Source organism: Somniosus microcephalus, unplaced genomic scaffold (assembly GCF_052327205.1).
Source record: "Somniosus microcephalus isolate GS21.2 unplaced genomic scaffold, FLI_Smic_1.0 unresolved_chr7, whole genome shotgun sequence".
Lineage (NCBI taxonomy): Eukaryota > Metazoa > Chordata > Chondrichthyes > Squaliformes > Somniosidae > Somniosus > Somniosus microcephalus.
This window is the reverse complement of record NW_028225185.1, coordinates 45847446-45919534: the sequence shown is the minus strand read 5'-3', so window position 1 is coordinate 45919534 and position 72089 is coordinate 45847446. Positions and strand designations below refer to the sequence as shown.

The following is a 72089-nucleotide window of genomic DNA, read 5'->3' as shown; positions in this document are numbered from 1 at the left end:
CAACCGAGGATTCCCCTTTACCATGATGGACACGGCCCTCGACCGTGTCTGTTCTATCTCCCGCACATCTGCCCTCAGCCCTGCCCCTCCCTCCCAGAACTACGTTAGGGTTCCCCTTGTCCTCACCTTTCACCCCACCAGCCTCCACATTCAATGGATCATACTCCACCATTTCCGTTATCTCCAAAGTGATCCCACCACCAAACGCATCTTCCCCTCCCCTCCCCTTTCAGCGTTCTGTAGGGACCGCTCCCTCCGAGACACCCTAGTCCACTCCTCTATCACCCCCAACAGCCCTTCCCCTTCACCTGGCACCTTCCCGTGCAAGCGCAGGAGATGTAACACCTGCCCCTATACCTCCCCCCTTCCCACTGTCCAGGGTCCCAAACACCCCTTCCAGGTGAAACAGCGATTTACTTGCACTTCTTGCAATCTAGTATACTGTATTCGCTGCTCACGATGCGGTCTCCTCTACATTCGGGAGACCAAATGCAGATTGGGTGACCACTTTGCAGAACACCTCCATTCAGTCTGTAAGGGTGACCCCGAGCTTCCGATCGCCTGTCATTTTTATTCATCGCTCCATTCCTACTCAGACCTCACCATCCTTGGCATTGTTCCACAGAAGCTCAACCTAAACTCGAGGAACAGCACCTCATCTTCTGCTTAGGCACTTTGCAGCCTTCCGGACTCAATATTGAGTTCAACAATTTCAGATCCTACCCTCGGCCCCTATTACATTTTTACTTATATTTTTTCCACCCCTTTGTTTTGGGTTTTCCCTCACCCCACTTTCCTTTTTTTTCTCTCTCCCACATGGCAGCTGTCTCTCTTTCTGCCAGTACACTTCACACCTAATCTGAGCCGTCTTTTGTCTCCACTGTCCTATCACCATCTCGTCTGGTTTTGAATACCTCTTAATGTGTCTTTACTTCTTTTGTTCTGTCGCAGCCCTGCCTTCAATCTATTTCATTTCCTTTCCAGTTTTGAAAAAGGGCTCACCCGAAACGTCGACTCTAATTTCTCTCCACGGATGTTGTCTGGCCTGCTAAGTTTTTCCAGCATTTTCTGTTGTTATTTCGGATTTCCAGCATCTGCAGTATTTTGCTATCCCCTATCACTATATCTCTCCCACCCTTTTCCTTCCTGTCCTGTGCAGCAGAACCACCCATGGTGCCTGGAAGCTGGCTTCTGGAAGACATAGACAGGCTGGTGAAATGGACGGACACGTGGCAGATGAAATTTAATGCACAAAATTGTGAAGTGATGCTTTTTGGTCGAAAGAATGAGGAGAGGACATATAAACTAAAAGGTACAATCCTGAAGGTGGTGCACGAACGGGGAGACCTGGGGGCATATGTACACAAATCGTTGAAGGTGGCAGGGCATGTTGAGAAAGCAGTTAACAAGGCTTACGGGATCCTGGGTGTCACGAATGGAGGCATAGAATACAAAAGTTTGGAAGTAATGATGAACCTGTCTAAAACACTGGTGCGGCTTCAACTGGAGTATGGTGTCCAATTCTGGGCACCGCACTTTGGGAAGGATGTGAAGGTCTTAGAGGAGGTGCAGAAAAGGTTTATGAGAATGATTCCAGGAATGAGGCACTTCAGTTACGTGGAGAGACTGGAGAAGCTGGGTTTGTTCTCATTAGAGCAGAGAAGGTTGAGAGGAGATTTGATAGAGATGTTCAAAATCATGAGGGTCTGGTCAGCGTAGAGAGAGATAAACTGTTCCCATTGGCAGAAGGGTCGAGAGCCAGAGGACACAGAATTAATGTGATTGGCAGAAGAACCAAAGGCAACATAAGAAAACACTTTTTTACACAGTGAGTGTTTAAGATCTGGAATGCACTGAAAAGGTGCTAGAGGCTGACTCCAGTTTATCTTTCAAAAGGGAGTTGGATAAGTATCTGAAGGAAAAAACATTGCTGGGCTACGGGTATAGGATGGGGGAGTGGGGCTAGCTGAGACTCGGCACGGGCTCGACAGGCTGAGTGTCTTGCTTCCATGCTGTAACCAATCTATGATTCTATGATTGACTCCGGGCCCCATTTAATCTTATAGCATGAGGTCAAACATGGGCAAAAGCCTAACAGATGGCAATGTAGGAATCGTTTTGCGAGATTGTGTATGAATGGTTGAAGTTCATTTGCCAATTAAATGCCCATTCTGCAAGTTTATTAATGTCTTCTGGTAATTTGTTGCACACTCCTCCTCAGTATTGACTACCCAACGTCTCCTCCCACAATGTTGTGTCATATGCAAATTCAGAAATTGTGTTATTGATTCCAAAGTCTAAATCGTCAATATAAATTGAACAGCAGTGGTCCCAGCAGTGAGCCTTGTGGAACTCCACTTCCCACCTTCTCCAACTCTGAATAGCTACCCTTTACTCCTACTCTTTGCTTTCTGTCTTGAAGCCAACTACTTAGCCATTCTGCTACTTGTCTCCTGGCTCTGCGTTCTCTGACCTTATTCATTAGTCTAATGTGTGGTACCTTATCGAAGGCCTTTTGAAAATCTAGATAATTTACATCTACTACATTACCCTTGTCTACTCTCTCCGTTACATCTTCAAAGAAGTTAATGACGTTGCCAAAGCAAGTATTTACATTTTGAAATCCACGCTGACTATTCAATATTATATTTTAGTTTATAAATGTTCTTCTATTTTCTCCTTTATTAGGGATTCCATTATTTTCCCTACCACCGATGTTAAGCTGACTGGGCTATAGTTCCCTTGACATGTTCTATCTCTCTTCTTAGTGTTAGTTGTGGCTCAGTTGGAAGCACACTCACCTCTGAGTCAGAATGGTTGTGGGTTGAGAGTCACAGTCCAGGAACTTGAGCACCAAAATCCAAGCTGATACACCAGTGCAGTACTGAGGGAGTGCTGCACTGTTGGAGGTGCCGTCTTTCGGGTAAGGCATTAAAGTGAGGCCCTGTCTACTTTTTTAAATTTGTTTACAGGTTGTGGACGTCGCTGGCAAGGCCAGCATTTATTATCCATCCCTAATTACCGTTGAGAATTTGGTGGTGAGCCACCTTCTTCAACCGCTGGAGTCCGTGTGGTGAAGGTACTCCCACAGTGCTGTTAGGGAGGGAGTTCCAGGATTTTGGCCCAGCGACGATGTCAGAATGGCGTGTGATTTGGAGGGGAACTTGGAGCTGGTGGTGTTCCCATGTGCCTGCTGCCCTTGTTAGGTTGTAGAGGTCGCGGGTTTGGGAGGTGCTGCCGAAGAAGTCCTGGCAAGTGCATCTTGTAGACGGTACACACTGCAGCCATGGTATGTTGGTGGTGGAGGTAATGAATGTTTAAGGTGGTGGATGGGGTGCCAATCAAACGGGCTGCTTTGTCCTCCATGGCGTCGAGCTTCTTGAGTGCTGATGGAGCTGCACTCATCCAGGCAAGTGGAGAGTATTCCATCACAAACCTTACTTGTGCCTTGTAGATGGTGGAAAGGCTTTGGGGAGTCAGGAGGTGAGACGCTCGCTACAGAATACCCAACCTCTGACCTGGTTTGTAGCCACAATATTTATGTGGCTGATCCAGTTAAGTTTCTGGTCAATGGTGAACCCCAAGGTGTTGATGGTGGGGGATTCGGCGATGGTAATGCCTTTGACTGTCAAACGGGGAGTTGGTTTGGAATTGAACACTGTTCAATCATTAGCGAACTTCCCCACTTCTCATCTGATTCCTAATTTCCAATTTTTAAAACGTGAGCCACGAAGGCAAAAGTATATTAACATATTTTAGCTATCCATATGCATTAAAAATCAATTGAAACCAGCAGAAATAGTTATTAGTACCAATATTAACATGAAACATTCAGTGAACAAATGCTGTTGCAACTATCGGGTGTCTTCCCTTTTTTCCAGTGTGAAAGCCTCATGTCCAGAACTAGAGGCCCTCACCCAATTTAAAAAAACAGAATTTCACTGCGGCCACAATGAAAGTCTGGTTTTCACCATTTCATAGGTTAGTTACACCTCAACAGTTCCAATTTTATTCAGACCAATATTTTATTGACTAAACACAATACAGACCAGATAAAATAAAGCAAAATAGCTCTTGCTTACAGTAAATGACATACTTCCATTTCTTTCTTCAGCTGTCTTTCCAAATGACGAAAATCTGGAATATAACTTTAAAAAAATTGGCTTTTTCAGTGGAACAAAACATTGAACTCACTTACACAAGAGGAAAGAGCCACAGCGGCACCAAAAACTTTCACACAGGCTTTTAAAAGAGGCAGTATACTCAACTCTTGAAGCTCTTAAGGTTAGAAAAGGGACAGCATCTTTACCTTTCTCATTTTTTATTCCATCATAGACTATTTTAATATTTTTGCTCTCAAACCAATTTTCAATTTCTGATGTTTGCTACGTGACCTCATTTAGAAAGCTGTCAATTAATACCAAGGACGTAATGTTTACCCTTCCGATTCTGCGGCAATTGGTCAATGTAATCAGTCTTCCAATTTCTCTCTTTCTACTCCATCAGTTCCCCTTAATGGCCCAGAAATTCGGATCCCAATGCGTGAGTACCGGCACTTCCGTTCCCCTGAATGAAGGGGTTCAGAAGTCAAATGCGTGCACTGGAGAGGCAGCGTGTGCACATCGAACTTATGGTTTTTTTGCAGGTTTTTCCGGGAGGGTGAGTTTCCAGCAGTTACACTTTTAAAAAGCAGGTGCAAGGCCTGCTTTTGACAAGATAAGTGGTGAATTAATTAAAATTAAAAAAAAATTTCCACAGGTTTATTATTTCTAAATACTTTAAAGAAAGGTAAGTTTATTTTTAGCCCCGTTAGAAAATGTAATTAACTTTTCCAAAAATTTAAATTATTGTTTAAAATAGTTATTTCATGTAAATTATAGTTTATTTTAAAAATGCGTTTAAAAAAAAAATTATTTGAAGATTTAGTGATGTTTTGGAGCTTGTAGTATTTCTAGGTTTGACAGCTCTTCCTGTCCAACTTATGAATGGGCATTCCCTGCTACCATTGGCTCTCCATGGCCCACGTGATCGCAGGGGACACATCGAACTAATTGAGCCCCTGGAATACGCAAGCACTGCGCGCTGGCAGTTGGAGAAGACCCAGGATTGGCATCCCGCATGGGCCAACAGCTCAATGGCCGGCACACTAGGTAAGTGCAGGTCAGAGGCTTACACCCGCGGGAAGCCTCCGACCCAAATTTCTGGGCCATTATCTTGAAAACTTCGATCAAATCATCCCCCTTTTCTAAATTTCAAGGAATACTGACGTAGATTGTGTAATCTCGCCTCGTAATTCAACCCTTGATGTATAGCTAAACTGCATTCCCTGTAAAACCAACTTACCCTTCCCAAGGTGTGGTCTAACCATAGTTTTGTAATTCTGTAGCATAACTTCTACCCCCATGTATTTTAGTCTTCGAGATATAAAGGCCAGCATTCCATTAACCTTTTGATTATTTCTGTACCTGTCAATGATATTTTAATGACCTATACACATGGATCCCCAGTCTCTTTGGACCTCCACTATTTCTAGCTTTTCATCATTTAGAATGTACTCTGTTCTATGCTTTTTAGATCTGAAGTGGATGACCTCACATTTGCTTACATTAAAATCCATTTCTCACAAATGTCACCGTTTATTTTATCTATTAATATCTCTTTGTAATTTATGCTTCCATCTATACTGTTCACATTGCAGCCTACCCTTGTGTAATCGGCAAATATTTTTAGTCATTTTATGGGATGTGGGCATCGCTGGTAAGGCTAGCGTTTATTGTCCATCCCTAATTGCCCTTGTGAACATAAGAACATAAGAAATAGGAGCAGGAGTAGGCCATTCGGCCCTTCAAGCCTGCTCCACCATTCACTGAGATCTTGGCTGATCTTCTGCCTCAACTCCACTGAGCGGCCCTATCGCCATATCCCTTGATGCCCTTACTAGTCAGAAATCTATATAGGTGCTGCTCAGCCGCCTTCTTGAACCGCTGCAGTCAATGTGGTGAAATTTGCAGGAAAAGTTTTTTTTAATTTATCGAACAGATTTAAAACAAGACCACGGGGTCTTTAAACAGTTTTGTTTAACTCTAGTCCAATTAAAACAAATATGTTTTTAAGATTTCAAATTAATTTCCTACCAGACACAATGGCAACTGTAACTTTAAGGTGGAAGTTTGGAGTGGAAATGTATTGATTGTTAGACACACTTTTGCTTTTCTTAGATGCACAAGTAAGTGTTAATTAAAATAAATCCACACCAGCAATTTTACTTAAAATGTAGTTCAAAGTGTTTATCCCCAATACTGGGTGCACAATCTTAAATTAAAATGAACATGCCCAATTAACTTTATTCATAATTTCATCAAAATTAGAAAACAATTCCTAATGGTGCAAATGATTTAGCAGCTCTGGCCCTCTTAACATTGTTTGAGCCCGCCACCCTTAATTCTGTCACCTTTTGATATGAGTCCACGTCTGGACTGCTGGAAAGCAACACTAAAGGGAAATAATTCGGTAGATTAGCCCCTCCACTTAACGGCTGAAGAAAGCGGTAAGTGAGCCCTGCTGCAGCAGCACTGGGGGGACGTGAATCAATTACCACATGGCAAATCTGGCCCCCCATTGCAGCAGCAGTACGAGATACTCTCAAACAGACATCCCACTTTGAATACTGTTGAGGGGGATGCCTTATCAGGGGAAAGCAGCAGCAGCCAACTTCCTGGCATCAGGGTTGGTTCTGCTGCACGGGACGGGAGGAAAAAGAGGGGTAGAGCTATAGTAATAGGAGATTCTATTGTAAGGGGAATAGATAGGCGTTTCTGCGGCCACAAACGAGACTCCAGGATGGTGTGTCGCCTCCCTGGTGCAAGGGTCAAGGATGTCTTGGAGCGACTACAGAACATTTTGGAAGGGGAGGGGGAACAGCCAGTTGTCGTGGTGCATATAGGTACCAACGATATAGGTAAAAAAACGGGATGAGGTCCTAAAAGCTGAATATAGGGAGTTAGGAGGTAAATTAAAAAATAGGACCTCAATGGTAGTAATCTCAGGATTGCTACCAGTGCCACGTGCTAGTCAGAGCAGAAATAGAAGGATACTTCAGCTGAATACGTGGCTAGAGGAATGGTGCAAGGGTGGGGGATTCAAATTCCTGCGACATTGGAAACGGTTCTGCGGGAGGTGCGACCACTACAAACTGGACTGTTTGCACCTGGGCAGGGCCAGGACCGATGTCCTAAGGGGAGTGTTTGCTAGTGCTCTGGGGGAGTGTTTAAACTAAAATGGCAGGGGGTTGGGAACCTGAGCAGGGAGACAGAGGAAAGGGAAACAAGGATAAAAGCAAAAGATAGGAAGGAGAAAACAAAAGTGGCAGTCAGAGAAATCAACGGTTTAAATCAAACATGGCCACAGTAAATAAGAATTCTGATAGGTCTAAGAGCATTAAAAAACAAGCCTGCAGGCTTTGTGTCTTAATGCGAGGAGCATTCGTAATAAGGTGGATGAATTGGCTGTGCAAGTAGAGGTAAATGAATATGATTTGGTTGGGATTACGGAAACATGGCTTCAGGGTGGCCAAGCCTCGGAACTCAACATCCAGGGGTAATGAATATTCAGGAACGATAGGCAAAAAGGAAAGGGAGGTGGGGGAGCATTGCTGGTTGAAGAAGGGATTAACACAATTGTAAGGTAGGATATTAGCTCTGATGATGTGGAATTTGTATGGGTGAAACTGAGAAATACCAAGGGGCAGAAAACGTTAGTGGGAGTGGTATATAGACCTCCAAACAGTAATGCGGAGGTTGGGGATGGCATTAAAACGGAAATTAGAGAAGCGTGCAATAAGGGCACAGCAGTCATCATGGGTGACTTTAATCTACATATAGATTGGGCTATAAAAACTGTCTGTAAAAGCTTTTATAGATATGTGAAGAGAAAAAGATTGGTGAGGTCAAGCGTAGGTCTCTTGCAGTCAGAATCAGGGGAATTTATAATGGGGAACAAAGAAATGGCAGACCAACTAAATACATATTTTGTTTCTGTCTTCACAAAGGAGGACACAATTAAACTCCCAGAGATGCCGGGGAACATAGGGTCTGATGAAAGGGTGGAATTGAAAGAAATCAGTATTTGTAGGGAAATGGTGTTAGGAAAATTGATGGGACTGGAGGCCGATAAATCCCCAGGGTCTGATAATCTACATCCCAGGGTAATTAAGGAAGTGGCCCTAGAAAAAGTAGATGCATTGCTGGTCATCTTCAGAACTCGATAGACTCTGGAACGGTACCCATGTATTGGCGGGTAGCTAATGTTACCACACTATTCAAATAAGGTGGTAGAGTGAAGGCGGCGAATTATAGACTGGTAAGCTTGACATCGGTAGTGGGGAAAATGCTAGAGTCCATTATAAAAGATGTAATAGCAGAGCACTTGGAAAGCAGTGACTGCATTGGACAAAGTCAACATGGATTTACAAAAGGTAAAACATGCTTGACTAATCTACTGGAATTTTTTAACGATGTAACTGGTAAAATAGATAAGGGAGAACCAGTGGATGTGGTGTATTTGGACTTTCAGAAGGCTTTCGATAAGGTGCCGCATAAGAGATTAGCGTGCAAAATTAAGGCACATGGGACTGGGGGCAAGGTATTGACTTGGATAGAGAACTGGTTGGCGGACAGAAAGCAAAGAGTTGGAATAAACGGGTCATTTTCTGAGTGGCAGGCAGTGACTAGTGGGGTACCGCAAGGATCGGTCCTAGGACCCCAGCTGTTCACAATATATATTAATGATCTGGACGAGGGAATTGGATGTAATATCTCCAAATTTGCAGACGACACAAAGCTGGGTGGGAGTGTATGCTGTGAGGAGGATGTTGTGAAACTCCAGCACGATTTGGACAGGTTGGGTGACTGGGCAGAAACATGGCAAATGCACTATAATGTGGATAAATGTGAGGTTATCCACTTTGGTGGCAAAAACAGGAAGGCAGATTATTATTTGAATGGCAATAGATTGGGAGAAGGGGAAGTACAAAGAAACCTGGGTGTTCTTGTACACCAGTCGCTGAAGGTAAGCATGCAGGTGCAGCAGGCGGTTAAGAAGGCAAATGGTATGTTGGCCTTCGTAGCAAGAGGTTTCGAGTACAAGAACAAGGATGTCTTGCTGCAGTTGTACAGGGCGTTGGTGAGACCACACCTTGGGTATTGTGCACAGTTTTGGTCGCCTCACCTGAGGAAGGACGTTCTTGCCATGGAAGGAGTGCAGCAAAGATTCACCAGGCTGATACCTGGGGTGGCAGGAATGACGTATGAGGAGAGATTGTGTCGATTGGGCTTATACTCACTGGAGTTTAGAAGATTGAGAGGGGATCTCATCCAAACCTATAAAATTCTGTCAGGCCTGGACGCACTAGATGCAGGAAGGATGTTTCTGATGGCCGGGGAGTCCAGAACCAGGGGTCATAGTCTAAGGATAAGGGGTAAGCCATTTAGGACTGAAATGGGGAGGAATTTCTTCACCCAGAGAGTTGTGAACCTGTGGAATTCTCTGCCACAGAGGGCGGTGGAGGCCAGTTCATTAAGTATATTCAAGAAAGAGTTGGATATATTTCTTAAGGCTAAAGGTATCAAGGGATATGGGGAGAAGGCAGGGACAGGGTACTGAATTTGGATGATCAGCCATGATCTCATTGAATGGTGGAGCAGGCTCGAAGGGCCGAATGGCCTACTCCTGCTCCTATCTTCTATGTTTCTATGTTTCTATATACCACTCCCACTAACGTTTTCTGCCCCTTGGTATTTCTCAATTCTACCCATATAGATTCCACATCATCAGAGCTAATATCCTTCCTTACAATTGTGTTAATCCCTTCTTTAACCAGTAATGCTACCCCACCTCCCTTTCCTTTTTACCTATCTTTCCTGAATATCGAATACCCCTGGATGTTGAGTTCCCAGCCTCGGCCATCCTTGAGCCACGTTTCCGTAATCCCAACCAAATCATATTTGTTTACCTCTATTTGTGCAGCCAATTCATCCACCTTATTATGAATGCTCCTCGCATTAAGACACAAAGCCTGCAGGCTTGTGTTTTTAATGCTCTTAGACCTATTAGAATTATTACTTACTGTGGCCACGTTTGATTTAAACCGTTGATTTCTCTGACAGCCACTTTTGTTTTTCTCCTTCCTATCTTTTGCTTTTATCCTTGTTTCCCTTTCCTCTGTCTCCCTGCTCAGGTTCCCAACCCCCTGCCATTTTAGTTTAAACACTCCCCCAGAGCACTAGCAAACACTCCCCCTAGGACATCAGTTCCAGCCCTGCCCAGGTGCAAAGCATCCGGCTTGAACTGGTCCCACCTCCCCCAGAACCGTGTCCAATGTCCCAGGAACTTGAATCCCTCCCCGTTGCACCATTCCTCTAGCCACGTATTCATCTGAAATATCCTTCTATTTCTACTCTGACTCGCACGTGGCACTGGTAGCAATCCTGAGATTACTACCTTTGAGTTCCTATTTTTTAATTTACCTCCTAACTCCCTATATTCAGCTTTTAGGACCTCATCCCGTTTTTTTACCTATGTCGTTGGTACCTATGTGGAACATGACAACTGGCTGTTCACTCTCCCCCTCCAGAATGCCATGCAGTAAGACTTGATTTGGTGCCCCAAACATTTGCTAGAGCAGTGAGAATGAATTTTTCCTGCAGCCTAAACCATTAAATCCTCGCAAACTTTTCCAAAAATATCACCCATTCCTGGGCTATAATGAATTTCTAGCCGAAACTATCTAACATCTGGCCCTTTTGCCTTTGCATTTGGCAACTTTGGGGATGACCAGTCCTCCTATTTTTCCTCCCATTGATCCCTGCACAGAGTTATGAACTTAAATTGCCACAATTTATGTGATATTCCCAGACTGTGAGCCAAGAAACATTCATTCACCCTCTCGGAAAACGAAACCTACATTGCCCCCAATCCTTGTGACATCGGCATTTACTCTTTGCTCTGCACTGAATGAACTAAAGATGAGCACCTTTCAGAAGCAGAATTAACCGAGTTCCGTGTGCCAACTCTTCCTTCCTAACACCTACCTATTCCCTTTTTTCATCCTTTCCTTCGTTGTCTATAACAATGCCGTGGACAGATGCTGCTGCAGCAGACAGAATGGCGAGGGACAGATGAATTAGATCACCCTGACCAACCGACTGAGGTGGATCGGCCATGAGCACAGCTGAATCATCCTCCGGATCCTCCTCCTTGTTGTGCTTCTCCTTGCACAGCCAGCAATGCTGAGAATGAGGTGCTGCAGTATCAAAGAACCTCCCCTTTATGTACTGGGAAAAGCCTGTGGCAATGATGAGGTGAGATTAGACTGCACCCGTGTTATTTTTCACACTGCCTGCCAAAAGCTCAGGCTCGCAACTATATCCTCCAGGATAACAACAGAAACCATTTGTCAAGCTGAAAGGTTGACACTATTTCTCTCTCCATGGATGTTGCCTGGTCTGCTGAGTTATTCCAGCAATTTCAGTTGTTATTTTTGATTTCTAGCATCTGCAGGATTTTGCTATTGTATTTCCTCCAGGACTTGGCCAGGTCGGTCAGTGGTGGTACCACCGAGACAATCTTGATGATGGACATTGAGGTCACCCACCCAGAGTATATTCTCTGCCCTTTTTACCCTCATTACATCCATCAAGTGGTGTTCAACATGGAGGAATATCAATTCTTCAGCCGGATGAGGAGGGTAGGTGGGAGAAAGCAAGAGCATTGCACCAGATGTCAGTGAGGACAATATTGCAGGGTCCAATGATCTGGCTGTGCCTCCGTCACCTGCGAGTTTGAGGGCTCGCTCGGAGCAAAGTGGTCCATCCGGGTTTATTCTTCTGAAACTATCTGTGCAGCAATTTTATACAATTGAGTGGCTAGGCCACTTCGGAAGGCTGTCAAGAGTCAACTACATTGATGCATGGACGCCACATTTAGCTAGCAGGTTACTTACTGTAAAGGATATTAGTGAATCTGCTGGGCTTTAACGGCAATCCGACAGCTGCTGAAACATTTCCTGTCCTTTCTCTCTCGAGATGCTGACTGACCTGCAGTTTAGTTGCAGAATATTCTTGCAAAACGGTGCTCTTATCTTCCTAGCCCCATTGCACTGCGTTGCATATCGCTGTGGCAGCACGAAATCCGTGTGGTGCTTGTTTGTCACGTACTTGAGCAATAACAATATGAGCAGACACCATTTCAGAAAAGCATTCAATTGTACAAATATAAATCTTCGTGGTGCATAGTTGGATCTTTATTCCAACAAAACAACAACACGCATTTAAAAAGGGCTTTTAAATCCGAGCCGCATAAAGAGATATTAGGACAGGTGACCAATGCTTGATCAAAGAGGTAGGTTGAAATGAGCACCTTAAATAGGAACAAGAGTCTGATTCTAGCGAATTCTGTGAATTATTTGTACACCTGGCCTGACTCCACCCAGCAACCCCTTTCTTTGGCTTGTCTACATTCTCTTTGAGGCTAAGCTCCATGAAGATCTCTTCAGGAGCATGTTCTTAGCTACGATACCTAGCTCAAGCAACATAGCAGCATGCACGAGTAAAGTCCATGCATTGTGTTAAACGCAAGTAGTGGCCCCAGATATCTACAAGAGAAAACTAAGAATGTACTATTCTTAACTACACTTTCCTGACTTTCACAAGAATGGACATTAATAACAGATGTCTTTTTGGTGAATCGCACCCAGGTAATGTAATTCCATTCACCTAAGAAAAAGTATTTTGAAAAACTTCCATTTGGTTGTGTAATTTTACTTTATTCATCTTATATCCTCACTCACTTCCTCTCATTCAATATTACACAGTATAACATCTCCATGAGCCCTGGAGCAACTTTACTGTTCAATACAATATTATTGCTATATCTTTAAAACATAGGTCAAACATTACCACTTCGTCCCAGATTTAACACATTTTGTTTGGTTAATTTTACTTAAATTTTAAATTCCAGCTACTCCTTTAGTTGTTTTTATTCGTTCCTGGGCTGTGGGCGTCGCTGACAAGGCCGGCATTTATTGCCCATCCCTAATTCCAAATGAGAAGGTGGTGGTGAGCCGCCTTCTTGAACTGCTGCAGTCCCGTGTGGTGAAGGTACTCCCACACTGCTGTTAGGGAGGGAGTTCTAGGATGGCGACCCAGCGATGATGATGGATCGGTCGATATATTTCCAAGTCAGGATAGTGAGTGACTGGGAGGGGAACTTGGAGGTGATGGGGGATGTTATGGGTTTGGGAGGTGCTGCCGAAGAAGCCTTGGCGAGTTGCTGCATTGCATCTTGTAGATGGTACACACTGCAGCCACGGTACGCCGGTGGGGGAGTGAGTGGATGTTTAAGGTGGTGGACGGGGTGCCAATCAAGCAGGCTGCTTTGTCCTGGATGGTGCCGAGCTTCTTGAGTGTTGTTGGAGCTGCACTAATCCAGGCAAATGGAGAGTATTCCATCACACTCCTAACTTGTCCTTTAACGCAAAACAGTTTTCCTGTTGCAGATTGACTTTTACTGATACCAGATTTTTATTCCACATTTAGTTAGGTTTTTTTTAACTGAATTCAAATTCACAAATGGCAGGGTTTGAACTCCCATTCCCTGGATTATTAATACAAGTCTCTGGATGAAGAGTCCAAAAAAACAACAAAAACGTGTATTTATATAGCGCCTTTAACGTAATAAAACGTCCCAAGGTGCTGCACAGACGTATTATAAAACATCTCAGTTGACACCGAGCCACATAAGGATAAACTAAGGCAGGTGACCAAAAGCGTCGTCAAAGAGGTAGGTTTTAAGGAGCGTTTTAAAGGAGGAAAGAGAGGAAGCGAGGCAGAGAGGTTTAGGGAGGGAATTCCAGAGCCTAGGGCCCAGCCAGCTGAAGGCACGGCCACCAAAGGTGGAGCGATTATAATCAGGGATGCTCAAGAGGGCAGAATTAGAGGAGCGCAGATATCTCAGGGGGTTGTGGGGCTGAAGGACGTTACAGAGATAGGGAGTGGGCGAGGAAGCCATGGAGGGGTTTGAAAACAAGGATGAGAATGTTGAAATCGAGGCGCTGCTTAGCCGTGAGTCAATGTAGGTCAGCGATCACAGTGGGTGATGGGTGAACAGGACTTGGTGCGAGTTAGGACACGGGCAACCGAGTTTTGGATGACTTCAAGTTTACGTAGGGTAGACTGTGGGACACCAGACAGGAGTGCGTTGGAATAGTCAAGTCTAGAGGTAACAAAGGCATGGATGAGGGTTTCAGAGCGGATGAGCTGAGGCAAGGGCAGAGACGGGCGATGTTACAGAGGTGGAAGTAGGCGGCCTGTGTTATGTTGTGGATATGTGGTCAGAAGCTCCTTTCAGGGTCAAATACGACACCAAGGTTGTGAACAGTGTGGTTCAGCCTCAGACAGATGTTAGACAGAGGGAGGGAGTCAATGGCTAAGGAACGGAGTTCATGGCGGGGACTGAACACAATGGCTTTGGTACAGTTCCATAATAACTGAGATACCCTCCCCTGTTTGAAGAATGTTTTTGTTTGAATAAACCTGTTTGTTTAAATTACTGCAACTGCGATCCCTGATCATGTATCCTCGCTAATTGTTTCCCAGGAGGGTTCATCCTACTATAACTGAGGGCTGCTTCGAAATATTCAGCACGTTCCCGCGATCACAACTTAGACCATCGTTGCTTCTTTCCTGAAATGGGATATCCAGTACTTTTTCAGATTGAACGCATTTACTACCCTATTCTTGCGATCGTTGGCATTCCCGGTAAGATACTGGATCGAGCTGTTAAATGTATAAATCAGTGTTTAACTCTTCCTGCTTTTGATGTCTGCCTCGTACGTAACATTTGATTTCATCTCTCGTTTTTCTGCAGTCGCCTGTTCATTGCTATCAATTACATTTATAGTAATTTGATGTTTTATTCATGCGATTTCTCTATTGATACGAGGATTTTTCGAGCCTTCATCACAAGTGGGGCTGTTACATTGGTGTCCTGTCTGTGGAGTGTACAATCTCCCACCTGAAGCAGACACTGACCTCAGATCAGAATTACATGTGGATCGGGTTCTCGATGACTTCTTCATTTTGATGATGGTGTTCAATTTTACACACGGGTAAAGCTGGAAACAAGTACTAGTCTGGCTTAAGCTTTACTCAAATACATTCTTTATAATCATTTATTTACAAGCCGGGTCTGGCGTCACTCCAGTAATCTTTACTGAAGTGCGATCCGGAAGAATTTCACTCAGCTCCTGTTCTGCATTTGATTGCTATAACTGGAGTAGATTGAAAGTGAATCAGTGAATATCATGTTCAGTTGTACTAACCTGTAGAATATTAACTGATTCTTGACCTGGGCATGAGAGAGGCCAGGTTAGCGCTGTCCTGATCGCGATTTTATACTTCTCAAATCACAGGGGGCTTGTTATTTGGCCTGTATTAATGTCCATTACTTACAATGGTCGTAATTGTTTTCAGATATACCTTGCCACGAATTGAAGATGTATGTCCAGAATATCTCTGGCAAGCAATGACAGTCATTTTCACTTTGTGGGGCTGTGTAAAGCTGGTGATAACAAATCGAAAGCCCAGTTTACATCTCCCGGTGTATCTTTCCAATGAAGTCAATGCTGCCGATTCACTGTCACTCGTTCTGCACTACCCCACAAAGTGCTAATCTACCCCGATGTGGGAAGGATCGCTACTCTCCACATACCTTATGTAGTTTAACTGGATAATAATCCGTCAGATTCTGTTGCAGGAGGTTAGACATTTTTGCCTGAAGTTTCGGGGAGAATTCCTGTACACTCATATATTTACATGAGTCCATGAGTCCATCTTTAAAGTGCGTGTTTCCACGGTGTTGCCATCTCTTGTGTAAAATGCTGCTACTTTTCTTTAAAAATGGAGAAAGGGATAGACAGAGTAATTGCATGCCAGTCAGCCTAAACTCGGTGGTGGGAAAATTATTGGAAACAAATTCTGAGGAACAGTATTAATGGTCATTTAGAAAGGCGCGGATTAATCAAGGACAGTCAGCATGGATTGTTAATGGAAGGTCGTGTCTGACTAACTTGATTGAATTTTTTGAGGAGGTAAAATGGAGGGTTGATGAGGGTAGTGTATTTTATGTGGTCTATATGGATTGTAGCAAGGTTTTTGACAATGCCCCACATGGCAGACTGGTCAGAAAAGTAAAGGTATGTAGGATCCAAGGGAAAGTGACAAGTTGGATCCAAAATTCGCTCAGTGGCAGGAAGCAAAGGGTGATGGTCGATGGATGTTTCTGTGACTGGGAAGCTGTTTCCAGTGGGGTTCCACGGTCTCAGTGCTGGGTCCCTTGCTTTGTGTGGTATATATAAATGGTTTAGACTTCAATGTAGGGGTCATGATTATGAAGTTGGCAGATGTTGCAAATATTGGCCATGTGGTTGACAGTGAGGAAGAAAGCTATAGACTGCAGGAATGTATCAATGGACTGGTCAGGTGGGCAGAAAAGTAGCAAATAGAATTCAATCCGGAGAAGTGTTAAATAATGCATTTGGGGAGGGCTAATGAGGCAAAGGGATACACAATAAATGGTAGGACACTGAGAAGTGTAGAGGAACAGAGGGTCCACAGATCCCTGAAGGTAGCAGGACAGGTAGATAAGGTGGTTAAAAAGGGAATACGGGATACTTGGCTTTATTAGCCAAGACATACATCATAAGTGCAGGGAGGTTATGCTTGAACTGTATAAAACACTAGGTAGACCACAGCTAGAGTACTGTGTAAAGATCTGGTCACCACATTACAGGAAATATGTGATCGCACTAGAGAGGGTACAGAGGAGATTTACAAGGAGGATGCCGGGAGTAGAGAATTTTAGCTATGAGGAAAGATTGGGTAGGCTGGGGTTGATTTCTTTGGAACAGAGGAGGCTGCGGGCAGACTTGATTGAGGTGCATAAAGTTATGAGGGGCCTAAATAGAGTGGATAGGGAAAGCCTATGTCCCCAGCACAGAGGTTAGTAACCAGGGGCCGAAGTAATTGGAAGAAGGATTCGAGGGGAGTTATGTCTTTGAGAGGAGAGACTGTGCGCTCCCTACTGGGCAAACGGAAATCTTACCATTGGAGGTAAATTCTGCAGTACCTTGATTTGGAGGCAGTTAAACACAATAATGGGTGTCATGTCTGTTAGGCAACGACGGAACAAATAAAATGTCTGAAAACTAACTTTTGACCTCACCCTCTTACTGTACTTTACCGTAACAGTTTACTTTCTGCTTTGATTCAATCCATACCTGCACTATCTTAGGCAACTATACTTTGGACTAATCCTCCTGGAATTTCAGGACACGATTCCTTAAGTTCCTATTTAGAGTTGATTTAAAATAAACTGCTGTTTCTTTAAATATATATATTTATAATTTAATCAACTACGAAGTAAGTAATGTGGAATTGATTCAATAAATATGTTTGTTTCTTATTGTCAACACTATCTGGTTTCAGCAGATTTTGAGCTAATAATTAACCATTGCCTTCAGTGGCTCCCGGGCCCCTCCTCGGGAGACAGCTAACTGCTCCAGCTACTCCTACAGCCTGGTCAGGTCTACCTGGCTAGTTGGCCCCAACTTTATTTGTTTCCAATTTTTGCCGTGTATCACCCAACTCACACCACACCAGGGAGACATTTCTGGATCTGCTGACAAGACCCAAGCATTGATTTGCCATCTACCCGGTATCAGTCCCACAAACACATCCGCTATGCGACCAAAATGCATTTAGTCAGTTGGGCTCACCTGCTATGATATCAATTGCAATTTAGCCTTGTATAGTCCGAATTCAACTTCTGTCCTCCTCAGTACATGGATCTCGGTATCTCAGCCTTATAATTGATTTTAATTATCCTGAATCTAATCCACCAATTATCTATTCGATTTTATTCCAAGATATTGCTGCGGCCTTTCAATCTTATTTTATTGATATTCGCTGCTAGATTTATCACTTTAGTGAAACGTCTTCATTTATTATTGGTTATTATCATTACAGTTAATAATAAGAAATGTTATTATGCCCCATTAATTTGTAAGGGATTGGTTAATCAAAGTGTACTGAATTCTACTGATGTTATACTGATATTGAATTCTCTTTATATTGTTGGAAATGTAACCTTTAGGTTTTACTGTTAAATAAGGAAGTATGAGCTAATGTTGATGCAGCAACGACATAAGAACATAAGAAATAGGAGCAGGAATGGACCATATGGCCCCTCGAGCCTGCTCCGCCATTCGATAGAATCATGGCTGATCTTCGAACGCAACTCCAGTTTCCCGCCCTATCCCCATGAAACCTCTCCCCATCCCAGTCCTAAACGGCCGTTCCCTTTTCCTGACACTATGCTCCCTAATTCTACTATCTCCCGCCAGCAGAAACAGCCTCTCAGCATCTACCCTCTCAAGCCCTCTCAGAATCTTACATGTTTCAATGAGATCGGCGGAGCCAGTTAAATGTAGGGACACACCTATCATCGCTAACAAATTTAATCCATCCATGACTTTTTGATTTTTCTTGTTAGTTCCTTTGCCCCTTAGCACTCAATTCTCAGTTTATGTTTGGTTTATGGTTTTCATAGAATAACACAGCACAGAATGAGGCAATTCGGCCCATCTAGCCCAAGTCAGCTCTTAGGTAGAACTAAGCAATTCATCCCACTCCACTGCGCTTTCCCCATAGCAGATTATCTTTTCCCTTCAATAGTTATCCAGTTCTCTTTTGATTTTCATATTGAATCTTCTTCCATCACCCATTACATAGAATTACATGGAATATACAGCAACAGAAACTGGCCATTCGGCGCTGCCATTTATTGAGGTGTTTACGTTCCATTCGAACCTCCTCCCATCCTTCCTCACCAATTCTATCTGCTTAACCCTCTATTCCAATCTCCCTCATATGCTTATCTAGCCCCCTCTTAAATGCATCTATACTATTCGCCTCAACCACTCCCTGTGGCAGTGAGTTCCACATTCTCACCACTCTCTGGGTAATTATGTTTGGTTGCAGGTTCAAGTCCCACTCCAGGGACTTGAGCACAAAAATCTTGGCTGACTTCCGTTGCAGTTCTGAGGGAGCGCCGCACTGTCGGAGCTGCCGTCTTTCAGAGGAGACATTAAACCGCAGCCTGGTCTGCCCTCTCAGATGGATGTAAACGATCTAATGGCCTTTTTTTGAAGAAGAGCAGGGGAATTATCCCTGGTGTCCTGGTCTATATTTATCTCTCAATCAACATCACTAAAACAGAATATCTGGTCATTATCACATTGCGGTTTGTAGGAGCTTGCTGTGCACAAATTGGCTGCCGAGTTTATTACATTTCATCAGTGACTACACTTCAAAAAGTACTTAATTGGCTGTTAAGTGCTTCGCAACGTCCAGTGGTTGTGAAATGCGCTATAGAAATGCAAGTCTTTCTTTTTATTTGATTTCTTGGTGAGTATATTATATTTATATCCTCCAGTTTTTCTCCTCCCCACAAGTGGAATCACTTTACCTATCTCACTCTAACAAAACGTTTCATAATGTTAAAGAACGATATTACTTCACCCCGTAGCCTTCATTTACAAGACAAAGGTCATCCAGCCTGTTCATCCTTTCCTGATAAGTATAACCTCGTTTCTGGTATCATCCTTGTAAAGCTTTGTCTGCACCCTCTCTAGTGCCTCTATATTCCTTTATATCGCTTGATTCCCCCTAGAGTTCAAAAATCTTTTTCTCTCAGCCTTGAATATACTCAACGATTCAGGATCCTCAGCTCTTTGGAGTAGAGAATTCCAAAGATCAACAACCCTCTGAGTGAAGAAATTCCTCCTCATCTCGGTCTTAAATGGCCGAATCCTTATCCTGAGACCATTGACGCTAGTTATAGACACTCCAGCCAGAGAAAGAACCATTCAGCATCTACCCTGACAAACCCCACAGCATCTTGTATGTTTCCATACGATCATCTGTCCTTCTTATACATTTCAGAGAGTATAGGCCCAAACTACACATCTCTCATCCTAGGACAGCGCTCCAATCCTAGGAATCAATCTAGTGAACTTTCACTGCACTGCCTCCAAGGGAAGTATTTTCCTCCTCAGATAAGCTGATCAGTATTGTGCACAGTACTCCAGGTGTGGTTTCACCAAAGTCCTGTACAATTGTAGCAAGACTTCCTTACTCTTGTACTCCACCCCCCTTGCAATAAAGGCCAACATGCCACTTGTCTTCCTAATTGCCTGCTGTACCTGCATGCTAAATTTCTGTGTTTCTTGCACGAGGGCACCCAAATCTCTCTAAGCACCAACATTTAAAAGTTTCTCACCATTTAAGAAATATTCTGTATTTTTATTCTTCCTACCAAAGTGATGAAACTCACATTTCCTGACATTGTGCTCCATCTGCCACCTTATTGCCCACAAACGTATCCTGACTATCCCTTTGATGGCTGTTTGTATCCTCCTCACAGCTTACATTCCCACCTAGCTTTGTATCAAGGCCCCAACACTGATCCTTGCGGCACCCAACCAGAAAATGACCCGTTTATCCCTACTCTCTGTTTTCTGTCCGTTGACCAATCCTCTATCCATGCTAATATATTACCCCCAACTCCATGCGCCCTTATCTTGTATATACACCTTTTTGTGTGGCCTTTTGGAAATGCAAATAGACTGCATTCACTGGTTCCCCTTTATCTAACCTGATAGTTAAATCCTCAAAAAATTCTAATGAATTTGTTAAACACGATTTCCCTTCCATAAAACCACGTTGATTCTTCCTAATCATTTTATGATTTCCTAAATGCCCTGATGCCACTTCCTTCATAATGGGTTCCAGCATTTTCCCAGAAACTCATATGAGGCTAACTCACCTGTAGTTCCCTGTTTTCTCTCTCCTTCCTTTCTTGAACAGCGGTGTTACATTTGCTACTTTCCATTCCTCTGGGATAGTTCGAGAATCTAGGGAATTTTGGAAGAACACAACCAATGCATCCACTATCTCTGCAGCCTTTTCTTTTACAACCCTAGAATGTAGGCCATCAGGTCCAGTAGATTTGTTGGTTTTTAGTCCCATTAGTTTCTCAATTCCTTTTTCTCTCCTGATCTTAATTGTGTTAAGTTCCTCTCTCTCATTGGCCCCTTGGTTCTCCATTATTATTGGTATGCTTTTTGTGTCTTATACTGTGAAGGCAGACACAAAATATTTGTTTACAATCGCTGCCATTTCTTTATTTGCCATTATAATTTATCCTGCCTCAGCCTCTAAGGGACCAACGCTTACTTTTGCTATTTGTGTCATGAAGTGTATTAGTTTGAAGTGTTGTATTAGTTTGAGGTGCTGTATTAGTTTGATGTGCTGTTTTAATTTGAAGTGCTGTATTATTTTGAGGTGCTGAATTAGTTTAATGTACCTTATTACTTTGAGGTGCGATATTAGTTTGATCTGCTGTATTATTTGAAGTGTTGTATTAGTTTGAAGTGTTGTATTAGATTGAGGTGCTGTATTAGTTTGAAATGCTGTATTAGATTGAGGTGTTGTATTTGATTGAGGTGCTGTATTAGTTTGATGCGCTGTATTAGATTGAAGTGTTGAATTAGTTTGAGGTGCTGTATTAGTTTGAAGTGTTGTATTAGTTGGATGTTCTGCATTAGTTTGAGGGGCTGTATTGGCTTGAGGTGCTGTATTAGTTTGAGGGGCTGTCTTAGTTTGAGGTGCTGTCTTAGTTTGAGGGGCTGTATTAGTTTGAAGTTTTGTATTAGTTTGAGGTGCTGTATTAGTTTGAGGAGCTGTCTTAGTTTGAGGTGCTGTATTAATTTGAAGTGTTGTATTAGTTGGATGTTCTGTATTAGTTTGAGGGGCTGTATTAGCTTGAAGTGCTGTATTAGTTTGAGGGGCTGTCTTAGTTTGAGGTGCTGTCTTAGTCTGAGGGGCTGTATTAGTTTGAAGTTTTGTATTAGTTTGAGGTGCTGTATTAGTTTCAGTGGCTTTATTAGTTTGAGGTGCTGTATTAGTTTGAGGTGCTGTATTAGTTTGAGGTGCTGTATTAGTTTGAGGCGCTGTATTAGTTTGAGGTGCTGTATTAGTTTGAGGTGCTGTATTAGTTTGAGGAGCTGTATTAGTTTGAGGAGCTGTATTAGTTTGAGGTGCTGTATTAGTTTGAGGTGCTGTATTAGTTTGAGGCGCTGTATTAGTTTGAGGTGCAGTATTAGTTTGAGGTGCTGTATTACTTTGAGGTGCTGTATTACTTTGAGGTGCTGTATTAGTTTGAGGAGCTGTATTAGTTTGAGCAGTATTAGTTTGAGGTGCTGTAATAGTTTGAAGTGTTGTATTAGTTTGAGGTGCTGTATTAGTTTGAGCTGCTGTATTAGTTTGAGCTATATTAGTTTGAGGTGTTGTATTAGTTTGAGGTGGTATTAGTTTGAGGAGCTGTATTAGTTTGAGGTGCTGTATTAGTTTGAGGTGCTGTATTAGTTTGAAGTGCTGCATTAGTTTGAGGTGCTGTATTAGATTGAGGAGCTGTATTAGTTTGAGGAGCTGTATTAGTTTGAGGTGCTGTATTAGTTTGATGTGCTGTATTAGCAGATGGGCAGCATGGTGGCATAGTGGTTAGCACTGTTGCCTCACAGCGCCAGGGACCCGGGTTCGAATCCGGCCTCGGGTGACTGTCTGTGTGGAGTTTGCACATTCTCCCCGTGTTTGCGTGGGTTTCCTCCGGGTGCTCCGGTTTCCTCCCACAGTCCAAAGATGTGCGGGTTAGGTTGATTGGCTATGATAAATTGACCCTTAGTGTTAGGGGGATTAAATGCGGGGATAGAGTGGGATATGTGTTGGTGTAGGGGTTACGGGGATCGGGTGGGATATGTGTCGGTGCAGGCTCGATGGGCCGAAATGGTCTCTATCTGCACTGTGGTTCTGTGATTCTGTGATTCTGTGATTAGTTTGATGAGCTGTATTAGTTTGAGGTGCTGTATTAGTTTGAGGAGCTGTATTAGTTTGAGCTGTATTAGTTTGAGGTGCTGTATCAGTTTGAGGAGCTGTATTAGTTTGAGGTGCTTTATTAGTTTGAGGTGCTGTATTAGTTTGAAGTGTTGCATTAGTTTGAGGTGCTGTATTAGTTTGAGGCGCTGTATTAGTTTGAGGAGCTGTATTAGTTTGAGGTGCTGTATTAGTTTGATGTGCTGTATTAGTTTGAGGTGCTGTATTAGTTTGAGGTGCTGTAGTACTTTGAGGTGCTGTATTAGTTTGAGGAGCTGTATTAGTTTGAGCTGTATTAGTTTGAGGTGCTGTAATAGTTTGAAGTGTTGTATTAGTTTGAGGTGCTGTATTAGATTGAGCTGTATTAGTTTGAGGTGTTGTATTAGTTTGAGGTGCTGTATTAGTTTGAGGAGCTGTATTAGTTTGAGGTGCTTAGTTTGAGGTGCTGTATTAGTTTGAAGTATTGTATTAGTTTGAGGTGCTGTATTACTTGAGGTGCTGTATTTGTTTGAGGTGCTGTATTAGTTTGAGGAGCTGTATTAGTTTGAGGTGCTTAGTTTGAGGTGCTGTATTAGTTTGAAGTGTTGTATTAGTTTGAGGTGCTGTATTACTTGAGGTGCTGTATGAGTTTGAGGTGTTGTATTAGTTTGAGGTGCTGTATTAGTTTGAGGAGCTGTATTAGTTTGAGGTGCTGTATTAGTTTGAGGTGCTGTATTAGTTTGAGGTGCTGTATTAGTTTGATGTGTTGTATTAGTTTGAGGTGCTGTATTAGTTTGAGGTGCTGTATTAGTTTGAGGTGCTGTATTAGTTTGAGGTGCTGTATTAGTTTGAAGTGTTGTATTAGTTTGAGGTGCTGTATTACTTGAGGTGCTGTATTAGTTTGAAGTGTTGTATTAGTTTGAGGTGCTGTATTAGTTTGAGGAGCTGTATTAGTTTGAGGAGCTGTATTAGTTTGAGGTGCTGTATTAGTTTGAGGTGCTGTATTAGTTTGAAGTGTTGTATTAGTTTGAGGTGCTGTATTACTTGAGGTGCTGTAAAAAGAATGAAAGACTTGCATTTCTGCAGGGACTTTCATGACAATGGGATGTCACAAAGCGCTTTACAGCCAATGAAATACTTCTTGAAGTTTCGTCACTATTGTAATGAAGGAAACACGGCAGCCAATTTACACTCAGGAAATCTTTGGGCTGCTTTACGCTGACTGCTGTTTTGAAAGGACAGCACCTGAACGGAGAGAAGTATTTACAATGTCAGTTAACATGGTGCAAGGAAGGCAACTTGGGTTGTTAGAAGCATAGTGGGAACGGGCTCGAGGGAGCAGATCCTTTAGACAAGGCAAGCTCATAGAGGGCTTAGGAGATTATCAGAGGGTAAGTAGAGAGGAAGGTGGGATCAGGGCTAGGGTATGGGGAACAGCTAGAATCAGCTTTGGTTTACTGGGCAAGGGGAACACGACATTTGGCAAAGGCTACTGAACGGATCGCCTTAATGTTTGTGACAAAACTGTCCCAAAGCTCCTCACATTTGTTGGAGGTGAGGGAACCTGGACCGGGGAGAAGTGTTTAAGGGGAAGGTTGGTAGTGGAGAAAAGAAGCCATGGGATAGCTTTTCCCTCCTCGATGATCCTGCAGCAGCGGCTAGATTTGGTAGAGGACAACTCAACCTGAAGTGCTCCAGTCGGATCTGATGATTGATGTATGAACCAATTGTGTGCCAGATAAGCTCCAAGTCTGTGCCCCTTACACTTGAGGGAATTAAGATGGTGCCATACCTAGGGGAAAAGAGCTGGGTCCTCGATAGCAAAGGGTCGTTGGCACAAAGGCAGCAAAATTGGCGGTTTGGGGCTGAACTGATGAAAGGGAGTGAGTGAGTGAGTCAAAAATAAATGTAATGGGCTAGAATTTGAAGTATAATTAACCGTAAGGCTAACAACCTTCGCCGTTATTTATGCTCAGGTTACACAATAACTTCAGGTGTCCGCACACCCACTGTTAAATGCAAAATTCCGATAGTTGCTTCCGAGATTCCCCATTCCGCTCCCGCCTGATTTCCCATTCAAATATATTGAACGGCGTGAATTTCCTGAACGTACCTCATACATAAGAACGCAACACGCCAGAAAAAAATAAGGACCTGTCCATTCCAGTGTAGGTACCCTTTTAACGGAGTGGTAAGTATTATTTGCTGCAACAACCTCACTGACAATGATCTAATACAAATGTGGAGACTCATTCCTTCAGATTCGAATTCATGTTGGGGATTTACAATGGCCCAGAAATTCGGGTCTCCACGGGTGAGTACGCACGGGGTACTCACCTGTAGGCCCAATGGAAGTGCCGGTTTCCTGCATGAACTGCGCATGCGTGGGAAACCGGCACTTCCGTTCCCCTGAAAGAAGAGGTTCAGAGTTCAAATGCGTGCACAGGAGAGGCTGCGCATGCGCATCGAACTTACATTCTTTTTGCAGGTTTTTCCGAGCGGGTAAGTCTCCAGAAGTTACACATATAAAAAGCAGTCGTAAGGCCTGCTTTTTACAAGGTAAGTGGTGAATTAATTAAAATTAAAACATTTTTTCCACAGGTTTATTATTTTTAAATACTTTAAAGCAAGGTAAGTTTATTTTTAGCCACGTTAGAAAATAAAATTATTTTTTTCAAAAATTTAAATCACTGTTTAAAATAGTTATTTCATGTAATTTATAGTTTATTTAAAAAATGTGATTTTTTTTTTTATTTATTTGAAGTTTTAGTGATGTTTTGGGGCCCGTAGTATCTATAAGTTTTGACAACTCTTCCTGTCAATTTCATGGATGGGCATTTCCCTGCTCCAATTGGCTCTCCATGGCCCACGTGATCCCAGGGGATGCATCGATCTAACTGCACCCTTGGGATATGCAAGCACTGCGCGCCGGTAGTTGGAGGAGGCCCAGGATCGGAATTCCATGCGGGCCCACAGCTCAACGTCCGGCGCACTAGGTAACTGTAGGTCGGAGGCTTACACCCGTGGGAAGCCCCCGACCCGAATTTCTGGGCCAATAAAAATATCATTTTTTTTTCCTTTTCTTTCTGCCTCTTTTAAATATATATCTTCATCCAGCCTTTCCTCCCCTTTCATTATTTCGCTTTCGTTCCCTGATTTGGCACTGCATTCAATATTTTAACTCACACAACCTGGTTCAGACACACGAAGGAACAAGTGCTAGTTCAGGGGCAAGTGTAACCAAATTAGTAACAATACTGTGGAGGAGGAATTCCTAGAGTATATACGGGATGGTTTCCTGGACCAATATGTCGAGGAACCAACTAGAGATCAGGCCATCTTAGACTGGGTATTATGTAATTAGAAAGGAATAATTAGCAATCTTGTTGTGTGAGGCCCCTTGGGGTGGAGCAATCATAATATGATAGAATTCTTCTTTAAGATGGAGAATGAAGTAGTTGACTCAGAGACTAGGGTCCTGAATTTATATAAAGGAAACTACGATGGTATGAGGTGAGAGTTGGGTAGGATTGACTGGGGAATGTTGCTCAAAGGGTTGACGGTGGATAGGCAATGGCAAACTTTAAAGATCGCATGGATGAACTACAGAATTTGTTCATCCCTGTTTGGCATAAAAATAAAACAAAAAGGGTGACTCAACCGCGGCTAACAAGGGAAATTAGGGATAGCAAAGATCCAAGGTGAGGACATACAAACTGGCCAGAAAAAGCAGTAAACCTGAGGATTGGGAGCAGTTTAGGATTCAACAAAGGAGGACATAGGGATTAATTAAGAGGGGGAAAATAGAGTATGAGATTAAGCTTGTGGGGGGAAAAACTGATTGTAAAAGCTTCTATAAATATGTGAACAGAAAAAGATTGATGAAGTCAAGCGTCGGTCCCTTGAAGTCAGAATCAGGGGAATTTATAATGGGGAACAAAGAAATGGCTGACCAATTGAATACATACTTTGTTTCTGTCTTCACAAAGGAGGACACAATTAACCTCCCAGAGATGTCGGGGAACATAGGGTCTAATGAGAGGGAGGAACGGAATGAAATCAGTATTTCTAGGGAAATGGTGTTAGGGAAATTGACGGGATTGAAGGCCAATACATCCCCAGGGCCTGATAATCTACATCCTAGGGTACTTAAGGAAGTGGCCCTAGAAATAGTAGATGATTTGCTCATCATCTTCCAAAATTCTAAAGACTCTGGAACGGTTCCCATGGATTGGAGGTTAGCTAATGTTACCCCACTATTCAAAAAGGTGGTAGAGAGATAACGCTGAATTACAGACCGGTAAGCTTGACATCGGTAGTGGGGAAAATGCTAGAATCTATTATAAAAGATGTAATAGCAGAGCACTTGGAAAGCAGTGACAGGATCGGACAAAGTCAACATGGATTTACAAAAGGTAAATTGTGCTTTACTAATCTACTGGAATTTTCTGAGGATGTAACTGGTAGAATAGATGAGGGAGAACCAGTGGATGTGGTGTATTTGGACTTTCAGAAGGCTTTCGATAAGGTCCCACAGAAGAGATTAGTGTGCAAAATTAAGGCACATGGGATTGGGTGCAAGGTACTGACTTGGATAGAGAACTGGTTGACAGACAGGAAGCAAAGAGCTGGAATAAATGGGTCTTTTCCGAGTAGCAGGCAGTGACTAGTGGGGTAACGCAGGGATCGGTCCTAGTACCCCAGCTATTCACAACATATATTAATGATCTAGACGATGGAACGGGATGTAATATCTCCAAGTTTGCAGATGACACAAAGCTGGGTGGGCGTGTGTGCGGTGAGGGGGACGCTGAGAAACTCCAGTAAGATTTGGACAGGTTGGGTGATTGGGCAGATGCATGGCAGATGCAGTATAATGTGTATAAATGCGAGGTTATCCACTTTGGTGGCAAAAACAGGAAGGCAGATTATTATCTGAAAGGTAATAGACTGGGAGAAGGGGAACTGCAACGAGACCAGGGTGTCCTTGTGCACCAGTCGCTGAAGGTAAGCATGCAGGTGCAGTAGGCGGTTAAGAAGGCAAATGGTATGTTGGCCTTTGTAGCGAGAGGCTTCGAGTACAGGAACAAGGACGTCTTGCTGCAGTTGTTCAGGGCCTTGGTGAGACCACACCTCGAGTATTGTGTGCAGTTTTGGTCGCCTTATCTGAGGAAGGATGTGCTTGCCATGGAGGGAGTGCAGCGAAGATTCACTAGACTGATACCTGGGATTGCAGGAATGACGTATGAGGAGAGAATGGGTCGATTGGGCTTATACTCGCTGGAATTTAGATGAATGAGTGGGGATCTCATTCAAACTTATAAAATTCTAACAGGACTAGACAGGCTAGATGCAGGAAGGATGTTCCCGATGGTCGGGAGTCCAAAACCAAGGGTCACAGTCTAAGGATGAGGGGTAAGCCATTTAGGACAGAGATGAGGAGGAATTTCTTCAGCCAGAGAGTGGTGAACCTGTGGAATTCTCTACCACAGAAGGTAGTTGAGGCCAATTCCTTAAATATATTCCAGAAGGAGTTAGATATATTTCTTAAGGCTAAAGGGATCAAGGGATCTGGGGAGAAGGCAGGGACAGGGTACTGAGTTTGGATGATCAGCCATGATATCATTGAATGGCGGAGCAGTCTCGAGAGGCCGAATGGTCTACTCCTGCTCCTATCTTCTATGTTTCTATGTTTCTATGTAAGTTTACATGAAAGTGCAACTCCATGGGAAATTGTAAGTCCAGGGGTAACTCTAAGTGCATGGGCAAGTGCTATACTGTGGGCAAGTGCCAGTCCATAGGCAATTACAAGTCTTTAGTAACTGCAAGTCAACGGGTAAATGCTAATCCATGGAATAGCGCTCGTGTGGCCGCCCGGAACAATATCCGCCCCATTGTAAGTTCCTTCTTTCCTCTTTGGAGGTTGTGCATGGTGCTTATCCAACCATTGGGTTCTCCAATCAAATGGGAGTTGCAGTAACTACACAAACACCAGAACTGTGACACTCCAAGACATTTATTCAAAGCTGACAGCTCATTCAAACTGTACAATCAAACGAAAATCGTTTTATAAAGCTTTAAAACATCTAAAATGTCGGTATCCGTAGCAATGATTTCTGTTAGCAAAGAGAACCAGCGTTTCATTTTGAATCATAGAACGTTACAGCACGGAAGGAGGCCATTTCCGCCCATCGTGTCCACGCCAGCCAACATAGAGCTCTCCAGTCTAATCCCACTTCCCAGCTCTTGGTCCGTAGCCCTGCAGCTTACGGCATCGCAAGTGCACATCCAATTACTTTTTCAATGTGGTTAGGGTAACTGCCTCTCCCACCCCTCCAGACCCCCACAACCCTCTGGGTGAAGAAATTTCCCTCAAATCCCCTCTAAACCTTCCACCAATTACTTTAAATCTGTGCCCCCTGGTTTTTGACCCCTCTGCTAAGGGAAGTAGGTCCTTTCTATCCACCTTATCTATGCCCCTCATAATTTTATACACCTCAATATGGTCTCCCCTCAGCCTCCTCTGTTCCAAGGAAAACAGGCCCAGCCTATTCAGTCTTTCCTCATAGCTAAGATTCTATACTCCTGGCAACATCCTTGTAAATCTCCTCTGTACCCTCTCTAGTGCAATCACATCTTTCCTGTAATGTGGTGATCAGAACTGCACGCAGTACTCTAGCTGAGGCCTAACTATTGTTTTATACAGTTGAAGCATAACCCCCCTGCTCTTGTATTCTATGCCATGGCTAATAAAGGCAAGCATTCTATATGCCTTCTTAACCACCTTATCTACCTGGCGTGCTACCTTCAGGGATCTGTGGACATGCACTCCAAGGTCCCTTTGTTCCTCTACACTACTCAGTGTCCTACCATTTAACGTGCATTCCCTTTTCTTGTTATCCCTCCCAAAATATATTACCTCACCCTTCTCCGAATTGAATTCCATTTGCCACTGTTCTGCCCAACTTACCAATTTATTGATATCTTCCTGCAGTCTACAGCTTCCTTCTTCAGTATCAACCACACAGCCGATTTTAATATCATCTGCAAACTTCTTAATCATACCCCCTATATTCAAGTCTAGATAATTGACATATACCACAAAAAGCAAGGGACCTAGTAGTGAGCCCACTGGAAACAACCTTCCAGTCACAAAAACACCCATCAACCATTACCCTCTGCTTCCTGTCGCCGAGCCAGTTTTGAATCCAACTTGACAATTTGCCCTGGATCCCATGGGCTTTTAACTTTGTTACCAGTCTGCCATGTGGAACCTTATCAAAAGCTTTGCTAAAGTCCATTTACGCTAAAGCAAATGCACTACCCTCATTTACCCTCCTGAAAAAATTCAATCAATTTTGTCAGACACGACCTTCCCTTAACAAATCCGTGCTGACTATCCTTGATTAATCCGTGTCTTTCTAAATTAAGATTATTCCTGCCCTTCAGAATTCCTTCCAATAATTTTCCCACCACCAAGGTTAGGCTGACTGGACTGTAATTACTCGGTCTATCCTTTTCTCCCTTTTTAAAGAAGGGGACCACATTAGCAGTCCTTCAGTCCTCTGGCACCACACCTGAAGCCAGAGAGGATTGAAAAATGGTGGTCAGGGCCTCCGCTATTTCCTCTTTTGCTTCGCTTATACATTACATCTGGGTCTGGGGATTTATCCACTTTTAAAGCTGTTACACTCCTTAATAGCTTACTCTTCATATACTTATATAACATCTGATATCAACATCTACATTGCGATACTACCGTTGATTTTATGCTTTATTGTCTGGGCGTGAAGCATCAACCAGCAATAGTGCAGAGAGAAAATGCATTGAAGGTGGGGATCCCACGGTTTGAACAGAATAGAATCATTAATACACATGGCAGGATTATAAGTCACCTTCCCAATGATTTTGCGTTGGACTCATGGTGTTGAGGGTAATAGATTTGCATGGATTGAGCATTGGTTTATGGACAGAAAACAGAGAGTAGGAATAAACAGGACTTTATCAGGTTGGCAGGCTGTAACTGGTGGAGTACCGCAAGGATCAGTGCTCTGGCCTCAGCCAATTACAATCTATAATAATAATAATCAACTTTATTGTCATTGTTAGTGCACAAGTGCAGTACAACGAAATGTAAGGACTTAGATGAAGGGATTGAATTTAACGTTTCCAAGTTTGCTGATGATACATATTTAGGTGGGAAAGTAAGCTGTGAGGAGGATGCAAAGAGGCTGCAGAGAGATGAGACAGGTTGACGGAGTGAAAGAAAGAAAAAAAGAAAGAAAGGTGAAAGAAAGTAAGAAAGTAAGAAAGAAAGAAAGAATTAAAGAAATAAAGAAAGACTTGCATTTATATAGCTCCTTTCACGTCCACCAGATGACTCATGGCGCTTTACAGCCATTGAAGTACCTTTGGAGTGTAGTCACTGTTGTAATGTAGGAAACAAGGCTGCCAATTTTTTTGTATTCGTTTATGGGATGTGGGCGTCGCTGGCAAGGCCAGCATTTATTACCGATCACCAAGGCTTCTTTGGCAGCACCTCCCAAACTCGCGACCTCTTCCACCGAGAAGGACAAGGGCAGCCGCCTTCTTGAAACACTGCAGTCCGTGTGGTGATGGTATTCCCACAGTGCTATCAGGTAGGGAATTCCAGGATTTTGACCCAGTGACGAGGAAGCATCGGCGATATATTTCCACGTCAGGATGGTGTGTGACTTGGAGGGGAACTTGGAGGTGGTGGTGTCCCCATGCACCTGCTGCATTTGTCCTTCTAGGTGGAAGAGGTCGCGGGTTTGGGAAGTGCTGCCGAAGAAGCCTTGGCGAGTTGCTGCAGTGCATCTTGTAGATGGTACATACTGCAGCCATGCTGCGCTGGTGGTGGAGGGAGTGAATGTTTCAGCTGGTGGATGGGGTGCCGATCAAGTGGGCTGCTTTGCCCTGGATAGTGTAGAGCTTCTTGAGTGTTGTTGCAGCTGAACTCATCCAGGCAAGTGGAGAGTATTCCATCACACTCCTTACTTGTGCCTTGTAGATGGTGGAAAGGATTTGGGGAGTCAGGAGGTGAGACACTCGCCGCACAATACCTATCCCCTGACCAGCTCCTGTTGTCAGAGTATTTATGTGGCTGCTCCAGTTACGTTTCTGGTCAATGGTGACCCCCAGGATGTTGATGGTAGGTGATTCGGCGATGGTAATACCGTTGAATGTCAAGTGGTGGTTAGGAGTGGTTAGACTCTCGCTTGTTGGAGATAGTTATTAACTGGCAATTTGCGCAAAGCAAGCTCCCACAAACAGCAATCTTGTAATGACCAGTTAACCTGTTTTTGTTATGTTGATTGAGGGATAAATAATGGCCAGGACACCGGGGAAACGCCGGGGAGTGGGCAAGAACATGGCAAATGGAATGCAATGTAGGGAAGTGTTAAGTTATCCACTATGGTAAGAAAAAACAGATATTTTTTGAATGGTGAGCTACTGGAAAATGTTTGCACTCTGAGGGACCTGGGAGTCCTTGCACATGAATCACAGAAAGTTAACATGCAGGTACAGCAACTATTAGGAAAGCAAATGTTGTTAGCTTTTGTTACAAAGGGATTAGAGTATAAGAGTAAAGAAGTCTTACTACAATTACACAGGGCATTGGTGAGGCCACACCTGGAGTGCTGAGTACAATTCTTGACTCCTTACCTAAGGAATTACATACTTGCCTTATACGGACTTCAGCGAAGATTCATGAGATTGATTCCTGGGATGGGGTGATTGTCCTATGAGGAGAGATTGAGTAGACTATGCCTATATTCGCTAGAGTTTAGAAGAATGAGAGGTGATCTAATTGAAATATATACAATTCTCGAGGGGTTTGGCAGGTTTAATGCTGGGAAAATGTTTCCCCCTGGCTGGGGAATCTAGAAACAGGGGTATCAGTTGCAGAATAAGCGGCCGGCCATTTAGGACTGAGATGAGGAGAAATTTCTTCACTAAAAGGGCTGTGAATATTTGGAATTCTCTACCCCAGAGAGCTGTGGAGGCTCAGTCGTTGACTATATTCAAGACAGAGATTGAAATTTTTTTGGGAACAATGTGAATTAAGGAATATGGGGATAGTGCAGGGAAGGTGGAGATGAGGTAAAAGATCAGTTATGATCTTGTTGAATGGCGGAGCAGGATTGAAGGGCCAAATTGCCGACTCTTGCTCCTATTTCTTATGTTCTCATGATTTTCCTCTCGGCAATCCGATTAGGTGATATTTAAAGCCCAGGTGTCAAAGTCACAGATTTACCCCCTTCACACCAAATTATTCGGAGTAGTTTTCACATTCTGGGGGACAGTAGGAGGAAAGGACAGAACAAAGATGCTCCATGCATCTTTCTAATCTATTGTAAGTTTCCAACGCTGAAATACCTTCTTAAAATGTCAGCTTACTAAAAGGTTTATTGTACTAAATACCGCTTGTACCCTCCGAGCACTGTCCTGAACTGAACGCCTCACCAAATTGTCCATCCCCAAATTCCACGATTAACCCACCAGTAAAATTCACTGCCCGGGGGTGAATTTTGTGATTGTGTCTGGACTGCGTAGCAGAAGCAATTCATCAGCAAAAAGACTGGTTTAAATGAGAATATAAGTACACTAAACACCAAAAGGGAGGAAGGCGGTCTCTGGTCGATGACATTTTCTGTATATGGCTATTTACAAACACAAAGTCTATCTGGATAGTATTGAAATAGGTGAAATGTTGCTGGCCATCGCATTGCTCGGCTTGTTGAGGGGCAGACCTACAACTGTTTCACAGCTTCACCAATGCATAGATCCTGAAGTCCTCAACGAAGGTCCAGGTGGTGTCTCACGGATACTGAAATAAACAGTGCAATTGGTCAGAAATTCAAACGATTGGTAAAACCTAGTATCAGTGCGGCCAAATTATATAAGCAGATGAACAGCGGCACAAAAGGCAACATTCCAAAAACGGCATTGTCCCAGTGGATGGTCGTTAATGGGAAATATTGCCGCACACTCAAGGATTTTAACTGCCAGCTAAACGTTATAGTATCAGAACAAGTGATTAACTCGAGGTAATATTCTTTCTCCAAAAACAAGTATGGACTCGTAAGCAGCGGCAGAGAGACAAGAGATGCTCAAAACATAGGAGCAACATTTCACCTCGCCAATGGCGTAACGCTAGCGAGATGGGATGGCCATCCATTCCATTAAATTCCATGGATAGGAAATTAGGGAGCGGTGTACAATAGGCAGCTGATCTATGGCTCCCGCTTTATGCCCCAGCCTATTTCTGACAGCACTCTAAAGGAGAAGATACAACTCAACATTCCTGGAGGGATAGAAAGGTGAATGGTGTAAGAATGGAAACCCCACGCAGGTTCAATAAGGGAAATAAAAAACTGCAATACAAAAGCAAAATACTGCGGATGCTGGAAATCTGAAATAAAAACAGAAAATGCTGGAATTACTCAGCAGGTCAGGCAGCATCTGTAAAGAGAGAAACAGAGTTAACGTTTCAGGTCGATGACCTTTTGTCAGAACTGGAAAAAGCTGGAGATGGTACAGGTTTTTAAGCAAGTGAAGAGGCAGGGAAAGCGAGCAGGGGAGGAGAGGAAAGAACAAAAGGGAAGGTCTGTGATAGGATGGAAGGCAGGAGAGATTAAGAGACAAAGGGATGATGGTGCAAGGCAAAATTAGATGGTAATGGGACAAGTTAAGAAACAAAAGTTGGCTCTAGATGAAGTGTTAGAATGTTAGAATGGTGAAGACGATGTTAGAATGAAAGACTACTAAGTCAACAGATCATCCTCCGCCATTTCCTCCACCTCCAGCGTGATCCCACCACCAAACACATCTTCCCCTCACCTCCCCTTTCAGCAATCCGAAGTGACCGCTCCCTCCACGACACCTTGGACCACTCCTCAATCAATCCCAACAGCCCTTCCCCTCCCCACGGCACCTTCCCATCCAAGAGTAGGAGATGTAATACATGCCCTTTTACCTACTAATTTCCCTCTGTCCAGGGCCCCAAACACTCCTTCCAGGTGAAACAGCGATTTACTTGTACTTCTTGCAAATTTGTATACTGTATTCGCTGCTCACGATTCAGTCTCCTCTACATTGGGGAGGCCAAACGCAGATTGGTTGACCACTTTGCGGAACACCTCCGTTCAGTCCGTAAGGATGACCCCAAGCTTCCGGTTGCCTGTCAATTAATTCTCCACTCCATTCCCACTCAGACCTCACTGTACTCAACCTCCTACACTGTTCCAATGAAACTCAACGTAAGCTCGAGGAACAGCACCTCATCTTTCGATTAGGCACTTTACAGCCTGCCGGACTCAACATAGATTTCAACAATTTCAAACGATAACCTCAGCCCCATCGCTTTTATCCAACATTTATTCTCTCTCAGATATCAGCTGTCTTTCATTCTGCTATCGCCATTTACACTTCATCTGGATCCATCTTTTGTTTCTTAACTTATCCCATTACCATCTCCTTTTGCCTCGTACCATCATCCCTTTTGTCTCTTAATCTCACCTGCCTTCTGTCCTATCACAGACCTTCCCTTTTGTTCTTTCCTCCCCCTCTCCCTGCCCCTACACTAGCTTAAAAACCTGTTCCATCTCCAGCTTTTTCCAGTTCTGACGAAGGGTCATCGACATGAAACGTTAACTCTCTTTCTCTCTCCACAGATGCTGCCTGACCTGCTGAGTATTTCCAGCATTTTCTGTTTTTATTTTAAATAGAAAATGGTCTTGTTTACACAACAATGCTCAAGATATCCCACACATAAACCAACAACTAAACCTTGACAGCTGTAAACCCTGTATATTCGCCTGTGTAGAAGTATATTTATGTATGTACAGCTCCAATCATGGTAAGTTAACTCTGCTATTTCCTTGCATTTCCTATAGTGTGACCAACCCTACACATCCCACATCAAAGATTCGTGTTCTAAGGAGCATCACTTGTTCAGTCCCCTAAGACAAACACAGACACGTTTACTTTTCTCTCCTGTCGCCGTTTCAGGACCTTTTCAAATGTAATTAAAAATGTATTTGGTCTCATTAATATTAACAGACCGGACAAGACAATTGCACTGTTCAGAAAGTGCAAAGGCATTCTGAGAGAATATAGGAACATATTATGAGGTATCTTTCCAGGAGCATATATTCGTAGAATGATAGAATAGTGCAGCACAGACTCGAACAAGCGAGAGACCAACCACCGCCCCTTGATATTCAACGGCATTACCATCACCGAATCCCCCACCATCAACATCCTCGGGGTCACCATTGACCAGAATCTTAACTGGACCAGCCACATAAACACTGTGGCAACAAGAGCAGGTCAGAGGCTGGGTATTCTGTGGCGAGTGTCTCACCTCCTGACTCCCCAAGCCTTTCCACCATCTACAAGGCACAAGTCAGGAGTGTGATGGAATACTCTCCACTTGCCTGGATGAGTGCAGCTCCAACAACACTCAAGAAGCTCGACACCATCCAGGACAAAGCAGCCCGCTTGATTGGCACCACCTTATACCTTCACTCCCACCACCACCAGCGTACCGTGGCTGCAGTGTGCACCACCTACAAGATGCACTGCAGCAACTCGCCAAGGCTTCTTCGGCAGCACCTCCCAAACATTTGACCTCTTCCACCTTGAACGACAAGGGCAGCAGGTGCATGGGAACACCACCACCTCCAAGTTCCCCTCCAAGTCACACACCATCCTGACTTAGAAGTATATCGCCGGTCCTTCAATGTCGCTGGGTCAAAATCCTGGAACTCCCTCCCTAACAGCACTGTGGGAGCACCTTCACCACACGGACTGCAGCGGTTCAGGAAGGCGGCTCACCAGCACCTTCTCAAAGGCAATTAGGGATGGTTAATCATAGCTGGCCTTGCCAGCGATGCCCACAGCCCAGGAGCGAATAACAAACCAAATAATGAGGCCAGTCAGCCCACTGAATCTGCGATGGCTCTTTCAAAGAGCAATGTAGTTAGTCCCACTCACCCACTCTTTCCCCATATCCCTGCATTTTTTTCTCAACTATTTACCAATTCCCTTTTGAAGGCTACGATTTTATCTGTAACCACCACCCTATCAGGCAGTGCATTCCAAATCCTAACCACTAGTTGCATAAAATCAATCCTCATGGCGCCTCTCATTTTTTGCCAATCACCTTAAATCTGAGCCCTCTCGTTATCCACCCTTCAGCCATTGGAAACAGTTTCTCATTATTTAATGTATCTTAATCCTTCATGATTTTAAACACCTCTATCAAATCTCCTCTTACTCTTCTCTGCCCCAAGGAAAACAACCCTAGCTTCTCTAGTCTGTCCACATAACTATAATCCCACATCCCTTTCATTTATATCATTCACGGCATAAAAGACAACATCAAAGGAAAAAAAGGGCCATTTGTAACTTACTTGGGCTTTACTCGGATCTGACACCATCTTTCCTGGACTGTGTTTGTAGGTGAAGGACAGCATCTAAATAAAACATAAACAGAAAAGAATGCATGCATGAATTTTTAACTGCATCAAAACAACATTTTGCTATTTTATTCCTATGGCGAGTCTCTCCACCAGAGGAAGATTTATTAAATTATCATATGAATGGAACATTATCTCCAGTACCAAGAGTGGGTGGATGGGTAGTTGGCACTTGACAATCAATGGGTTTCTGGCTTTCCACTAGGACGCAAATATACCTCCTATACTAGGCTTCGCTGCCCATGTCCTCTCTCTCTCTCTCAGGGAAATGGATGGGGTTCGAAGCTTTCTCTGCAAATGGAGAATAGATTTGCACTGTATCGCTTGTTTTTTTTTCGGAATATCACAAATGCAGCGTCAGTGTGCCAGGTTTTGATTTGCATACGTTCACAATGATTGGTAAACTGATCACTTTCTACTTTTGATTCTGAATGCGTGTTCATCCATGATTACAACTGTTGGCATTTCACTGGAAGATTGCAATTCGGCTATGCACGTGTCCAATAACATGCGAGTTCATTTAGTAATATATAAAAAATCTTATGCCTGCATAAACTTCCTGTTCATAAAACATACTTCTGGTTGTTATGATTTTGTCATGCTTTTTCATTATGATTTCCTTGATTCATTCTTCATAATGATAAACAGCTGATGGATATATCTCATGCTGTAATTACATCCTCACACTAGTGGTGGCATTATAGAACCTTAATTTTACTTCTGCAAAAACCTGCAATTCTATCAGCAACTCTACATAAATCATAGAGTCATAGGCCTAGAAATTCGGTATGGCCCCGCCAGGTCTTTTGCGCCCGAAATTTTGCGCTCGCCAGGATTCCCGTAGCGCCCGCCTAAAATTCAGTTGCGACGGGCCAAGACGGCGGCGGGCGCTATTGTAGGGTTTGGCCGCCTCGCTAGGGGCGATGAATGTCACTTTCAGGCGTCCAGCTGCCGCTGCGGCACCCGATGCGGTGCGGCAGGCTGGGGTACTGCAGGCCTCCTCCTTCTCTTAAGGAGGAGCTGCCTGCAGTCGTGAGATCGCCGGTGGATTCCCCCGGCAAATGAGCCCGGCACCACGGAGAAGTGCCGGGCTCGCGGGACTCAGACATCAATGCCGCGGGGGGGTGGTGCAGGAGTCCGGGGAGGGAGGTGCGGGCAGGCGGCCGCCGGGAAAGCGGCCGGCCGCTGCTCCACCTTTATGCGCCGGCCTTTCGGAGCTGCAAGACCCCGTTTCACAAACGCTGTTTGCGGCTGCCACGGGCGAGGCGGCCGCAACTGAATTTGGCCATCGGGCCGGAATAGCATTGCAACCGGGGCGCTGCGCACACCGATGATGTCATCGGTGCCGGCGCGGTGCTACCGGCTAACGCCGATGTTAGGGTCCATCTGAATTTCGGGCGATAAAAAATTTCAGGCGCAAACCACTTTATAGCCAATAAGTGGGCGCAAACGCAACTGAATTTCTAGGCCATAGAGTCATAGCAGCACAGAAGGAGGCCATTCGGCCCATCGAGTCCGTGCCGGCCCTCTGTAGAGCAATCCAGTCAGTCCCATTCCCCCACTCTATCCCCGTAGCCCTGCAAGTTTATTTCCCTCAAGTGCCTATACAGTCTCCCCTTGAAAACATTGAGTGTCTCCGCTTCCACCACTTCCATCGGCAGCGAGTTCCAGGTCCTCACCACTCGCTGCATAAAAAAGTTTTTCCTCACGTCCCCCCTGTATCTCTTGCCCAAAACCTTAAATCTGTGTCCCCTAGTCCTTGTACCATCAACCATTGGGAACAGCCTTTCCCCATCTAGCCTATCTAAACCCGTCATAATCTTGTACACCTCCATCAAATCACCCCTCAACCTCCTTTGCTCTAATGAAAATAAATCCAGCTTCTTCAATCTGTCCTTGTATTTAAGATCCCCCATCCACGAAACCATTCTGGTAAATCACCTCGGCACCCTCTCAAGGGCCTTCACATCCTTCCCAAAGTGTGGTGACCAGAACTGGATGCAATACTCCAGTTGTGGCCTAATCAGTGCTTTAAAAAGATTCAGCATAACTTCTCTACTTTTGTACTCAATACCTCTATTTATGAAACCCAAGATCCCATATGCCTTGTTAACCACTCTCTCAATATGTCCTGCCACCTTCAGGGACCTATGCACATTAACTCCCAGGTCCCTCTGTCCATTCTTTTAAACTGTGCCGTGAAGTGTATATTGCCTCTCCCTGTTCCTTCTGCCAAAATGCATCACCTCACACTTCTCTGTATTAAATTTCATCTGTTACTTGTCTGCCCATTCTGCTAGCCTTTCTATGTCCTGTTGCAGTCGATTGGTATCATCCTCACTTTTCGCCACACCCCCAAGTTTGGTGTCATCAGCAAACATGTTTCACAAATTGCCAAATACATTGCCATTTAATTCTAAGTCTATAACAAGAATTTTAAACGTGCATACTCTCCCTCTCTAAAATTCTTCAATAAGAAACAAGTAATTTATATTTAAATAGTGTCTTTCACGACCTCTTTCGGTCTCGAAGCGCTTTACAGCCAAGGAAGTACATTTGAGGCTGAGTCATTGTTGTAACATAAGGAAATGCCACAGCGAAATTGAGCACAGCAAGATTCTGAAGGCAGTACTGTGTTAAATGTCCAGTTAACCTGTTTTGGTGATATTGGTTGAGGGATAAATATTATCCAGGACTCTGAGCCAACACCACTGCTGTTTTCTCAATAGTGCCAATTGGATTTTTTATCTGATCAGGTGCACTGGAGTTGTGATATTAATGAATCCTCGTGAGGACTGGAATTCCCTCAATGCAGCTGTCCCTGAGGAAGAGTTCGCCTTGGCCAAGTCGGTATCAATTTTGGTTCTAAATCAGAAAGTTTTGGTTTTCAGCTGCAGTCCAAAAACTGCCCTATATAATCTAGACTGACTCTTCAGTACAGCACTGAGGGAGTGTTGGAGATGCTGCCTTTCAGATGGCGCTAAACTGACGTCTGCTCTCCGACATGGAGGTAAAAGATCTCAAGGTATTATTTAAAGAAGTGCAGGAGAGTTTCCAGGAGACCCTGGCAAATATTTATTGCTAAACCTGACTTCCTCGTTCCTTATCTCATTGTTGTTCACAGGAGCTTGTTGTGCACAAATTGGCTGTTGCGTGTTTCAGTTTGTGTGTGTTTCTATGTGTTTGCGTGACTGTATGTGGGTGTGTTATGTGTACGAGTGTTTGAGCGAGGCCTTGTCTGTGTGTGTGTTTTTCACTGAGTGTGTCTCTGTGTGCATGAGTCAGTGTTTATGTGCATGTGTGCATATGTGAATTAAGTGTTTACGTGTGTGTGCATGTTATTGTGTGTTTGTGTCTCTGTGTGTAGGAATGAGAGTGTGTGTGTTTGTGTGTGTGTGTTTGTGTCTCTTTGTGAGTATTCGAGTGGGGGTAATGCTAAAATTGAAAAAACACAACGTGCACAGATGACAAACTTTTTGCCGAATTTGTGTGCCTGGATATTAATTTGGTTGGGTGTGATTATTATTTCAATTTAGTAAAACGATGAATGAATAGACAAATCAACACTTAATGCTCTCACGTAATTTCTCTGACACGTCTCGACCTCCCTGTGAGGAAATAATAAGTTTTAGAAATCTGGAGCTAATTACTGGTTTACAAACTAGGAACTGCAGAAACGTCAAGGAGCAGAATAGGTCTTTGGGCCACTGAAACATGAGCGTACAGTAATATAACTCCCCCATCACAACATCCAACTGTATTATGAACAAACCTTTTGGGTACAATTTTAACCCAATCTGCCAATTGGCAAATGCACAGGTTCGGTTAGGACGCCGAGTTTACATGCCACTAGATTTTAATCTGCATTGACCAAATTCAAGTAGGGTGCAAATCTCATTAGAGGAGATTCTCTGGTCACGACTGAATTGGTAAGAGTGGAGGGAGGCCATGACGGTCCGAGTTGGCCGCACAACTGACGAGAGGCATTGGAGGAAGTTGTGGTGTCAAAGGCTGCAGGCAGGTCGAGGAGCAAGAGGATAGATAGTGCACCAGGGTCACAGTCATATAGGAGATAAGAACATAAGAAATAGGAGCAGGAGTCGGCCATTCGGCCCTTCGAGCCTGCTCCACCATTCAGTAAGATCATGGCTGATCTTCTACCTCAACTCCACTTTCCTGCACTATCCCCATATCCCTTGATTCCCCTAATATTCCAAAAAATCTATCGATCTCTGCCTTGAATATATACTCAACAACTGAGCCTCCACTGCCCTCTGGGGTAGAAAATTCCAAAGATTCACAACCCTCTGAGTGAAGAAATTTCTCCTCATCTCAATCGTGAATGGCCGACCACTTAGTCTGAGATTCTGAGCCCTGGTTCTAGATTCCCCAGCCCGGGGGAAACATCCTCCCTGCATCTAGCCTGTCAAGCGCTATAATAATTTTGTATGTTTCAATGAAATCACCTCTCATTCTTCTGAACTCTAGAGAATATAGGCACAGTCTACACAATCTCTCCTCATAGGACAATCCCCCCATCCCAGGACCCAGTCTGGTGAACCTTCGTTGCACTCCCTCTATGGCAAGAATATCCTTCCTTAGGTAAGGGGACCAAAACTGTACACAATACCCCAGGTGTGGTCTCACCAGGGCCCTATATAATTGCAGAAAGGCGTCTTTACTCTTATACTCAAATCCTCTTGTAATAAAGGCCAACATACCATTTCCTTTCCTAATTGCTTGCTGCACCTGCATGTTAACTTTCAGTGATTCGTGTACAAGGACACCCAGGTCCCTCTGAACACCAACATTTCCCAATCTTTAACCATTTAAAAAATACCCTGCTTTTCTATTTTTCCTACCAAATTGGATAACTTCACATTTCTCCACATTATATTCCATTAGCCATGTTCTTGTCCACTCACAGTCTGTCTATATTCCCTTGAAGCCTCCTTGCATCCTCCTCACAACGTACATTCCCACCCTGCTTTGTAACATCAGCAAACTTGGATATATTACATTTGGTCCACATCTTTTGTGAATTTGATTAGTGTCATTTTAGTTCTGTGGCAGGGATGGAAGCTAATTGGAAAGATTCAAACGTGGTGTTGCAGGAAAGATGGGCATAGATTTGGAAGGCGACAACACATTCAACGACATTGGAGAGCAAAGAGATGCTGGAAATAGGACTGTAGTTTGCAAATACAGAGGGGTTGATGATGCCTTTTTTGAGAAGTGGGTGATGACGGCAGATTTGACAGGGAGTGGGACAGTAAGTGAGGAGAGTGACCCATTTACAATATCAGCTGCCATAGAGCCCAGGAAGTGAAGCTTGTCGGTCAGCAGTTTAGTGGGAATACTTTGGAAAGAGCAGGGGATCGCTATCATGAACAAGATGGACGCAGAGATGGAATGAGGGGAAATGGGAGAAACTAGATGAAGATGCGAGTTCAAGGCTAGGGCAGCGGGAGACTTGGAGGAAGCTTGCCTTTTGGGCAAGGGCAGGGGATTTAAGCGGCAATGGCAGCTGACAAAGAAGTCCATGAGCTTCTTATATTGTGGGAGGAGAGGGTGGAGAAACATAGTAACATAGAAGATAGGAACAGTAGTAGGCCATTCGGCCCCTCGAGGCTGCTCTGCCATTCAATGAGATCATGGCTGATCATCCAAATTCAGTACCCTGTCCCTGCCTTCTCTCCATATCCCTTGATCCCTTTAGCCTTAAGAAATATATCTAACTCCTTCTTGAATATATTTAATGAATTGGCCTCTACTGGCTTTTGTGGTAGAGAATTCCACAGGTTCACAACTCTCTGGGTGAAGAAATTCCTCCTCATCACTGTCCTAAATGGCTTACCCCTGATCCTTAGACTGTGACCCCTGGTTCTGGACTCCCCAACCAACGTGAACATCCTTCCTGCATCTAGTCTGTCTAGTCCTGTTAGAATTTTATAAGTTTCAATGAGATCACCACTCATTCTTCTAAACTCCAGCGAGTATAAGCCCAATCGACCCATTCTCTCCTCATACGTCATTCCTGCCATCCCAGGTATCAGCCTGGTGAATCTTCGCTGCACTCCCTCCATGGCAAGAACATGCTTCCTCAGATAAGTCGAACAAAACTGCACACAATACTCAAGATGTGGTCTCACCAAGGCCCTGTACAACTGCAGCAAGACATCCTTGTTCCTGTACTCAAACCCTCTCGCTGCAAAGGCCAAAATACCATTTGCCTTTTTAACTGCCTGCTGCACCTGCATGCTTAACTTCAGCGACTGGTGCACAAGGATGCCCAGGTTTCGTTGCACTTCCCCTTCTCCCAATCTATTGTCATTCAGATAATAATCTACCTTCCTGTTTTTGACACCAAAGTGGATATCCTCACATTTATCCACGTTATTTTGCATCTCCCATGCTTCTGCACAATCACCCAACCTGTCTAAATCATACTGAAGTTTCTCGGCATCCTCCTCACAGCACACATGCCCACCCAGCTTTGTGTCATCTGCAAACTTGGAGATATTACATCTAGTTACCTCGTCCAGATCATTAATATATATTGTGAATAGCTGGGGTCCAAGGACCAATCCCTGCGGTACCCCACTAGTCACTGCCTGCCACTCGGAAAAAGAGCCGTTCATCCAACTCTTTGCTTACTGTCTGCCAACCAGTTCTCTATCCAAGTCAATACCTTACCTCCAATCCCATGTGCCTTAAATTTACACACTAATCTCTTACGCGGGACCTTATTGAAAGCCTTTTGAAAGTCCAAATACACCACATCCACTGGTTCTCCCTTATCTATTTTACCAGTTACATCCTCAAAAAATTCCAGGAGTTTAGTCAAGCACGATTTACCTTTTGTCAATCTATGTTGACTTTGTCCGATCCGGTCACTGTTTTCCAAGTGCTCTGCTATTACATCTTTTATAATGGACTCTAGCATTTTCCCCACTACCAATGTCAGGCTTACCGGTCTGTAATTCCCTGTTTTCTCTCTACCACCTTTTTTGAATAGTGTGGTAACATTATCTACCCGCCAATCCATGGGTACTGTTCCAGAGTCTACCGAATTTTGGAAGATGATCAGCAATGCATTCAATATTTCGAGGGCCACTTCCTTAAGTACACCAGGATGTAGATTATCAGGCCCTGGGGATTTATCGGCCTTCAATCCCGTCAATTTCCTTAACACCATTTCCCTACAAATACTGATTTCTATCCGTTTCTCCCTCTCATTAGACCCTATGGCCTAGAAATTCGGTGGGGTTAGCGCCCAATTAGAGGCATTAGAGGGTCTTGCGCCGGAATTATAGCTGGTAACGAAATTGCATTGGGCCCTACCATCGGCGTTAGCCGGTAGCGCTGCGCCGGCACCGATGACGTCATCGGTGTGCGCAGCGTCCCGGTTGCTGTGGTAACCCGGCCCCAAGCCCAAATTCATTTGTGGCCGCCTCGCCCGTGGCAGCCGCAACCAACGATTGTTGAAAGGGATGTTACACACCTTTGCGCCGGCGCATAAAGGTGGAGCAGCGGCCGGCCGCTTTCCCGGCGGCCGCCTGCCCGCACCTCCCTCCCCGGACTCCTCCACCACCCCCCTGTGGCACTGATGTGTGTGGCCCGTGAGCCCGGCTCTTCCCCGAGGTGCCGGGCTCATTTGTCGGGCGAATCGACCGGCCAGCGGTCGGCTGCAGGCAGCTCCTCCTTAACAGAAGGAGGAGGCCTGCAGTTCCCCAGCCTGCCGCACCGCCTCGGGTGCCGCAGCGGGGGATTAGCGCCTCAAAACTGCACTGAACGCCCATAGTGAGGTGCAAAAATCCTCCATTAGCGCCCGCCGCCGTCTGGGCCCGGGGCAACCGAATTTTCGTCGGGCGCAGCGGCATTAACGCCGGCACAAAATTTCGGGCGCTAAAGCCCTGGCGGACCCACAACCGAAATTCGAGGCCTATGTTCCCCAACATCTCTGGGAGGTTATTTCTGTCCTCCTTTGTGAAGACAGTACCAAAGTATGAATTTAGTTGGTCTGCCATTTCTTTGTTCCCCATTATAAATTCCCCTGATTCTGACTGCAAGGGACCTATGCTTGACTTCATCAATCTTTTTCTCTTCACATATCTATAAAAGCTTTTACAGTCAGTTTTTATGTTCCCTGCAAGCTTACTCTCATGCTCTATTTTCCCCCTCTTAATTAATCCCTTTGTCCTCCTTTGTTGAATCCTAAACTGCTCCCAATCCTCAGGTTTACTGCTTCATCTGGCCAATTTATATGTCCTCTCCTTGGATCTTATGCTATCCCTAATTTCCCTTGTTAGCCACGGTTGAGTCACCTTTTTTGTTTTATTGTTATGCCAAACTGGGATGAACAAATTCTGTAGTTGATCCATGCGATCTTTGAATGTTTGCCATTGCCTATCCACCGTCAACCCTTTGAGCGACATTCCCCAATTATTCCTACCCAACTCGCACCTCAGACCATCGTAGTTTCCTTTATTTAAATTCAGGACGCTAGTCTCTGACTCAACTACTTCACTCTCCATTTTAATGAAGAATTATATCATATTATGATAGGAATAGGAATGTTATGGGAGAGGCGAGAGGGTGGAATAAGTTGAGGTTCTCAAGGGAGGAGAAGGTTCCAGTGGAGTACAGAGGGAAGCCACAAACCGATTTGGTGATAAGGTAACGATGTTATCATCAAGGCCATGATATTGATTCATTCATCCACAATTAGGTCATGGTGGCAAGATCCTTGTATACAAGTCAATGGACATTCTGGAGAGAACTGTAGGGTTTGGCTACAACAACAACAACTTACATTTATACAGCACCTTTAATGTAGTAAAACGTCCGAAGGCGCTTCACAGGAGCGTTATCCAAAACACAGTTGGACACCGAGCCTTATAAGGGGATGTTAGGGCAGGGCTCGGTCAGATGTAGGTTTTAAGGAGCGTCTTCAAGGAGGAGAGAGGCAGAGAGGTTTAGGGAGGGAATTCCAGAGCTCAGGGCCCAGCAGATGAAGGCACGGCCGCCATTGGTGGAGCGATGGAAATCAGAGATGCGCAAGAGGCCAGAATTGGAGGAGCTCACATATCTCGGGGGTTTGTGGGGTTGGAGGAGGTTACAGAGATAGGGAGGGTTGTAGGGGCTGGAGGAGGTTGCAGAGATAGGGAGGGTTGTAGGGGCTGGATGAGGTTACAGATATAGGGAGGGTTGTAGGGGTTGGAGGAGGTTACAGAGATAGGGAGGGTTGTAGGGGCAGGAGGAGGTTACAGAGATAGGGAGGGCTGTAGGGGCTGGAGGAGGTTACAGAGATAGGGAGGGTTGTAGGGGCTGGAGGAGGTTATAGAGATATGGAGGTTTGTAGGGGGCAGGAGGAGTTTACAGAGATAGGGAGGGTTGTAGGGGCTGGAGGAGGTTACAGAGATAGGGAGTGATTTAGGGGCTGGAGGAGGTTACAGACATAGGGAGGGTTGTAGGGCTGGAGGAGGTTACAGATATCTCGGGGTTTTTTAGGGCTGGAGGAGATTACAGAGATAGGGAGGGTTGTTGGGGCTGGAGGAGGTTACAGAGATAGCGAGTGTTGTAGGGGCTGGAGGAGGTTACAGAGATAGGGAGGGTTGTAGGGGCTGGAGGAGGTTACAGAGACAGGGAGGATTGTAGGGCTGGAGGAGGTTACAGATATCTCGGGGGTTTGTTGGGCTGGAGGAGGTTACAGAGATAGGGCGGGTTGTAGGGGCTGGATGAGGTTACAGATATCTCGAGGTTTTGTAGTGTTGGAGGAGGTTACAGTGATAGGGAGGATTGTAGGGGCTGCAGGAGGTTACAGAGATAGGGAGGGTTGTAGGGCTGGAGGAGGATACAGAGATAGGGAGGGTTGTAGGGTCTGGAGAAGGTTACAGATATCTCGAGGGTTTGTAGGGTTGGAGGAGGTTACAGAGATAGGGAGGGTTGTAGGGGCTGGAGGAGGTTACAGAGACAGGGAGTGTTGTAGGGTTGGAGGAGGTTACAGATATCTCGGGGGTTTGTAGGGCTGGAGGAGGTTACAGAGATAGGGAGGGTTGTAGGGGCTGGAGGAGGTTACAGAGATAGGGAGGGTTGTAGGGCTGGAGGAGGTTACAAATATCTCGGGGGTTTGTAGGGCTGGAGGAGGTTACAGAGATAGGGAGGGTTGTAGGGGCTGGAGGAGGTTACAGATATCTCGAGGGTTTGTAGGGTTGGAGGAGGTTACAGAGATAGGGAGAGGCGAGGCCCTGGAGGGATTTGAAAACAAGGATGAGAATTTTAAAATCGAGGCCTTGTTTAACTAGGAACCAATGTAGGTCAGCGAGCGCAAGGGAGGTGGGTGAACGGGACTTGGTGTGAGTTATGACATGGATGGCATAGTTTTGAAACACCTCAGGTTCATGGGCAGTGATTGTTGATCCCCTGGTAGTGTTAAAAACAGTAAATGCTGGAAATACTCAGCAGGTCAGGCAGCATCCGTAGAGAGAGCAACAGAGTTAATCTTTCAGGTCGGTGATCCTTCATCAGAACTGGAAAAAAGTTGGAGATGTAACAGATTTTTAAGCAGGGAAAGGGGAGGAAGTAACAAAAGTTAAGGTCTGTGATAGGATGGAAGGCAGGAGAGATTAAAAGACAAAAGGGATGATGGTGCAAGGCAAAAGGAGATGGTAATGGGCCAAGTTAAAGAACAAAGGATGATTCTAGATGAGTTGTAAATGGGAATGGCAGAATCATCAACAGCTGCCATGTGTTATCCCTGGTAGAGTTCACGGGTCACGGGTGGGAGATTTGAGTGGGTTGGGAAGTACATTGGCAAGATTAGCCCCCAGCGGGAATGTTCTGTGTGAGGCCTGAGCAGAGCCCTTTACAGTTTGATCAGAACGTTCTCTGACTTGTATTCGACTGTTTAGAGCAGTATCCGTAAACATTCTGCTTGTTTTATTGATTGCGGTTCTGCACGGGATGGGCAGGTTGAGTGTCCGGTCTAGCAGACTTTAGGCCATTTCCAAATTTGCCCTTCGCTATTTCACCTCTCAGTCCATGGCCTCCTTACATAAGGCAGTTAAGAAGCATTATGGGATACTTGCCTTTATTAGCCGAGGCACAGAATACAAGAGCAGGGAGGTTATGTGTGAACTGTATAAAACACTAGTTAGGCCACAGCTAGAATACTACGTGCAGTTCTGGCCACCACATTACAGGAAGGATGTGATTGCTCTAGAGAGGGTACAGAGGAGATTTACGAGCATATTGCCTGGGCTGAGGAATTTTAGCGATGAGGAAAGATTGGATCAGCTGGGGTTGTTTTCTTTGGAACAGGGGAGGCTGAGGGGAGATTTAACTGAGGTGTATACAATAATGAGGGGGCCTAGATAGAGTGGATAGGAAGGACCTATTTCCCTTAGCAGAAGGGTCAATAACCAGGGGGCGTAGATTTAAAAATAATTGGTCGGAGGTTTAGAGGGGATTTGAGGAGAATTTTTTTCAGCCCAGAGGGTGGTGGGGGTCTGGAACTCACTGCCTGAAAGGGTGGTCGAGGCAGAAACCCTCATTGCATTCAAAAAGGACTTGAATATGCACTTGAAGTGCCGTAACCTACAGAGTGACGGACCAAGTACTGGAAAGTGGGAAAAGGCTGGATAGCTCTTTGTCGGCGGGAGCAGACAGGATGGGCCGAATGGCCTCCTGTGCTGTAAATTTCTATGATTCTATGATTTACTATTTGAGGTTAGTGGTCCAGTAGTAGATGGTTGGGAGAGATGGTTAGTCGTGGGGAAGAATGACGACAGTTAGCTTAGTCCATGTCTTTGTCATGAACGGATCCTACGTATTCCTTAACCCACCTCTTTTCCAGAAACACAGGCCCAAGAGAGCCAGGATGAGCATTGCAATCACAGTAGAGCCAACACCAGCCTCCATCCCAGCGGATTCAGCTAAATGAGATAAAGGAACACAACGCAATCAAGTTAACCAACAGTTTTTAAATAAGTTTGTGATAACGCAGCGCTTCCAACACTCACAGTGGGCAAAATTGCAAGACTGGGGTCGCAAAACTACTTCTGCTGCCAGTTATATCACACACCCGATATCCAGTTCTGTTGAAGTCAATGCGACTGAATATTGGACGGGCCATAAAACGCGAGAACTGTCTCTCCATTTTATTTTAAATGGCACAAACCCCCCTGGAAAACGTGAAAATTAGTGCTGCATTCCCTATAATTTAGAAGGTGAAGGGATGATCTGATCGAGGTTTTCAGGATATTAATGGGAAAAGATAGGGTAGAGAGAGATAAATTATTTCCGCTGGTTGGGGAGTCCAGGACTATGGGGCATAGTCTAAAAATCAGAGCCAAACTTTTCAGGGGTGAAATTAGGAAACACTTCTACACACGAAGGAGGTAGAAGTTTGGATCTCTCTTCTGCAAACTGCAATTGATGCTAGGTCAATTGTTAATTTTAAATCGGAGACTGAGAGATTTTTGTTAACCAAAAGTATTAAGGAATATGGGCCAAAGGTGGGTATATGGAGTTAGGTCGCAGATCAGCCATAATCTCATTGAATGGCAGAACAGGCTTGAGGGCCTTAATGGCCATCTCCTGTTCTTAATGTAACAGACTCACGGGGGCTGAATGGCCTCCTCCTGTTCCTAATGTAACAGGCTAGAGGGAGCTGAATGGCCTGCTGCTGTTCCTAATGTAACATGCTCGAGGGGCTGAATGGCCTGCTGCTGTTCCTAATGTAACAGGCTCGAGGGGGCTGAATGGCCTCCTCCTGTTCCTAATGTAACAGGCTCGAGGGGGGCAGAATGGCCTCCTCCTGTCCCTAATGTAACAGGCTCAAGGGGGCTGAATGGCCTCCTCCTGTTCCTAATGTAACAGACTCGAGAGGGAGCTGAATGGCCTCCTCCTTTTCTAACTGTGACAGACTCTAGGGGGCCGAATGGCCTCCTCCTCTTCCTATGTGACACAACACGAAGCTCAATTATCATTGGTCGATTAATGAAATGTCTGATTTATTGATTGATTCTTTCATTCTAGAGTAACTGTGTACCTGGGGCCAGGTGAATGTTCAATTCCTCCCATCTAGTGCCAAAATTATTACACCGACAGTGAACATTAATCAGTGTAATTCGCTAAACTCTGGAATAATCACTGGGTCATATCTGTGCATGTGCGGTCAGAATGGATGAGGTAATATTTCTGGTGTAGACGCTCCTCAGAACTCATTAGCTCGCTCCACAGACGCTGAATGGCGCCGTCTATGTTTACAGCATCTGATTGCTATGTTTGTGTCACGGGGTGGGAGCCACGGGGCCGTGTAAACACGGGGCCGTGCTGTCCTAGCGAGGTAGGTTCTGGACCCAAGTGCAGAGACGAGGCTAGAAGCAGGTATACAGTCTTAAGTAACAGTACTTTATTTGAACTTTACACATAACTAGATTCACACAAGGAAAACACTAATAAACATAAGAGAGCAAGACAAGCTACTAAACAGCTAGACAAGACAGGAACTCAGGACAAGCTTCCATGAGGAAACCCACTTGTCCTGACTGAGCTCGAGACAAGCTGCCACCTAGGCAACCGGCTTGCTGAGATAAGACTCAAGACAAGCTACCACAGGGGTAATCGGCTTATCAATACAGAGCTCAAGACAAGCTATCAAACGGCTAGTCAAGATAGGAACTCAGGGCAAGCTTCCATGAGGCAACCCACTTGTCCAGACTGAGCTCGAGACAAGCTACCACAGGGGTAATCGGCTTGCTGAGATAAGACTCCAGACAAGCCACCACAAGGGTAATCGGCTTATCAATACAGAGCTCAAGACAAGCTACCACAGGGCAACATGCTTGTCCAAACTGAGCACCTTATCAAGACTGAGCAACTTGTCAAGACCGAGATCAAAAGGAAGAACCACAGACTTAAATACAAGGAACAACCATGGCAACCAGCTTGTCAAGGCAAGCTGCCACAGAGCAAAGGCTAGTCAAGACAGAGCACCTAGTCAAGACAGAGAACCTTGTCAGGACTAACTCCCTTGTTAGGACTGAGCACAGAGAGAAGAAACCACAGAACTTATATACTACAAATCACAGGTGAAACTCATTAGCCCAATAACAGTCAATTAAGAATTAACACAGGAGACTAGAAACAATTAACAAAGAAACAAACAAGTGAAGGTGCCATCTAGAAGTTTCTGAAGGAACTGACTGGCACCCTCACAGTTTGTGTGTTTTGCATGCTAAGTTCCATTAGCTATTGTTAAAGATCTTGCCGTGCAGGTGATATAATTTTTGCTCAGCTTCTCTACGGGAAACCCTGAACTATTAGGGGATCAGCGAGAAACTACAGGGCAAACCGCATGAATTAAATCTTTCATGGGAATTGGGGAGATGCAACCATTCAGCGCTTTGTCCTTTAGTTCATAGAACCATAGATCATAGAATCATAGAAAGTTACAGCACGGGAGGAGGCCATTTCGGCCCATCATGTCCGCGCTGGCCAACAAAGAGCTATCCAGCCTAATCCCACTTCCCAGCTCTTGGTCCGTAGCCCTGCAGGTTAGAGCATCCCAAGTGCACATCCAAGTACTTTTTAAATGTGGTTAGGGTTCCTGCCTCTACCACCCTTTCAGGCAGTGAGTTCCAGATCCCCATCACCCTCTGGGTGAAGAAATTTCCCCTCAAATCCCCTCTAAACTTTCCCCCAATTACATTAAACCTGTGCCCGCTGGTTTTGACCCCTCTGCTGAGGGAAATTCGTCCTTTCTATCCACTTTATCTATGCCCCTCATAATTTTACACACCTCAATAAGGTCTCCCCTCAGCCTCCTCTGTTCCAAGGAAAACAGACTCAGCCTATCCAGTCTTTCCTCATAGCTAAGATTCTCTACTCCTGGCAACATCCTTGCAAATCTCCTCTGTACCCTCTCTAGTGCAATCACATCTTTCCTGTAATGTGTGTCCAGAACTGTACACAGTGCTCTAGCTGAGGCCTAACTGCTGTTTTATACAGTTGAAGCATAACCCCCCTGCTGTTGTATTATATTCCACGGCTAATAAAAGGAATCATTCCGTATGCCTTCTTAATCACCTTAACTACTTGCCCTGCTACCTTCATGGATCTGTGGACATGCACTCCAATGTCCCTTTGTTCCTCTACACTACACATTTAATGTGTATTCCCTTTCCTTGTTAGCCATCCCCAAATGCATGACCTCACACTTCTCCGGATTGAATTCCATTTGCCACTGTTCTGCCCACCTGACCAATTTATTGATATCTTCCTGCAGTCTACAGCTTCCTTCTTCAGTATAACTACACAGCCGATTTTAGTATCATCTGCAAACTTCTTAATCATAGCCCCTATATTCAAGTCAAGATCGTTGATATATACCACAAAAAGCAAGGGACCTAGTACTGAGCCCTGCGGAGCCCCACTGGAAATAGCCTTCCAGTCACAAAAACGTTCGTCAGTATCACGAAAAATAGCGAACAATTAATTAAATAAGCGTTAAAATTAGGTTGCATAGTTGCAATGTTACTGGGCGAGTTATCCAGAGGCCGGGAGTAATGATCTGGAGGCATGATTTCAAATCCCACCATGGCGGCTGCGGAATTTTAATTCAGTTTTATACTTCAAATGGTTTTTTAAATTTGGTATTAGTAATGGTGAAACTGCCAGAGATGTTAAACCCATCTGGTTCACTAATGACATTTAGGGGAGGAAATCTGCCGTCGTTACCCAGTCTGGCCTGTATGTGATTCCAGACCAACAGCAGTGTGGTTGACTCTTGACTGCCCTCTTTTATGTTTCTATTCCAGACATAAAAGGCATCAAGGGGTATGGGGAGAGAGCGGGATTATGGTATTGAGATAGAGGACCAGCCATGATCATATTGAATGGCAGAGCAGGCTCGAAGGGCCGAATGGCCTACTCCTGCTCCTATTTTTCTATGTTTTTCTAGGTTTCTAAAATGCCTCTGGGTATCTTTCCCACGCCACTTTTAAACGTCAAATGCAACACCGCGTGCAAAATAAAAGTTAAAAAGGAGCACCTTTTATTGGGGTCGGGTGAACGGCGTTCATTTCTGCAGCCATAGAAGTCATAAGCAGAGACGTTATGTTAACCTTATATAGAACCTTGGCTAGACTGCACTGAGAATATTATGCACAGTTCTGGTCTCCATTCTGCAAGAGGCTGCAGAAGCACTGGAGAAAGTGCAAAAAGGATTTTATTTTACAAGGATCATGCCAAAACTGAGAGGATACATCTATCAGTACAGATAGCCCCTTTCTCTGATAAAAAAAACCAGAAGACTGAGAGGTGAGCTGCTTAACGTCTTTATCATTATGAAGGGTTAAATTGGGACCGTGTAGAGAAGATGTTTCCACTTATGGAGAGTCCGAAGAACGGGCTATAGATATACAACTAAGCCACTAATGAATACAATAAGGAAATTCAGGAGCAATAGATTTACTCATACAATGTTGAGAATTAGTAGTTGAGGCAAAAAGCATTCAGGGGGAATTTAGATAATTACATGAGGGTTGTAAGAAATCGTGAATTGGAAGAACTAACTTGAGACAAAAAAGTCTCTTCTGACTGGTTTTGGACTAACTGGATAGACGCTTAGAATTTGCTGATATTTTTGGTTCCCTGAGGATGGTAGGACGTTGTGCACCATGGCGGTGACCTTGTTTAGACTCGCTCTCTGCTGTTTGTGTGCTGGAAAGGTCGTTGACTGTATCTTTGATCATCTACTCTCGGCCCAACCCTAAAACGAGAGTAGGAGAGATATCTAAAGAGCTTTCAGCACAGATGGTGAAGGAAAGGGAAGAGCAGTTCATGCTCGCCAGCCATCTGTCCGATCGGGACTGACACCAGCTGTTTGTCATGGCCGTCTGTCTATCTTGATTGCGTGTTTACTTAACTTAAACTGCCGCTCCTTAATAAAGCGCCTTACAACTCCTCAGACCCTTTGAATAATCTGTGTGTGACCTGTCATCCAAATCTTACATTGAGAAAGGAACATAATGATAGGGTGACAAGGCGCGTGTGGTGCATCAACACAGGCATAGACCTAATAGACCCAATGGGCTGTTTTGTGTGTAAAACTAGCCATGATCTCATTGAATAGCGGAATAGAATCACGGAGCTCATTGGCCTACACCTGTTGCTGTGTTCCTGAAATTATAGCCCGATGACATGCAAGCCGTGATCCTGACCAATGGATCCACCACAGACCCAATTCACGTATGGACCGGGGTCAAGCAAGGCTGTGCCATCACAACAACGCTCTTCTCGATCTTCTTGGCTGCAATGCTCCATCACACCCTCAGTATGCTCCCTGCTGGAGTGGAGCTAATCTACAGAACAAACGGGAAACTGTTCAACCCCTGTCGCCTCCCATCCAGATCCAAGCTCGTCCCATCCTCTGTCATCGAATTAGAGTATGCAGACGGCACTTGCATCTGTGCACACTCTGAGGTCGAACTCCAAACCATCGTCAACAACTTCACCGAAGCATACGAGTGCATGGGCCTTACACTAAACATCGATAAGAAAAAGGTCCTCTACTAACCTGCCCCCACCACACAGTATTTCTCTCCGATTATCAAAAGCCATGACGAGGCCTTGGACAACGTGGACCACTTTCCATAACTCGGGACCCTACTGTCAACAAGGGCAGACGTCGATGACAAAGTCCAACACCGCCTTCAGTGTGCCAGTGCAGCCTTCAGTCGCCGTCGGAAGAGAGTGTTTGAAGACCAGGACCTCAAACCCAGCACCAAGCTCGTATGCCTCAGAGACATGGACCATGTACAACAGGCACCTCAAAGCGCTGGAGAGGTACCACCAACGCTGCCTCCACAAGATCCTGCAAATCCATTGGCAGGATAGGGGCACCAACGTCAGTGTTCTCGCTCAGGCCAACATCCCCAGCATCGAAGCTTTGACCACACTCAATCAGCTCCGATGGACGGGTCACATCATCCACATGCCTGAAACGAGACTCCCAAAACAAACGCTCTACTCAGAGCTCCAACATGACAAGAGAGCCCCAGGTGGGCAGAGCAAACGCTTCAAGGACACCCTCAAAGCCTCCTTTAAAAAGTGCAACATCCCCACCGACACCTAGGAATCCCTGATGCAAGACCGTCAAAGTGGAGGCGAAGCATCCGGGAAGGGAACGAACACCTCGAGTCTCTTCACCGGGAGCAAGCAGAAGGCAAGCACGAACAGCGCAAGGAGTGCACATCAACCCAATCACCCCAGCCACCCGCCCCTTCAACCACCGTCTGCCCCACCTGTGACAGAGACTGTCGGTCCTGCATTGGACTCATCAGTCACCTGAGAACTCATCGTTAGTGTGGAAGCAAGTCTACCTCGGTTCCGAGGGACTGCCTAAGAAGAAAGTAGGAGAGAAGAAGAAAATGATATGTAAACATAGTCACATTCACTGTGTGACTTTCACTCACCTTCGACAGTTAAATGCACAGGGTCACTCTGAACCGACGTTAGCTGCCTTATCCTCCCATCTGCTTTATACAGACAGGTGTAATTTCCTCCATTGGCGTGACCTACGTTGGTGATGGTGAAGGTGATAGAATTGTTCTCTGCAGCAGCAGCCTGGATATCCAAGTAATTCGCTTCTCCGTGTCTGTGTAAGTAAAATGTGAGGCCAGGAAACTCCCGGGGGCTTGTACAGTTAAAGGTGACTGTTCCCCCTTTCACGGCAAGGAAGGAATCGGTTGATATAATTGGTTTGGGTAGACCTGTAATTCGAAAGAAACACACAGTGTCTATCGATTGAAATTCAATATGGATTTAATTTAAAGAAACAAAATATAATACCATCTTCAGCTGCTTTATCAATGACCTTCCCTCCATCAAAAGTTCAGAAGTGGGGATGTTTCTTTATGACTGCACAGTGTTCAGTGCCACTCACAACTCCCCAGATAATGAAGCAGTCCATGCCCACATGCCGCAACAAGAACTGGGTAACATTCAGGTGCTGCCGAAGCAGCCTTGGCGAGTTGCTGCAGTGCATCTTGTAGATGATACACACTGCAGCCATGGTGCACTGGTGGTGGAGGGAGTGAATGTTTAAGGTGGTGGACGGGGTGCCAATCAAGCGGGCTGCTTTGTCCTGGATGGTGTTGAGCTTCTTGAGTGTTGTTGGAGCTGCACTCGTCCAGGCAAGTGGAGAGTATTCCATCACACTCCTGACTTGTGCCTTGTACATGGTGGAAAGGCTTTGGGGAGTCAGGAGATGAGACACTCGCCACAGAATACCCAGCCTCTGACCTGCTCTTGTAGTCATAGTATTTATGTGGCTGGTCCAGTTAAGTTTCTGGTCAATGGTGACCCCAGGATGTTGATGGTGGGGGATTCGGCGATGGTAATGCTGTTGAATGTCAAGGGAAGGTGGTTAGACTCTCGCTTGTTGGAGGTCGTCATTGCCTGGCACTTCTGTGGCACGAATGTAACCTGCCACTTATCAGCCCAAGCCTGAACGTCGTCCAGACTGAATACTGATAGACAAGCTACGGATGAAAATATGCAGCAAAACAGTGGAGTTTGGGGTGCTAGGCTTCTACGAGGTTTATGAAAATGAGGCCTGGCCGTTAAAATCGGTGGGGTCTTGAGATCACCTTTGCTTCTGGCTGCTCGCATACTGTACCCATCCTCCCAATCAAACCGGGACCATCATTACAGAGCCCCTGGCAAGAGCTGAGCTCAAAAACCCTCTCCGCAAATAGTAAACACTGCGACATTCAAACACTGATGAATTTTCGAAAATAGCAAGACAATGGAAAAGACGTGTTACCAACCCCTGCTTCCCTTCACTCACCCGCTATGGTGACTGTCACAGCCTCGCTGGGCTGGGACATGAACCACCTCCTGTTGATGCTAGCTCCATATTGACACTGGTACTGCCCTCCTTGGCTTGCTTCGGTAACCATGAATGTTCCAGTGTTGTCCTTGGTGAACATTTGACTGAAGGGCAGTGGTCGTCTATCTCGGTAAAAGTAGAAGGTCTTACCGACATATTCTCGGGTCATGGTGCAAGTCATGGTTACTGTCTCTCCATCTAAATACACACCAGTCGGTTGATCGAGAGATATCTCTGGCGGGGTTAGCGGATCTGTGGTAAAATAAATGGAAAGATCAATCTGGAATGGATCTATAGATGTTTATGTACAATGGAAGGTTGGTAAGTCAAGAACAAGCAGCGTAACATTGAAACTTAACACCTGTGTCACAGCAGAAATATTTTCAAGAGAAACACTTTGGGCATAATTTTAACATTGCGATGGTGCAAATGGCGTAATATCGATGTACGCACCCATTGAACACAAGCAGTAAGAGTGAGGTAGAAATTTCTCTCCCACGGCAGCCTGTTAAACGTGCTGCACAATATTCGGTTGCATTGAACTTCATTCCAGTGACTGTCTGCCCCTTCCACGTTCTATTAGTGAAATCGTTTTGATTTCGACTCTTGATTCCGTAATGAAGTTGTCACTTTATGCAATTCGTATCCAGAGTCTCATGGCTTTTTACGATTCATTCATTTAAATAAATACTTGTAAACTTTTTGGAAGTGACAGGCACACGTCATTAGCTGTCACCCGTGTCTTAGTGGCAGCACACACGCCTCTCAGTCAGAAGGTCGTGGGTTCCAGTCCCACTCCAAAGATGTGCGCCCTAGATTTAGACTGACACTTGAGTACAGGAGTGAGGGAGTGCCACATTTCAGAGGGGCAGTATTGAGGGAATGCCGCACAGTTGGAGGGGCAGTGCTGAGGGAGAGCTGCACTTTCAGAGAGGCAGTACTGAGGGAGGGCTGCACTGTCGGAGGGGCAGTATTGAGGGAGTGTTGCACTGTCAGGGGGACAGTACCAAGGGAGCGCCGCCGGCCAGAGGGGCAGTACTGAGGGAGTGTGTCACTGTCAGAGGGGCATACCAAGGGAGCGCCGCACACAGAGGGGCAGTAGTTAAGGAGTACTGCAATGTTGGAGGGGCAGTACGGAGGAAGCACTGCACTGTCAGAGAGTCATTACTGAGGGAGCATTGTACTGTCGGAGGGGCAGTACTGAGGGAGCACCGCACTGTCGGAGGGGCGGTACTGAGGGAGAGCCGCACTGTCAGAGGGGCAGTACTGAGGGAGCGACACACTGTCTGAGGGGCGGTACTGAGGGAGTGCAGCACTGTCGGAGCGGCAGTGCTGAGGGAATACCGCACTGTTGGAGGGGAAGTACTGAGGGAGCACTGCACTGTCAGAGGGGCAGTACTGAGGGAGCGCCGCACTGTCGGAGGGGCGGTACTGAGGGAGCACCGCACTGTCGGAGGGGCAGTGCTGAGGGAGGGCCAAACTGTTGGAGGGGTGGTACTGAGGGAGCACTGCACTGATGGAGTGGCAGCACTGAGTGAGCGCCACACAGTTGGAGGGGCAGTACTGAGAGAGCGCTGCACTGACGGAGTGGCAGCACTGAGTGAGTGCCACAGAGTTGGAGGAACAGTACTGAGGGAGCGTTACACTGTCGGAGGGACAGTACTGAGGGAGTGCTGCACTGTCGGAGGGGCTTCACTGAGGGAGTGCATCATTTTCGGAGGGGCAGTGCACTGTCAGAGCGGCATTACTGAGGGGGTGTTGCACTGTCATAGAGTCATAGAGTTATACAGCACAGAAAGAGGCCCTTTGGCCCATCGTGTCCATGCCGGCCATCAATCCCTATCTATTCTAATCCCATTTTCCAGCACTTGGTCCGTAGCCTTGTATGCTATGGCGTTTCAAGTGCTCATCTAAATGCTTCTTGAATGTTGTGAGGTTTCCTGCCTCTACTATCCTTTCAGGCAGTGAGTTCCAGATTCCAAACACCCTCTGGGTGAAAAAGCTTTTCCTCAAATCCCCTCTAAACCTCCTGCCCCTTACCTTGAATCTATGCCCCCCGGTTATTGACCCCGCAACTAAGGGGATAAGTTCCTTTCTATCTACCCTTTCTATGCCCCTCATAATTTTTTACACCTCAATCAGGTCCCCCCTCAGCCTTCTCTGCTTTAAGGAAAACAATCCCAGCCTGTCCAGTCTCTCTTCATAGCTGAAGCTCTCCAGCCCAGGTAACATCCTGGTGAATCTCCTCTGCATCCTGTCCAATGCAATCACATCCCTCCTATAGTGTGGCGACCAGAACTGCACACAGTATTCCAGCTGTGGCCTAACTAGCATTTTTACAGCTCCATCATAACCTCCCTGCTTTTATATTCTATGCCTCAGCTAATGAAAGCAATGATCCCATATGACTTCTTAACCACCTTATCTACCTGTCCTGCTGCCTTCAGGGATCTATTAACATGCACACCAAGGTCCCTGTGATCCTCTGGCATTCCTAGTGTAACATTTGCATGTTGATTTATCATTGGCCCGCAGGCATCTCTAAGGAATACTTATTATATTCACATGTGATCACATGCTGAGTTGTAATTGGCCTGCTGGCATCTGTAAGGACTGCTATTGTTTAGGAGACCCAGGGGCCCTGACTCCATCTTGTCCACACGGTGCTGTACTGTTGTGAGTCAGTTCAGACATGATGATTCATTAAAATAGTTTAAACTGTAATACTCCATTGTCCTGCAATTTATTATTTTTGTATCTGACCAACCCGTCTATATCATCCTGTAGTCTGAGGCTTCCTTCCTCGCTATTTACCACTACACCAATTTTTGTGTCATCTGCGAACTTACTGATCATACCTCCCACATTCATATCTAAATCATTAATGTACACTACAAACAACAAAGGACCCAGCACCAATTCCTGTGGTACACCACTGGACACAGGCTTCCAGTCACAAAAACAACCTTCGACCAACACCCTCTGCCTACTGCCACTAAGCCAATTTTGGATCCAATGTGCCAAATTGCCCTGGATCCCATGGGCTCTTACCTGTGCGGCTTTGTCAAATGCTTTACTGAAGTTCATGTAGACTACATTAACTGCACTACCCTCAGCCACACACCTAGCCACCCACTCGAAAAATTCAATCAAATTGATTAGATATGATCTCCCCCTGACAAAGCCATGCTGACTACTCTTGATTAATCCTTGCCTCTCCAAGTGGAGACTAATTCTGTCCCTCAGAAATTTTTCCAATAATTTCCCTACCACTGATGTTAGGCTCACTGGCCTGTAATTCCCTGGTTTATCCCTACTACCCTTCTTGAATAATGGTACTAAGTTAGCTGTCCTCCAGGCCTCTGGCACCTCCACTGTGGCCAGAGAGGTTCTGAAAATTTGTGTCAGAGCCCCTGCAATCTCCTCCATTGCCTCACAAAGCACCCTGGGATACATCTCGTCTGGGCCTGGGGATTTATCCACTTTTATACCCGCTAAAACCGCTAGGACCTCCTCCCTCTCAATGCTAATTTTTTCAAGTATATCACAATCCCCCTGCCTGATTTCTATGCCTACATCCTCCTTCTCCATAGCGAACACAGCTGCAAAATATTCATTTAAACCCTCACCCACATCTTCTGGCTGTACACACTGATTGCCACGTTGGTCCCTAATGGCCCCTACTCTTTCCCTGGTTACCCTCTTGCCCTTGATATACTTATAAAACAATTTGGGATTTTCTTTTAGTTTGCCCGCCAGTGTTTTTCATGCCCCCTCTTCGCTGTCCTAACTTCTTTTTTAAGTACCCCCCTGCACTTTCTATACTCCTCCAGAGCTTCCACTGTTTTTAGTCCTTTGTACCTGCCAAAAGCCTCCCTGTATTTTCCTAATCCATTCTTGTATATCCCTTGCAAAGTACTGTCGGAGGGACAGTACTGAGGGAGCGCTGCACTGTCGGAGGGGCAGTACTGCGGGAGCACTGCACTGCTGCAGGGGAAGTACTGAGGGAGTGCCGCACTGTCGGAAGTGCAGTAATGAGGGAGCGATGCACTGCCTTAGGGGGGCAGTACTGAGGGAGTGCCGCACTGTCAGAGGTGCAGTACTGAGGGAGTTCTGCACTGCTGGGTGGGGGGCAGCACCTAGGGAGAGCTGCACTGTTGGAGCAACAGTGCTGAGGGGGTGCGGCACTGTCAGTGGGGCAGAACTGAAGGAGCGCCACACTGTCAGAGGGGCATTAAAAGGGAGTGCTGCAGTGTCAGAGGGGCAGTACTGAGGGAGCGCCGCACTGTCAGAGGGCCAGTAATGAGGGACTGCTGCACTGTTGGAAGGGCAGCACTGAGGGAGCGCTGCACTGACGAGGTGGGGTGGTACAGAGGGAGTGCTGCAAAGTCGGAGGGGCAGTACCGAGGGAGCACCGCACTGTTGGAGGGGCGGTACTGATGGAGCGCTGCACTGTCGGATGGGCAGTACTGAGGGAGTACCGCACTGTGGGAGCAACAGTGCTGAGAGGTTGCGGCACTGTCAGTGGGGCAGAACTGAGGGAGCATCGCACTGTTGGAGGGGTGGTACTGAGGGAACGCCACACTGTTGGAGGGGCAGTACTGAGGGAGCGCCGCACTGTTGGTGGTGTAGTACTGAGGGAGCGTCATAATATCGGAGGTGCAGTATTGAGGGAGTACCGCATTGTCAGAGCAACAGTACTGAGGGTGCACTGCACTGTTGGAGGGGCAGTACTGAGGGAGCGCCACACTGTTGGAGGTGCAGTACTGAGGGAGCGTCGTAATATCAGAGGTGCAGTATTGAGGGAGTGCCGCATTGTCAGAGCAACTGTACTGAGGGAGCGCCACACTGTCGGAGGGGCAGTACTGAGGGAGTGCCGCACTGTTGGAGATGCCATACTGAGGGAGCGCTGAACTATTGGAGGGGCAGTACTGAGGGCGTGCTGCACTGTTGGAGGTGCAGTACTGAGGGAGCGTCGTAATATCGGAGGTGCAGTATTGAGGGAGTGCCGCATTGTCAGGGCAACTGTACTGAGGGAGCGCCACACTGTCGTAGGGGCAGTACTGAGGGAGCACAGCACTGTCGGAGGGGCAGTACTGAGGGAGCGCCACACTGTCAGAGGGGCAGTACAGAGGGAGCACCGCACTGTCAGATGGGCAGTACTGAGGGAATGCCGAACTGTCAGAGACGCAGTACTGAGGGAGCGCCGCACTTTCAGAGGGCTGATACTGAGGGAGCGCCGCACTGTCGGAGAGGTGGTACTGAGGGAGCACCGCACTGTCGGAGGTGCAGCACTGAGGGAGCGCCGCACTGTTGGAGAGGCAGTACTGAGGGAGCGCTGCACTGTTGGAGGGGCAGTACTGAGGGAGCGCTGCACTGTGGGAGGGGCAGTACTGAGGGAGCGCTGCACTGTCAGAGGGGCAGTACTGAGGGAGCTCCGCACTGTCGGAGTGGCAGTACTGAGGGAATGCCATACTATCGGCAAGGCAGTACTGAGGATGCACCGCACTTTCGGGGGGGGGTACTGAGGGAGTGATGCACTGTCGCAGGGGCTGTACAGAGGGAGCGCCACACTTTCGGAGGGGCAATACTGTGGGAGCGCCACACTGTCGGAGGGGTGGTACTGAGGGAATGCTGCACTGTTGGAGGTGCCGTCTTTATGAAACATTAAACCGAGGCCCCTGCTGCCATCTCACGGGGACAGAGAATATTTCCTAGCAATATGCTAAGTAGGTCATGGGGAGTTCACACCGGTTGTCCTGGTCAATACTTATCCCAGAACCAATATTAAAAAAGAGATCATCTGGTCGTTAATTCATGTCTGTTGGTGGGATCTTGCTGTGCGCAACTTGGCTGCCACATTTTGTACATTAAAGCAGATGCTGCTTTTCAAAAGTAAGTCATTGACTGTAAAGTGATTTGGGAAGTGCTGAGGTCGGGGAGGCACTGTAGAAATGCCACTCTTTCTTTCTTTGTCTTTACCTGTTACAGTTATTTCGACAGCATCGCTGGATTGCGATTCCACCTGTCTTGCAGAAATCGTTTTCATGATTCGGCAAGTGTATGATCCGCTGTCCCAATCGGAAATGTGATCAATGCGGAGCCTGGCCCAATGCCGATTTTGAACACTGCGGGTCAGTAACTCACTGTTCCTGTAGAAAGTGAATGGGCCACCACTATAGTGCCCGGGACTGGTACATGTGAGGGTGGCCGCCTCTCCTTTCATATACACCCCAGAATGTTGGTCCAGTGTAATAATTGGAGTCACCAGAGGATCTGAAACAATAGATTATAGGTTCATTTGACCTAAAATAAACTTTGATAGAATTGCACACTTTAGCCCATATCAACACTCAGCTCACCCTCTACATATAGAAGCAATTTCAGTCAATGACTCAGAATTGAGATGAAAAGAGTCGGTGAGTCTAACAACCGTCCAAGCAGAAATTCAGGCTCTTTTCTAAGCAGTGGAGCAGAATCCAGGGATAGGAACTATAGTAATCTGGGATGTTATGATTAAGGTTATCCACCAGGTAGTGCTGTAGCCAATGCTGCTGCTAAGGTCAGAGGTTTGCTTCCTGTTAAAGTCAGAGGTTTGCTTCCTGTCAAGGTCAGCAAATGTGCAATGCCTGGATGCAAGCCTGCCTGGCTGTTTCGCAGTCGTTTATTAAAGTACTCCTATTAATCCTAATACCTCGCCTCTTCGAGTCCTTGTCTCACTGCATGGATTTATCACATTTGGCGACGAGGAAAGTAAAGGTCCCTGAATAAAGAAGAAAAGTCTGCCAGGACATTTAAACAACAAAATTACGAGCTACGGTTAGCTACCAGCTGGAAGAGAGCATGGCTGCCAAGGTAGGAATGGTTTCCGCTTTTGATAGTCAAGCACAAACCTGGGAGGAATACTGTGAAGTGTTGGGTTATTTTTTCGAAGCAAATGAAATAAATGATGCCAGAAAAAGGAATGCCATTCTGCTTTGTTCAGTGGGAAGCCAAACCTACAGTTTGATGAAGAATTTGCTCAGCCCTGAAAAGCCTGGAGACAAATCATTTGTTGAATTAGTGGCCTTGCTAAAAGAACATTTCAACCCTAAGCCTAGTGAGATTGTACAGCGGTTCAAGTTTAATTCAAGGAACAGGAAAGAGGAAGAGAGTGTAATGGACTATGTAGTGGTGTTGCATAAATTAGCACAAGATTGCAATTATGGGAACAACCTGATGGAAATGCTGAGAGATAGGCTAGTTTGCGGAATAATGGACGACCGAATGCAGCGCAGATTATTATCCGAGACTGGGCTTACTTATGAAAAAGCATTGGAACTTGCTCAAGCCATAGATACAGCGAACCGAGATGTAAAAGAAATACAGGGTTTAGACAGGGCAAATGCTACGCAAGTTGCAGGTCAGGTTGTTGTGCACAAGTTGAACATGCGTCAGAAACCACAACGTGAGCATGTGAAGGCATGTTATAGATCCAAGGGCGATCACCTGGCGAGGGAATGCTGGTTTCTGGAGGAAAAGTGCTACAAGTGTAGGAAACAAGGACACATAAAACGAGCTTCCAGGGTGAAATCCAAACTAAAAGGGGGAAGACAGCAAAACCAAGGGAGAGAAGTGAAAAAACATGGAGCAAACCACATCAGCGGGGAAGCTGAGGAAGAAGAGGACATGTTCATAATGTATAGCATGTTAGAGAACATTCAAAAAGTGGCTCTTATCACATTGCAACTGACAGTAAATGACTCTAAGGTGAACTTTGCAGTGGATACAGGGTGCGGCATGACCATAATAAACAAGGCAGAGTACTCAAAATTGTGGAACCATGCAAAAGTTCCAGAGTTAAAGCCTTGCACCCTGCATCTTAAAACATATACAGGTGAATGAGCAGCGACATTAGGTACAGCTAATGTAACTGTGCAACACAGGGACACAGTGGAACAGCTACCTGTGGTTATAGTATCGGGTACCGGACCAAACCTGCTAGGTCAGGGCTGGATAAAAGAACTTAAATTAGACTGGGGAGCAGTACATCAAATAGATGTGGGCAAACAGCCGGACATACCAGCGCTAATGTTGAAAGCTTTTGAGCTCTGTATCTGTCAACAAAACCTGTTGCCTAGCAACAGCTTCTAAACAGTTCAAGCATCTCTGTAGCGTCTCTGTAGCTTAGCAACAGCATCAGCAGGCCTTGCAGAGCTTAACTGTTGAGGAAAAAAGCAACGAGAAGAAAATAAAACTAACGAAAACGGCTCCTGATTTTTGCCAGCGGCTCGAGCATTCCGGACAGTTAGCCTCCGGAAAACACAAATTTTCCTGTATTCAAGAAGGAGTTAGATATATTTCCTAAGGCTAAAGGGATCAAGGGATATGGGGAGAAAGCAGGGACATGGTACTGAATTTGGATGATCAGCCATGATCTTATTGAATGGCGGAGCAGGCTCGAGGGGCCGAATGGCCTACTCCTGCTCCTATCTTCTATGTTTCTATGTTTCTATGATTGTTATAACCCACTCGCTTTTAGTGATTTCTGCACATGGACACGCACATCTCTTTGCTCCACTCCACTCCTAGTTTCTCACTAGTTACAAAACACCCCGATCTCAAACATGTCCACATTGCCCAGGATGTGGAACAGCTACTACCGCTCACTGAAACTCTCTACGGCCTTTGTAACTACCTACTCCCATCTGCACTACTCATGTAGACGTGCTGCTAATTCAGAAGAGGTGATGGGGTGTGCAAAAACAAATGGACCTAGAGAAAAATAAAATTTAAGAGATTTAGGCACGGGAGGAGGAGAAACATTTTGAAAGAGAAAGTTGTGAGGCTGGTGATTGAAGCAGAGAAACTTATCCATTCCTCGTTTACCTCATTTACCTCACAGCTGCCAATGGTACTATCCTTGATCTATGCTGTCGGGCTTTGTAATGTTATACACAGGGAAGCTGGCACACCTTGCTTATCTTTGTAGATGATATAATCGCCACCTGGGGACTAGTTGTTTGAATTGCAGGTAATATTGATGGTCTCCCCAGGTAAGTACATGCCAAGAAATTTCTCAGAGACTCATTAAAATGAAATCCGATGTAACAAAGGAAATGTTAAGAAGCATTGGTGAAACAGTTGGAATTGAAGGAGAGTTTCCAGGAAAAGAAGGAGGTTTCGCGCTAGAGGTGTTTGAATTGGTTCAATGAAGCAGTAGTTGGGTCTCGTGGACAAAAATACGTACATAAGGAAAATGGAGCAGGAGTAAGCCATTCGGCCCTTCGAACCTGCTCCACCATTCAGTAAGATCATGGCTGATCTTCTACCTCAACTCCACCTTCTCGCACTATCCCCATATCACTTGATTTCCTTCATATCCAAAAATCTACCGATCTCTATCTTGAATAGACTGAATGACTGATCATCTACAGCTCTCTGGGGTAGAGAATTCCAAAGATTCACATCCCTTTGAGTGAAGAAATTTCTCTTCATCTCAGTCCTAAATGTCTGACCAATTATTCTGAGAATGTGACCCCTAGTTCTAGATTCTCCAGTCAGAAGAAACATTTCTCCCTGCATCTACCCTGTCAAGCCCCTTAAGAATGTTATATTACAAGGATCTCACGTCTCATTCTTCCAAACTCGAGAGAATATCGGCCTAGTCTACTCAATCCCTCCTCGTAGGACAATCCCCCCATCCCAGGAATCAGTCTCATGAACCTTCGTTGCACTCCCTCTAAGGCAAGTATATTCTTCCTTAGGTAAGGAGAACAAAACTGTGCAAAGTACTCAAGGTGTGGTCTCATCAAGGCCCTATATAATTGTAGTATGACTTATTTACTCAAACTCTAATCCGTTTATAATAAAGGCCAACATATCATTTACTTTCCTAATTGCTTGCTGTACCTGCATGTTAACTTTCTGTGATTTGTGTACAAGAACACTCAGGTCCCTCTGAACACCAACATTTCCCAGTCTCTCACCATTAAAAAGTCGTTTTTTCTATTTTTCCTACCAAAGTGGATAACTTCACACTTCTACACATTATATTCCATCTTCCACGCACGCCCTTGTTCAATCACTTAACCTTACTAAATCCCTCATGCAGCCTCTTTGCACCCTCCTCACAGCTTACTTTCCCACCTATCTTTGTATCATCAGCAAACTTGGATACATTACACTCAGTCCCTTCATCTAAGTCGTTAATATAGATTGTAAATAGCAGAGTCCCAAGCACTGAACCTTGTGGTACCCCACTAGTTACAGCCTGTCAACCCGAAAATGACCCGTTTATTCCTATTCTCTGTTTTCTATCCTCAATCCATGCTAGTATTTTACTCCCAATCTCATGAGCCCTAATTTTCTGTAATAGCTTCTTGTGTGGCACCTTATCGAGTACTTTTTGAAAATCCAAATACGCTATATCTACTGGTTCCCCCTTTATCCACCTTGTTAGTTACAACCTCAAAAAATGCTAACAGATTTGTCAAGCACGATTTCCCTTTCATAAATCTGTGTTGACTCTGCCCAATCATATTACGATTTTCTAAGTGCCCTGTTATCACATCCCTAATAATAGTTTCCAGAAATTCCATGCTATTGATATCAAGCAAACTAGTCTATAGTTCCCTGTTTCCTCTCTCACTCCTTTTTTGAATAGCGGGGTTATGTTTGCTACCTTCCAATCCCCAGGGACCGTTATAGCATCTAGGGAATTCTGGAAGATCAAAACCAATGCACTCACTATCGATTTAGCCAGCTTTTTTTCAAACCCTGGGATGTAAGTCATTAGGTCATTGGGATATGTCAACTTTTAGTCCAATTAATTTAAGAAGTACTATTTATTTACTGATACTAATTTCTTTAAATTCCTCATTCCCGCTAGACCCTTGGTTCCCCACTATTTCCGGAATCTTTTTTGTGTCTTTCACCATGAAGACAGATACAAAGTATACAATTAGTGACTCAGATATTCCAATCCCTATGGGTGTGTACGCGCTGTGTATCCACCGGTGGGGACATCAGAAATGCCAGTTCCAAGCATGCACTGCACATGCGCTGAAAACCAGCATTTCCGATCTGTCAAGAATGGTCCTGCCAGATCCTCCAGCTGCCCCGGAGAAGGGCCTCTGCGGGCGGAGATTTCCATCCGCCCGCAGAAAATGCTTACATTTCTTACACCTGGTAAAAGCAGGTGTAAGGCCTGCTTTTACCAGGATAAGAGTTGATAAAAGTTTTTTAAAAATTTTTACACTGATTTATCATTTAAAAATACTTTAAATATAGGTAAGTTTATTTTTTGCCCCGTAAAAAACTTTAACTGCTTTTTTCAAAAAATTAAACTTTTGTTTAAAATACTTAATTTATTGTAATTTCAAGTCATTTTAAAAATCAGTTTAAAATTTTTTTATTTAAATGGATTAGGGGAAAAAAAGGGGGGCTTTTGGCAGATACAAAGGACTACAGACAGAGGAAGCCCTAGAGGAGAATAAAAAGTGCAGGGGGATACTTAAAAAGGAAATTCGAAGAGAGAGGAGGGGACATGAAATAACACCGGCAAGCAAAATAAAGGAAAATCCTAAGGTGTTTTATAAGTATATTACGGGCAAGTGGATAACTAGGGAAAGAGTAGGGCCCATTAGGGACCAAAGTGGCAATCTGTGTGTGGAGCCATAAGCTGAAGGTGGGGTTTTAAATGAATTTTTTGCATCTGTGCTCACTATGGAGAAGGACGATGTAGACATAGAAATCGGGCAGGGGGACTGTGATATACTTGAACATATTAGCATCGAGAGGGAGGAGTTACTAGCGGTTTTAGCAGGCTTAAAAGTAGATAAATCCCCAGGCCCGGACGAGATGTATCTCAGGCTGCTGTGTGAGGCAAAGGAGGAGATTGCAGGGGCTCTGTCACAAATTTTCAGAACCTCTCTGGCCACAGCGTATGTGCCAGAGGACTGCAAAACAGCTAACGTTGTACCATTATTCAAGAAGTGTAGTAGGGTTAAACCAGGGAATTACAGACCAGTGAGCCTAACATCAGTGGTAGGGAAATTATTGGAAAAAATTCTGAGGGACAGAATTAGTCTCCACTTGGAGAGGCAAGGATTAATCAGCGATAGTCAGCATGGCTTTGTCAAGGGAAGATAATGTCTGACTAATTTGATTGAATTTTTCGAGGTTGTGACTAGATGTGTGGATGAGGGTAGTGCAGTGGATGTGGTATACATGGATTTCAGTAAGCCTTTCGATAAAGTCCTGCATAGGAGACTGGTCAAGAAGGTAAGAGCTCATGGGATCCAGGGTGCCTTGGCACATTGCATCCAAAACTGGCTTAGTGGCAAAAGGCAGAGGGTGATGGTCGAAGGTTGTTTTTGTGACTGGAAGCCTGTGTCCAGTGGGGTACCGCAGGGATCGGTGCTGGGTCCCTTGCTGTTTCTGCTCTACATTAATGATTTGGATGTGAATGTAAAAGGTATGATCAGTAAGTTCGCAGATGACACGAAAATTGGTAGTGTGGTAAATAGTGAGGAGGTAAGCCTCAGTCTGCAGGACGATATAGATGGGTTGGTCAGATGGGCAGAACAGTGGCAAATGGAATTTAACCCTGAAAAGTGTGAGGTGATGCATTTTGGAGGGACTAACAAAGCAAGGGAATACGCAATGAATGGTAAGACCCTAGGAAAGACAGAGGATCAGAGGGACCTTGGTGTGCATGTACATAGATCCCTGAAGGCAGCAGAACAGGTGGATGAAGTGGTTAAAAAGTCATATGGGATACTTGCCTTCATTAGCTGAGGCATAGAATATAAGAGCAGGGAGGCTATGATGAAGCTGTACAAAACGCTGGTTAGGCCACAGCTGGAATACTGTGTGCAGTTCTGGTCGCCACACTATAGGAAGGATGTGATTGCTTTGGAGAGGGTGCAGAGGAGATTCACCAGGATGTTACCTGGGCTGGAGCACTTCAGCTATGAAGAAAGACTGGACAGGCTGTGGTTGTTTTCCTTGGAGCAGAGAAGGCTGAGGGGGGACCTGATTGAGGTGTACAAAATTATGAGGGGCATAGATAGGGTAGATAGAAAGGAACTTATTCCCTTAGTAGAGGGGTCAATAACAAGGGGGCATAGATGCAAGGTAAGGGGCAGAAGGTTTAGAGGGGATTTGAGGAAGAGCTTTTTCACCCAGAGGGTGGTTGGAATCTGGAACTCACTGCCTGAAAGGGTGGTGGAGGCAGGAACCCTCACAACATTCAAGAAGCATTTGGATGAGCACTTGAAATGCCATAGCATACAAGGCTACAGACCAAATGCTGGAAAATGGGATTAGATTAGACAGGGCCTGATGGACGGCGCAGACGCGATGGGCCAAAGGGCCTCTTTCTGTGCTGTATAACTCTATGACTCTATGACTCTACATTTGACAGGTCTTCCTGTCAAATGTATGAACGCAGATTCCCTTCTGTGATTGGCTCCCCATGGCCTACTTGATCCCAGGGGTGCTGCGAACTACATGCGCCTCTGGGATACGTGGGCCCTGTGCACTTCAATTTGGAGAGGGCCAGGAGCGGAAGCATATGCGTCCCAGGAGCTCTCAGGTAAGGGCGTAGATTTTTCCAGATCCGGCGGGAGGCCTGCAATCGGAAAATACGAGCCAATATCTCTGCCATTTCCTGATTCCCTATTATAATTTCTCTTGTCTCTGCATCTAAGGAACATTTATTTGAGCTAATCTCTTTTTTTATACATCTATAGAAGTTTTACAATCTGTTTCTGTGTTTCTTTCTAGTTTGCTCTCATATTCTATTTTGTTTCTTTCTTTATTAATTTCTTGGCCCTACTTTGCTGAATTCTAAAATTCTTCCAATCCGCAGGTTTATTACTCTTTTAGGCAACATTATAAAGCTCTTAATTTAATCTAATACTATTTTAATTCTGTTGTTAAACACAGTTGTACCACTTTTCCCATGGATTTTTATTCCTTAAGGGAATGGATATTCATTGTGAGTTATTGTTTAAATGTTTGCCATTCCTTATCTACCATCATATCTTTTAATCTGGTGTCCAAATCTACCTTAGCCAACTCGTTCCTCATACCTACACAGTTTTTTTGTTCAGATTTAAGATCCCAGTTTCGGACTTAACTAAATCACTCTCAAACTCAATATAAAAGTCCATCATATTATGATCATTCTTCCCCAGAGGCTCGTTTACTACAAGGTTATCAATTAACCCTGTCTCATTGCACAATATTAGATCTAACATAGCCTGTTCTCTGGTTGGTGCCTTGAAATACTGGTCTATAAAACTACCTTGAATGCATTCATGAACTCGTCCTCCAAACAATTACTGTAAATTTTGTTTGCCCAGTCTATATGTAGATTAAAGTTTCCCATGATTACTGTGTTACCCTTGTTACCTGCACCTGTAATTTCTTGATTTATATTCTTCCCGACATTACAACTACTGTTAGGGGGCCTATAAAATATTTCCACCAATATTTTCTGCCCCTTGTTGTTTCTTAGCTCCAACCAAACTAATTCGACATCTTGATTTTCTGAGCTAAGATCCTTTCTCTTCTAAAAGTAAAGTACCCTGGAATAATTAGTTCCCAACCGTGGTTACTCTGCAACCATGTCTCTGTAATGGCTGTTATTTATTTCTATTTGTGCTATTA

At 45.0% G+C, this 72089-nt stretch overlaps 1 protein-coding gene across 1 annotated transcript; it reads right to left on the bottom strand.

Moving 5' to 3' along the window:
- Window positions 1-37472: 37472 nt before the first annotated feature.
- Window positions 37473-63480, bottom strand: LOC147086877 (immunoglobulin superfamily member 1-like). Its single transcript, XM_085978347.1, has 5 exons — window positions 63414-63480; window positions 57390-57683; window positions 56014-56310; window positions 49378-49467; window positions 37473-37528 (listed from the first exon to the last, which is right to left on the bottom strand). Exons 1-5 carry the CDS (start codon window positions 63478-63480, stop codon window positions 37473-37475), a joined length of 804 nt encoding a protein of 267 aa, XP_085834473.1.
- Between the last annotated feature and the right edge of the window lie 8609 nt (window positions 63481-72089).

Bases quoted from the DNA above. Each gene is read 5' to 3' on its own strand.
- LOC147086877 (XM_085978347.1), bottom strand. From the start codon at position 63,480: ATGAAAACGATTTCTGCAAGACAGGTGGAATCGCAATCCAGCGATGCT. The intron at 56,311-57,389 runs GTGAGTGAAGGG...TTCGAATTACAG, and splicing joins TGTGACAGTCACCATAGCGG to GTCTACCCAAACCAATTATA. The intron at 49,468-56,013 runs GTGAGTGAAAGT...TATCTCATTTAG, and splicing joins TGTGCATTTAACTGTCGAAG to CTGAATCCGCTGGGATGGAG.